Here is a 62,010-nt window from a genome sequence, read left to right on the forward strand (position 1 = left end):
CGTTTCTGTTTTAAATTGGTCTTTGGTATAATCATGAAAGTTGTTGATAATTGTGATATCTTTTCAGTAACCTTAGTTTGACATGAAAATATGTTGTGGATAATTTATTATGTTTTTACAAAGATGCATGATGAATTGTTGATGTTTAAATACGATGTTATATGATGTTGTTTATGATTGATGAATTATGATATTATGATGCGAAGTCGTTGTTGTTGTCGTTGCCGCTGTTGTCGTCAATGTAGTTATGGTTGTAAGTTGTTGTCATTGCCCCTGTTGTCGTCAATGTAGTTAAGGTTGTAAGTTGTTGTCGATGTCGTTGAAGTTGTTGGTTGTTGTTGTATTGTTGTTGAGTCCATGCATCATCATTAAAGTTGGGGGCTTGATGCCCTGTTGAATGCATAGTCATTCATATATAAAGTTGGGGGCTTGATGCCCTGTTGAATGCATAGTTATTCATATACAAAGTTGGGGGCTTGATGCCCTGTTGAATGTATATTCATTCATATATAAAGTTGGGGGCTTGATGCCCGGTTGAATATATAAAGTTGGGGGCTTGATGCTCTGATGAATGCTTAATTATTCATGCCACGTTGAGAGCCTATGCTCTATAAGTTGGGGGCTTGAGGCCCTGATTGGTACCACATGTATAATATGTTGTCAAGTTGATGTTGTTGTCGTTGCATTGTCGTTGATGTTGAGTTGTCGGTGTTGTCGTCGTGTTGTTAAGTTGTCAAAATAATTAATGAGTTGTTATTGAGAAATTATGTGAAGCATTAACATTGTTTAATTGTTGTTGGTTATGCTGTTAAATTCTGTTGATGAATTATATGCTTATTATTATTGAATCTGAATCTCACCCCTTCTGTTTGAATGTTGCCTCTACGTGGGTAACGTGCAGATAACCAGGATTAGCTGTTGATGTGAGTTGACTCCCTCACGCGTCGTCTTAAGGATGCTCTGATACGTAACGGGATGAGGATCTTTGCATTGCTTCCTTTTGTTACGTGTCTTTATGATTTATGTTGATGAACCATTGAAATGGAATGTTTAATAAGTTGTTTATGATGTTGAGACCTTTAGTGCCAAGTATTTGTTTTTAAACTTTTAAGAATTTTTCCGCTGCGACGTATTCAAAATTATTGACAGCAGTCGTTTCAAATAAAGAGTATATTTTAACTCTATTTATATTTTGAAGAACAAAATGTGACATCCTGTTTGTGATGAACTCTGATTTATTTTATAATATTTATATGTTGGGAAAACGGGGTGTTTGCAGCCCACGCCTGGGTACAGATTGCAGCGCCTGGGCGCAGCAAGACAGCCCCTCATGGGTGATTGCTTTGTTGTGCCTTCGTTTGCATGCTGTCAGGACTTCGGTTTTCGCGGCATTTTTGTGCTTTTTCACCCATTTCTGTTTTGAATTGGCCTTCGGTGTAAACATGAAAGTTTTAGATAATTTTGTTAGCTTTCTAATGGCTTTGTTTTGGCTCAAAAAGGATTTTTATATTTTGAGTTATGATGAAAATACTCCAAGTGGGTCTTAGTAAAACTTTATGAAAATTCAGCATAACTATTTCTAAGTTAAACCAAAACTTATGGATTGTCTCCAAACTTCAAGGCCTGTGTACTATGAGTTCAATTAAGGTGTTTAAGAGTAGTTAACCTATGTTGTGATGAATCTAACTTGGTTTGATGTGAATATCTTTGATTGATGAATTATGATATTATAATGCGAAGTCGTCGTTGTTGTCGTTGCCGCTGTTGTTGTCAATGTCGTTAAAATAGTAAGTTATTGTCGCTGTCGTTGAAGTTGTTGGTTGTTGTTGCATTTGTTTCTGAGTCCATGCATAATCATTAAAGTTGGGGGCTTGATGCCCTGTTGAATGTATAATCATTCATATAAAGTTGGGGGCATGATGCCTATTGAATGCTTGATCATTCAAGCTCTATAAGTTGGGGGCTTGATGCCATGATTGGTTCCACATGCATAGTGCATTGTCAAGTTGATGTTGTTGTCGTTGCATTGTCGTTGATGTCGAGTTGTCGGTTGTCGTCGTGTCGTCAAGTTGTTGAAATAATTAATGAGTTGTTATTAAGAAATTATGAGAAGCATTAACATTGTTTAATTGTTGTTGCTTATGTTGTTAAATTTTGTTGATGAATTATATGCTTATTATTATTGAATGTGAATCTCACCCCTTCTGTTTGAATGCTGCCTCTACGTGGGTAACGTGCAGATAACTAGGATTAGCTGCTGATGTGAGTTGACTCTCTCACGCGTTGTCTTAGGGTCACTCTGATACGTAACAAGATGGAGATATTTGCATTGTTTCCCATTTGTTACGTATTACTATGAATTATGTTGATGAACCATTGAAATGGAATTTTTAAGAAGTTGTTTATGTTGAGGCCGTAGTGTCATTTTGTTGAATAATGAAATGTTTTTTTCGCTGCGGTGTAATTTGAATTGTTGATAAAAGATGTTTAAATAAATAGTAATTTTACTCTATTTATCTTTTTAAGAAGTGTGACATCCTGTTTAAGTTGAATACTCTGATTTTTATGTATTATTTATATGTTGGGAAAACGGGATGTTACAATATCTGGTTTTCACATTGTGTAGAAACATTCGAAGAAGAACAAAAGTATGCACATTGGAGAAATTCAAGCTTTCCAAAAGTTTTTTCAAACTGTATATGATCCTTTGCATTATGCTGCTAAAACTTTGAGAGATAAAATTAATGATAAAATCCCTTCGATGCATTTTCCTCCTTTCACTCCCAGTAAATATCTTTTTGCCTTACATTTCGAAATTAAATTTCCATCACTGCAAACAAGTAAATTGGCGTTGGCTTTTAGGCCACCGTATCCAAAATGGTTGCCTTGTAACTCATTATTGGGAATTAAACAAAGTTTATTAACCAAAGAAAAAGATAAGGTTACTCCGGCTAGATCTAACATACACATTTAAAGGTCGGCTTCAATTATGTCTTTACAATTCCTAGAATAAGTAATTAGTTTTATAGAAAATACTACTTATCTGTTCTTTTATGTGCTTGCAGCCATTCCTTTGAAGGAGGAGATGATGATGCAATCGCCATGACACGATCAAAATCCAAAACAAGGACATCATCTAAGAAAGGGAAGACCTCCAAGTTAGAGAAAGATAAGGTATGAAACACCTTTTCCGTCTTTCTTCCATATTTCGACGGACAATATTTTACTTGGCTCTATGATCTTTTTCAGGATTGAAAAAGGAAAGCTAAATCTACCTCTGAGCCGTCTTCAAAGAGGGCCAAAGATTCAGAAACTGAGGACAATGTAAGTTTCTTTTTCTCGATTGATTTTTAGCATTCTATTCTAAATGACAACCTTCTAATATCAAACTTTGCATCTTTGTAGCCTGGTGTCTCATCTGATGTTGTCGACGTTGATAATATTTCTGAGGCGCCAAAGGACAAAGAACGTCAAAAGAAAAAGAAGTAGGAGATATCAAAAACGGATATCGAAACGATACCTATTGAGAAGTCTCCAGACAAAGCAAGTGCCAGGTAGAAAAAACATGGCCACAAGGATTCAAACCCAGGTAGTGTCCATTCCTGTGTTGGGGACAACGTTTCAAAGGTACCTTTCGAACAAAACTTGTTAGATCAATTTGTATTTCATTTCTTTTTACAGTACCTTTTAACATTCGAACACCTTGTTGTCAGAGTATCGAACATAACAATACTAATACATCCAAGCAGGCAACACTTCATTCCACCGACACTCTAATGGTAGATCCTATTTTGGAAGAAGAGGTAGGTGTTGAATCTAGTCCCCAGTGGCAAATCACATCCTTGAGACAAACTCTTCTGATAAACATCAGGACATACGTGTCGAGAGTTTAGATGATGATCAACCAAAGGGTGTTGATGATCAGGACATTACTAAAGGCTTGAATCTTGGGGTTCATGATGACCAGAACACTGTTGCTACTGGTGAACAAAATGCTAGTTCAGGCAACATGTGTAGGAGTTATGATAACTCACCAAGGACTGCTACTCCAACAACTAAAACCCACACATTAAGCATGACCATAAGTCTAGAGGAGCTCGACAGGATCGACAAGATCAATCCCATTGAAGCATTCTACTTGATGATAAGAAGTGGTGCTCTTTTCTCCAAAACCACTGAAGGGTCTTCGAACTCTTCTAATAATGATCCATCAGAGACTTCGAAAGAAAATCTCTTAGTGGAGCTTCGAAGCAAAGTGCTAGAGGTGGACTTGTTTCAAGCCATAGAGCAGGATGCTAGCGTCATCTCTGAGATAAAAGAGCTGCTTCATAAATTGAGCAAAGCTTATTTTGGTTCAAAATCCCAAGAATTTTCCCAGAATCTGGAATCTCTCATGGATGATATCCCTCTGAGCTTTCAACAAAGAAGGATTGAACAGTCTAAGCTTGAAGATCAAACTAGGCTTCATGATCAACTTGTAGCTGAAGTTACCATATTTCGACAAAAATTTGTAAATTTTTGACAGGAGATTCCATATGCTAAGCAGAAAGTGGAAGAAATTGATTCTTCCATTGCTAAACATGAGGAAGAGATCAAAGCTTTAAAGCTACAAAGAGCTGATGTCCTGGAAATGGAAAGCATCATGCAAAAAGAAGCCAGCCTTGCCATACATAAATTCAAAGAATCACAAGCATTCAAACAAGAAATGGCAACACTAGTCAAAAGTGGGAAGGTTCTCGAAGAAAAGTTAGATGAGTCTAAAGGCAAACTCAACAAACTCAAGTCTGAGTTTGTGATTTAAAACAGACTTTGTAACTCTTGTTTTATTTTTTCGCATTTTGTCCTTTTAATTTTTTGTAACCTTAGATTTAAAACGATACTAAAAACTGTTTCTTTATGGCTTTATTTCTTTATATTTTTATTAAACACTTTTATTTTCCAACTTATCATACTTAATTACAATATCTTATGTCAAGAACAATTTTCAAAATAAATTGTAATGATGGAAACTAAAATGTTTCCTTGCTTTAACTACTCAAGTTAAAACTGCATAGAAAACCGTAAAGTTTTCTTATTAAATAAAAATGCTTAGGGAATTAAAAAAACAATTAATAAACCTTTAAACTTCCCTCATTTCACGAGATAAAAACTTAGACGCCATGCAACACATGTCTTTATCTTGATGGTGGAAACTGTAAAGTTAAACTCCTTTTAACTTCTTTATCCCTCTATATATATATATATATATATATATATATATATATATATGTATATATATATATATATATATATGTATATATATATATATATATATATGTATATATATATATATATGTATATATATATATATATATATGTATATATATATATATCATACCTTCTTCTGAAAGTTTACCATCTTCTCAATCTCCCTCAAGTTTTTTGCGCAAAAAAACAAAACCTTTTCTATCTTCTTCATCACCATGGATTTCTTAGGTGACGGCGTACTTACCCTCATTGCCAAAAAGATTGCTTTTCATAGTGTTCGCGACCTTGCTCATTTTATGAGGACAAACAAAAGGCGTGCAAACATATGCAGGTCTCGTGATGTCTCACGGGCCTTTGGTGATGATTGCTCCAAATTACTCATTGACCTTCGCATGACCCATGCTAAACTTGATTTCATTGACCGTCTGTTGAACTTCGACAACACTTTGTTCTGCATCCTTAGGTCTGCCCAGCACATGTTGCATAACAAACCATGCTTGGACGAAATAGATCGTTTGCTGAGAAATGCCATCGACGCAGGCTCTTGGGCTGCTAAGTACTATCATCTCTTGATGAAAGTTACTTCTACTCATCCTCTCGATTTGGATCAAGTCTTAATCGATTTTTGGGTTCTCTTGGAGACTCGCAGCCTTCGACGTTAATGGATGGACATAAGGGGAATTGGAACTTCCTTTATGTTTCGATCTACATGGTATAGGAGGCCTTTGCCCCGAGGCAAGCTTTATATGCGTTTCTGCCCATGTTCTCATCGCTGCATAGGTTATGGAAGAAGGGTTGGCTTTCAGGGGCAGTTTCCTGGAGACGACGACGAGTATGTCCTGAACCATTTCTGCATTCGTTGTTGTCTCGTTAGGGAAGTTAGGTGGTTCATGGACACCATCAGTTTTAATATAGGTTTAACTTTTTAGGCTTTTTAGATTTTAACTTTTGGGCGTTAAAGCTTTTCGTTTTGTCTGGTCGAAACTCTTTTGTAATGGCTACTCTACTTTATCCATTTTGTAATTTCGATAGACCATTGTAATCCGCCCATTAGTTGGCTTTATTTTCTAATGCCATATTTTATCTCTTTTCGAACTAGTCTTGCACAATTTTAATTTCTTGTAATAATGGTCTATATTTCTTCAAATAATTCCCATTCATACGTATGATCCTCTTGTCATCATTCAATTCTTCGATTTCATACGTATTGTTAAAAAACACTCAAAAATTTTCATGGCCCTTCCCAATTGGGTTACCATTTTCCCAGGATTCTATTTTTCTTGTCCATAGGCAAAATAACTTTCCACACCAAATCTCCTTGAGCAAAAAGTTTTGATTTTACTTTTTAATTGTAAGCTTTTGCTACTCTCTCCTTTTGCCTTGTGAGGACATCTAACGCCATCAATCTTTCTTCATCTAAATCGACCAATTCGTCTAGAATCATATTCCAAAAATGATCTATTGGAATTTCACATTGTCTTTGAATTCTAGTTGATTGAAGACAAATTTCGATTGGCAATACTGCATCATGTCCAAATGTTAGCCTAAAAGGGGTACTATTAGTCAATTCTGTAGGAGAAGTTCGACATGCCCACAAAGCTTCGTCAAGGATTTTATTCCAATTCTTGGGTCTCTCCTTAGTTTTTCTTTTGATTATGGAGATGATATTCTTATTTACTGCTTCGACTTGACCATTTGCCTGGGCATAATATGGTGTCGATGTTAATAACTTAAACCCTGTATCCTCAGCAAATTGTACCATCTTTTGACCCGTGAATATAGATCCTTGGTCTGTGGTGATGGTTTCTGGAATGCCAAATCTATAAATGATATATTTCTTGATGAATTCTATGACTACATCTTAAGTGACGTTAGGTAATGGGACAACTTCTACCCATTTGGTAAAATAATCTATTCCTACCAGAATATATCTATGGCCTTTCAACGATTTAGGTTTAATCTCTCCAATTACGTCTAAAGCCTAACTTCTAAATGGCCATGGTTAAACTATCGAATGTAGTGCACCTGCCGGCACACGTTGGATTCCAGCATGTTTTTGGCATTCTTGGCAACCTTTGGCAAAATCTATACACTCTTTTAGCATAGTTGGCCAATATTCACCTTGTCGAAATAATAACAATTCCATTTTATGGTCTGCTTGGTGTGATCCACACGCCCCACTAGGAGTGTTGGAAACAGCCAAATACGCCTCAGTTTCTCCAAGGAATTTGAGTAAAACTCCTTATGGAGTCTTTTTGAATAATTCATTCCCTACAATTACATAGCTCAAAGCTCTATATTTAATTTTTTGACAAGTTGTTCCATTAGGATTTTCCAAATAATTAACAATTGGCTTCTGCCAGTCATTATCTATTAAATTGTTAATCGCAAAAATTTCTACATAATTCTTACCTTGTGCGTGTTCGTCTACTGCTTCTGCCCCCCAAGTTTTGGTATTTACAATTTCTTAGAAGGCGCTTTTCTCGAACCACGCTTATCTTTGATTTCGATCAATTCTTGCAACTTTTCTTTTGAGACTCTGTATCCTGAAGCAATATGGGATAAGTCATTTGCTTCTTGATTCTCTATCTGGGGTATATGTTGGATTTCAACATGAGTGAAACGTTTGAGTAATGCATTTGCAGTAACGAAATACATTATCAAATTTTCTTTAACACACTTGTATTCTTTTGATAATTGTTTCACAACTAACTTTGAATCACCCTTCATCTCAACGTATTTTGCCCCCAGCTCGAGCAAAATTTCAAGCCCAGTTGTTAAGGCTTCATATTCAGCCTCAATATTAGAATAGAACTGGTTTAGTCGAAACTTAAATTTCGTTGGAATGTTCTTTGGTGAAATGATCATAATTCCAATTCCAGTACCATACTTATGGCTGGATCCATCGAAATAAAGTTTCCAAGGTTGGTTCTCAACAAAACTTAACATTTCTTCCACTACTAAATGATCAGCAATGAAATCAGCAACAATTTGGCCTTTAACAGATTTTAATGGTTGATAAGTCAATGAATATTCTGTAAGTGCTATGGCCCATTTACCAACTCTACCTACTATGCAAAATTGGTTTTGATAACATATGTTTAATTATATCAAAATGAGAATAAACATAAACATCAACAGGCTTTATATATTGCTTAAATTTTGTACAAGAAAAATACAAACAAAGGCACAATTTCTCAATTGGATGGTACCTTGTTTCAACATCATTTAACACCCTACTAAGATAATAAATGGCTCTTTCTACGCCATTTTCATCCTCTTGTACTAACATACTTCCTATAGTAAATTCAGATGCTACTATATACAATTTCATAACCCTATTTTTAAGAGGAGGTGAAAGAATAGGAGGGTTAATCAAATAGGATTTGATTTCTTCGAAAGCCTTTTGGTGCTCTGGTTCCCACTTGAACACATCTTCTTCTTCAGACGAAGTAATGGCGAAAGAGCTTGTGTTTTGTAACGCCCTATTTCTATTAAAGCGATAAAACACGCGAATATGGCAATATTCAAGAAATAGACGCTACGTCTAAACAAAATCCAAATTCAACATGCATATATAATAATATCTCAACAGTAACAGCGGATACAAATAAAATATCTCCAACAAAACATGCCATGGTCAACACTACATCAACATACAAAAATAATCCTCCAAGTCCGACAATGGACAAATCTCATCAACATAACAGAATTCAACAGAAACAAAAGAACACTACACCCTAATCAGAGCCTAAAATCTAGACTCGACAACCGACAACGAGACAACTCCCGCTATCCAAGCATCAACTCACCAAAAGCAACTAATCCTGCACGGCGTCTATCCATCCATATAGACAGGTAGGCGGCAAAAACCACTGGAGGTTAGCTTTACATTAATCTTAATCAATAAATAGTAATTGAAATGAAGAAAAACAATTCAATCTTCAAATGGTTTGCATAAACAATTAACCTCCAGATATACATTCATACAACCAATCCAATATCACAACAAACAACCATCAATGCACTTATCATCAACAAACATTATTCACATTCACAACATGACTTCATATCATTATGCAATGCACCTAAACTCGACACATATATGCATGCCGTACCGTAACAACAGTCATTAGATGCCAACCGCACATCTATGTAAGAGTACACCTCCTCTTAAACAACTATGTAAAAGTACACCTCCTTTTACATTTCCACATATGACTCAATATGATATGATGCATGGACACACAACAACGACCCGATGATGCACAACTTCAACATAACAACGACAATGTAAAAGTACACCTCCAATTACATTGACTATCTCAACAACAATTGCATTATCAAGTATACATGTCCACACATTCAACAATCACAATTCACATAAGAGTCATCATCACATAAATCATCATCAACTACACAATATCTCACAACAATTCCACATACTTCTCATAAACCAAGCAAAGTGGAATAAGACAATATTTATGATAAACATCATATTCAACCTTCAAGAACCATTCATATATCCTAAATTAATCATATAAAGTCATTCAAAAAGATTTACAAGGTAATTGGTTCAAAGGAACCGTTTTCAACAAAGTCCGTCTATCTTATCTCATTTTCAAATTAATTGAAATTATTGAACCAAACCAAGTAAACAAGATTCAATGCCTCAACTAAGTATACCTCTAGGCCACATGTGAGTGCAGTAGAGGATACTTTGGCGTTTCACCTGCCAAATGTGACGAAATCATGAAAAACTCAAAGTTCGTCTCACTTTATCACTTTTACAAAAGAATCCCATTTTCAAAGCAAAACATGTTAAGACTTGATGAAACCAATCAAAACCATTTTTAGTAATCATATAAACATTATACAACCTTAGTCCTACCTCAAATTCCGGAGAAAACGAGTTTTCGGAAAAATCGACGTTTGGACCGTTTTTCAAAATTTAAGTGTAATTTCACAAAATCAAGTTCAATATGATCCTCCCGATGTTCCAGTAGGTTTAAGTGTATAAACAGAGGTTAAACAAGTTAAAAGAAACTTTTTAGAATGCTCGGATTGGTCTCCAAGTGCACGAAACGAAGAATCAAGTTTGGCTGTACAGGAGGTAGCACGCTTAAGCAACCGCTGCTCGCTTAAGCGTCCAAGTCACAGAAGCTACTGTGACTACACGCTTTCAGCATGCTGGCAACACACTTGCTGCTCGCTTAAGCGTGGTGAGCACGCTTAAGCGTCCTCCTGCAGTCTGTCAAAATTCAGTTACGGGTTCCAACCCATTTTCATCAAAAATCCCCATTTTGATTCTCCCAAACCCCAAAACTTATTCCCAAAGATGTTTATAGGTCACATATACTTCAAAACACTTAAACATGCATAAGTTTTGAGATTAAAACATCAATTTAACAAAATTCACCATTTCACCAACACTTCTTCAACTTTCAACGACAACAACAAATTTCATCATCAATTCACCAATTTCATGATACCCAATGCATCAATTCAACAACAACACATCTAACAACAACAACAACAACATTGGAACATGAATTCATCATCAATCTAACTGTAATAGCCCGATTTTTCGATTAGATTTATTTATATTTTTCTTAATTGTGTTATATGTGCTTCTATGTGATTATTTGCCTCTTTGTGTATTTTTGGTTGGGGATTATAGAATTCGGTGTTAGAAGGGTATTTTAGTCATTTTGGACTTAGGGGCATTTTGGTCATTTTGAGAGCAGGGGTAATTTTGTAATTTTGCTGAAGGTTATTTTTAGTGCTTAGTGAGAGTTATTATTTTTACCAAGTGTTGGCGAGTGGGGTAATTATTTAGTTTACCGTTAAGTGACCGTTAGTGTTATATTTTACCGTTAAGTGAGTAGTAACATTTTGGGTTAGAATAGAAATGAGTTAGGCCCATTAAGATCTTGTGAGTTGAGCCCAATTGATTAGAGCTTATATAAACGCTAGTTGGTAGTGAAATTAGGGCTTTACCAACATTTCATTTCATTTTCACATTGAGATAGAGATAGAGAGATGATAAGGGTTCAAGAGGAAGAACAAGAGAAAGGGGTTGGAGGCTAGATCTAGGAGAGGAATTCATCATCTAGGAGCTAAATTGAAGCTTGGGTTAGAGATTCTTGGTGCTAGAGGTAAGAGGGTTAGAATTCAACCATAATTCATAACTTTTTCTTCTTACCCATTTTTGTGAAATTGAGGAATTGAATCTAATTGTTGTAAATTCGTGCATGATTGTTGTTGTTATGTTTGAGAACATGATTTATATGATAATTGTATGTTAGTATGTGAATTAACATGTTGAAATGTATATTTGTGGGTACTTTGTGTTCTTGAGCAAATTTGATGGGTTTTGGGTGAATTTGATGATGAATGAGGTTGTGGTTGTTGAATTGTTGATGAAATCATGTTCAAATGTTGTTGTTTTAACATGAGTTGTTGATGAATTGATGCATTGGGTATCATGAATTTGTGAATTATGATGAGATTTGTTGTTGTTGTTGAAAGTTGTGAGAGTTTTGGTGGATTGGTGAATTTTATTGAGTTGTTCATGTGAAGGACCAAAATGAACTTTTGATATATGAAGTTGTTGGCTGAGTTTTTGGTGTTGTTGGGTGAGTTAGAATTAGTAGAATTTCTGTTTTCATGTTGTGGTTATGTTAGTCGAGTCGTTTGGGAGAAAACGGGATTTTCGTGTGAAAATTCGAGTGTTAACCGTTTGAAAAATGAGTGTTGATGTGAGGTTTTGGAAAATGATTTTGGGATGGTTGAAACTTGAATTTTTCTGTAGATTATGTTAGAGCTAAGTGTCAGGAACGTGTAGGCGAAAACGGCATCGAAAACGGGTTAACGATTTGGATTTTACGCACAAAAACGTGAAAATTGGAAAATCTGATGTTGTCTGTCAGGCGGCCATCGTACTACGATTTTGGCCATCGTACTATGATTTTGATCAGTTTTTGGAGTGTTTTCGCACTGGAAAAATCGTACTACGATGGAGAAAAATCATACTACGATTTTGCCTGACCAGAAACTTTTAAAATGCATTTTTCTTCAACCAAATTGTTTCCAAACCTATTCCTAAGTGTAGGAACTTTATCCTAATCATCTAGGGGGGTGTTTTTATGAAAGAAATAACTTGGTTTAAAGGGTCTAATGAGTTTAAGTTGTTTTGCTTTCAAAATGGTATTCGTTTGGAAAAACGATAAAGTGAGACGAACTTTGTGATTTTCTTGAATTCATCGTATTTGGCCGGTGAAACACCAAGGTATCCTCTACTGCACTCATATGTGGCCTAGAGGTATGCTTAGTTGAGGCATTGGAACTTGTTTACTTGGTTTTGGCTTAAATGCTCAATTATTTCTAATGTTGTGATTTTTGGAGACGAACTTGGTAGAAAATGATTTTTGAGACCCAATTGCTTATGAACCCTTTATGAATAGATTAATATGATTATGAGTTGATGTATGAATGGTTGTTGAGTGATGAATATGATGTTTGTGATCATATGTTATGAGATGATGTATGAATGGTTGTTGAGTGATGAATATGATGTTTGTGATCATATGTTGTATTTGTTCCTTTATTCGGATTGTAAGGAATTATGTGGAAATGTGGCAACTATATGTTGATTTATGTGGAGATGATTGATGATGTATATATGTGACAACTATATGTTGATTGAATTGTGGATGTTGTTGGTGATTGTATATATGTTAAGTGGTGGTGAATTGTTGTCGATGCATATATACTAATTGAATGGTGATGAACATGTTTATGTTATGTTGTTTGTTGAACATGTTAAATGTTGATTGTTGGTGGTGAATTCATACATGCTAATATTGATGGTGATCTTGTTGGTGAATGCATGTATGCAAAATGATAGTGATGGTGAGGTGATTATTGTTTGTGTGAACATATGCATTGAGTCGAGTCATATGTTCATGAATTCATGACTGATGGTGGTGGATTTTATATCCAATTGAGGTGAATTGTAGGAGGGGGTGTACTTTTACATACGATGTTTTTGTTGCATCGAAGGTGACGACCTTGAGGTGATCTGGTACCGCATGCATCTAGAAGAGTCTAGAACATTGCATGCATTTGATTAATTGATGAGTCGTGTCATAATTGAATATGTGACTTGGTGAATTTGTGTAATGGTGAAATTTAGTGAATGTTGTGATTATGTGGATTGGTGTATATGTACATTGGTGGATTTTATTGATGGTTGCGTGTAATTGAATCATACTCTAATTGCATGTCTTACTTGTTTGTGCTTATATACTTGGTGAACCTATTTGATGAGAAGTAATTTGATAATAATGATGAGGTGAGAATTGTATATATATATATATACATAAGATGTGGTGATTTCTTTGATAATGATGATTGCATGCTTATAACTTTGAAATGATGAATTGTACTTGTTGAGTTAAGTATGCTAAGTGAAGAATAAGGTGAGTAATCCTTCATTGATTGATAATTGATGAACTTATGTCGATGATTTGTTTAGAGATTGGATATACTTGCTATGCCATGTTAATAATGTGATAGCTTGAAATGTAAGTGATGGGGGATAATAATCATGTGATGCTAGTGTTCTAGGAGGGATGGTTATGTATATGTGATATGTATGAATCCGTGAATGCATAGTCTTCTTATATGGATTATGATGATGTAATGCTAACCCTCAGTGGTTTACCACCTGCCTTTCCGTATGGACGGGTAGATGGAGTGCAGGGTGCTTAGATTGTGTGCTTGATGTTGCCGAGGAGCGGAGTTCCTCCTTTTTATATGCAAGTGTCTAGATTAGGGCTCTGATCTAGGATAGTACTTGCATGTTGGATCTTATTTTGATTATGTTGTTGGAGTTGAGACATTGTTTGTATCTGAGAGATGTATTTATGGTCATGAGATGTGGAGATGTTACTCATATGGTTTATATATGTTCCGCTGCTATGTTTATGGAATTTGACAACTTATACATGTATGCTGCTTTTGTTTTGATGACGTAGCATCTATTTCTAGAATATATTTGTATATTCGCGCGTTTTACCGCTTATTAGAAGTAGGGTGTTACAAGTTGGTATCAGAGACGTGGTCGGTCTTGTCCAGACCAAAACCCATTGAATTCCCTGCTGTATGCGACATGTACGGGAGTACTGTCGGTACTTGTTGTGTTGTTCCGTTCTTTTAGGTGGGTTTGAGCATAGTGGGGGAGTAGTAGGTTGCTTCAGGTGTGTTAGTCTGGAAAGGGAAGGTATCTTTGGCTGTAGATGTAACACCCTATTTCTAATAAGCGGTAAAACGCGCGAATATACAAACATATTCTAGAAATAGATGCTACGTCTTCGAATTCAAACATACATGCATAAAGATCATGTTACATAACATAGCAATGGAACATACATATAATTCTTAAACATCTTCAAATCTCAACATAATACAAATGTATTCTCCAAATCTCAATTAACAAGTACCATCTCAACTCCAAAATACATAGTCAAATAAAACAACATGCAAGAACTACCCTAGATCAGAGCCTTAATCAAGACACTTGCATATAAAGAGGAACTCCACTCCTCGGCATCATCAAGCAAACAAACTAAGCATCCTGCACTCCATCTACCCGTCCATACAGAAAGGTAGGTGGTGAACCACTGAGGGTTAGCGTTACATTATCATAATTCATTTAAGACTTAATCAAGAACATTGGAAATGAAAGATACATTCAAGCATGATGATTAATAAATATACACATACTCACAAGTATCCACAACATTCATATCATTCATTACCATCATTCCAAGTTCATATCAACAAGTGTATCATACGAATATTACAAATTCACCTTGGCAATTAACAATTAACAATTCAATTCACCATTACAATTAGCAATGTAACCATCAAGCACATCTCAATGCAATTCAATTCACCAACAATTTATGCAATGGCTCTAGACTGATCTAGATGCATGTGGTACCAAAACACCTCCAGGTCGTCACCTTCGATGCCACAAAAACATCGTAATCACCTTAATTGGATATAAAATCCACCACCATCAGTCATGTATGCATGAACATATGACTCAACTACAATGCATATGTTCACACAAACAATTCACCTCAACATCAACAATACTTGTATATATGCAATCAACAACAATCCACCACATAACATATATACAATCACCAACACATTCACAACACAAGTAACATGTAGTTGTCACGTAAATACACCAACAATCATCTTCACATAAATCAACATATAGTTACCACATTTCCACATAATTCCTTACAATCCAAATAAAGGAACAAATACAACATATGATCACACACATCATATTCCTCACTCAACAACATTCATACATCATCTCATAATCATATTAATCCATTCATAAAAGGTTGATAAGCAATAGGCTCTCAAAAATCATTTTTCAATCAAATTCGTCTCTCAAAGTCAAAATATTTCAAGTAATTGAGCATTTAAGTCAAAACCAAGTAAACAAGCTCAATTGCCTATGTCATGTGTTCTCACAAGTCACATATATGTGCAGTAGAGGTCACATAAGCATTTCATCGGCCAAATACGATGAATTCATGAAAAACTCAAATTTCGTCTCACTTTATCACTTTTCACAAAAATTATCATTTTCAAAGAAAAACAAGTTACTACTTGATGAAACCAATCACAACCAATTTTAGAAATCATATGAACAATATACAACTTTAATCCCACCTCAAACTTCGGAGAAAAACGAGATTTTGAAAAAATCGACGTTTGGACCGTTTTTATAAAAGTTAGACGATTTTCACAAATTCAAGTCCAAACTAATTCAAATCATGTTCCAAAAGGATTAAAGGTATAAACAGATGTTAATTAAGTCTAAAGAAACATTCTAGAAGTATTGGATTGGTCCCCAAAAGCTCAAAATAAACAAAACCGAAAAAATGTTTCTGGGCAATTTCACTATTAGCTCAATTTTCGCGATTAGCGAAAAAACCCCAGACGGTTTCGCTATTAGCGAAATTCTGGTGAATTTCTTCAACAGTTACGGGTTTTCACACCATTTTCACCCAAAATCCCATTTTTCAAATCCCCCAACTCCCAAACCAAGTTCCAGAAAGTGTTTATGGGTCAAAAGAGGTTGAATACACTTAAACAAACATGATTCAAGCATTAGGAACAACAACATAGCTCATTTCATCAAAATCACAAAATTTTCTCAAAATACCAACATAACCACAAATCTCCTCATGAACCCATAAACAACGATTCCAGTTACACCAATTCGATTCTAACAGTTCAACAATCATCAACAACAACTAATGAACACGAATTCATGCACAATTAAACATCACAACCTCATTTCTCATCAAATTTGCTCAAGAACACAATATACCCATATTTATTCGTTTCATCATGTTAATTCACATATTCACATACAATTATCATGCAAATCATGTTCTCAAACATAACAACAACAATCATGCACGGATTCACAACATTTAGGTTCAATTCATCAATTTCACAAAATGGGTAAAAAGAAAAAGTTATGAAATTATGAGTGAAGCCTAACCCTCTTACCTCTAGCACCAAGATTCTCTAACCCAAGCTTCAATTTAGCTCCTAAATGATGAATCCCCTCTTTTAGCTCTAGCCCTTGTTCTTGTTCTCCTCTCTAGCCTCTAACTCTTCTCTTCTCAATTGAAAAATGTGGTAAAGCCCTATCTCTCCACTAACATTAGTTTATATAGGCTCCCTTAATTGGGCTTAACTCACCACACCTTAATGGGCCTAACCCATTTTTATTCTAACACCCAAAAATGGTTTAACTCACTTAACGGTAAAACATCACACTAACGGTCACTTACCGGTAAATAAAATAATTACTACACCCTCTCTAGTAACTTGGTGAAATAATAACTCTCACTAAGCACTAAAAATAATCCTCAACCAAAATTACAAAATTACCCCTACTCTCAAAACGACCAAAATGCCCCCAAGTCCAAAATGACTAAAATACCCTTCTAACACCGAATTCTACAATTCCCAACCAAAAATACACACAGAGGCAAATAATCAAACATGAGCACATATAATACACACAAATAAATAATAAAATAAAACTAGCGAAAATCGGGCTGTTACAACTCTCCCCCACTAAAAAGAATTTTCGCCCTCGAAAATTACCTGAAGGAAACAACTCTGGATATGCAACCCTCATCCTACTCTCCGATTCCCAAGTGGCACTCTCACCAGTCGGTCCAACCCAAATCACTTTAACCAAAACGATCTCCTTGCCACGCAACCGCTTCACTTCACGATCCTCGATCCTAACTGGCCAAGTCTCAACAGTCAAATTATCTCTTACTTCCAAATCATCCACTTGAATCACATGAGACACATCATACACATACTTCCGCAACTGAGACACATGAAACACATCATGAAGATTCTACAAAGATGGTGGTAACGCAATCCGATACGCTACAACCCCAACCTTTTCAACAATCTCAAAAGGTCCAACAAAACGAGGAGTCAACTTCTGACACTTCAAAGCACAACCAACACCGGTTACAGGATTCACTCTCAAAAACACATGATCACCAACCTGAAACTCAAGGTCTTTTCTCCTCTTATCATGATAACTCTTCTGCCTACTCTGAGACGCTCTCATCTTCTCTTGAATCATCTTAACCTTCTCGGTCGTCTCTTGCACAACTTTTGGTCCTAACAAACACTTTCACCTGACTCATACCAACAAAAAGGAGTCCTACACCTCCGACAATACAAAGCCTCAAATGGTGCCATTCGATACTAGAATGAAAACTGTTGTTGTAAGTAAACTCAATCAACAGTAAACATTCGACACAACTGACACCTTGCTCCAACACACAAGCTCTCAACAAATCTTCAAAACTCTAAATAGTCCTCTCCGTCTGACCATCAGTCTGGGGATGATAAGCAGAACTCAACCTCAACTTAGTTCCCAAAGCAACTTGCAAACTCTCCCAAAACTTAGAGGTAAATCTTGGATCCCGATCCGACACAATACTAGAAGGAATACCATGCAATCTAACAATCTGCTCAATGTAGATCTCCGCCAACTTCGCCACAGACATACCGGTCTTAATAGGAACAAAATGTGCCGTCTTCGTCAACCGATCAACAATCACCCAAATCGAATCAAAACCTTTAGCAGTCTTCGGCAACGCTCTCACAAAGTCCATTGATATACTATCCCACTTCCACTTTGGCACAAACAACGGTTGCATCAAACCTGATGGTCTCTGATGTTCAATCTTAGACTTCTGACAAACCAAACAAGCATACACAAACTCTGCAATATCCTTCTTCATTCCAGGCCACCAAAATAACTTCTTGAAATCCTGATACATCTTAGTCGCTCCTGGATGAATACTCAAACTAGTTCTGTGACCTTCTTCCAAAATCCTTCTCTTAAGCTCAAGAACTCTCGGTACACAAACACGATCACGAAAGATCAAAACACCGTTCTCACTCAATCTGAAGTCTCCACCCTTACCTTGGTTAACCAACACCACACGATCAACAAGTTCCAAATCTTCCTTCTGACCATTCTTAATCTCTTCTAAAATATTACTCGTCAGCTTCAACATTCCTAACCTCACACCATCCGGCGTCAACTCACTAACCAAACTCAAATCTCGAAACTGCTCAATCAACTCCAACTCTTTCACCATCAAGGCAGACATATGCAACGACTTCCTACTCAAAGCATCAACAACAACATTCGCCTTCCCAGGGTGATAGCTCAACTGGAAGTCAAAATCCTTAAGATATTCCAACCATCTCCTCTGTCTCATATTCAACTCCTTCTGATCAAACAAATACTTCAAACTCTTGTGATCACTGAACATTTCAAACTTAGAACCATACAGATAATGCCTCCAAATCTTCAACACATACGGAACGGCCACTAATTCCAAATCGTGAGTCGGATAATTCTTCTCATGCACTTTCAACTGCCTCGAAGCATAAGCCACAACCTGACGATTCTGCATAAGCACACCACCAAGACCCATCTTAGAAGCATCACAATACACAACAAACGATTCCTTCGGATTTAGCAAAATCAACACTGGAGCCGAAGTCAACCTCTTCTTCAACTCTTGGAAACTCTTCTCACACTTAGCATCCCAAACATAAGCTTGTCCTTTCCGAGTCAACTGTGTCAATGGCAACACCAACTTAGAGAATCCCTCAATGAACCTCCGATAATAACCTGCCAATCCAAGAAAACTTCTCACTTCGAAAACAGACTTAGGTGATTCCCACTGCAACACTGCATCAACCTTCGACGGATCCACGACAATACCACCTTTAGAAATCACATGACCAAGGAAACTCACTTCCCGCAACCAGAACTCACACATCGACAACTTAGCAAACAACCTCTTCTCTTTCAACACTCCCAACACAATCCTTAAATGCTCGGCATGCTCTTCTTCAGACTTCGAATATACCAAAATATCATCGATAAACACCACCACGAAACGATCCAAAAAAGGATGAAATATTCTATTCATGTATTCCATGAAAAAACCTGGCGCATTAGACACTTCAAATGGCATCAAAGAATACTCATAGTGTCCATACCTCGTTCTGAACGCAGTTTTGGATATATCTTCCGTCTTTACTCTAATCTGATGATATCCTGATCTCAAATCAATCTTGCTGAACACTTCTGCACCAACCAACTGATCCATTGATTCATCAATCCTCGGAAGCGGATACCGATTCTTGATTGTCACCTTGTTCAACTGCCGATAATCCACACACAACCTCATGCTTCCATCCTTCTTCTTAACCAACAACACAGGGGCACCCCATGGAGAAACACTTGGCCTGATAAACTGCTTCTCGAGCAACTCTTCCAACTGCTTCTTCAACTCACCCAACTCTAATGCAGACATCCAATAAGGCGTAATCAAAATAGGACTCGTTCCAGGTACCAAATCAATTTCAAACTCAACTTCCCTCTCCGGCGGTAACTCGGTAATGTCGTCCGAAAAAACTTCTGGGAACTCTTGCACTACCGGCAAATCACCAACTCCTTTCTCACTACTTTCCTTCAAGGAAGCAAACATTATGAACACACTAGCTTCACCATCCAAAGACTTCTTCACTTGCTCCGCGGTCAAGAACTTCCCACCTTCCTCAGCTATTGGCTTAGAAAACGTTATACTCTTGGTCAAACAATTAATGTTAACACCAAAAGTCAACATCCAATCCATACCAAAAATCACGTCCATATGCTTCAACGGAAGACACACAACATCCAACTCAAAATATACATTACCAAAACTAACAGGGCACTAAGCACACACAAAAGAAGTAGTCACCGAACCACTAGCCGGGGTGTCGATAACCATCCCTCGAGACAACGGAGTCACAACCAAACCCAAACACTCAACACAACTAACCGCAATAAATGAATGAGTAGCACCAGTATCAATAATTGCAATCAAAGGAGTACTATTGATAAAACACATACCTCGGATGAGATTATCCGGATGCTCCACCTCTTCCGCATTCAATGCAAACACCTTCCCCGCCGCCTTCTTCGGCTTGATACACTTAGTACTCATATGCCCCTTATCACCACAATTGTAGCAAGTGATCTCCTTCTTACACTCAAAAGCCTTGTGACCTGCTTCTCCACACTTGTAGCATTTCTCATCACTCTTGCAATCATTGGCAAAATGACCCAATATGCCACACTTGTAGCACCTCACCTCAGCAACATTCACCTTAGAGCCTCCACCAGATTCTCTCTTCTTGCCTTTGTCCTTGTTGTACGGCTTCCCAAATCCATGACTCTTTCCTTTCTTCTCATTCTGAGCCTTGTAGTGATTAACCTTAGCCCTTCCAGCATCATCAAACATACGACACTTATGCACCAAAGTATCAAAATCACGGATCTCCTGAATACACAGATACTGATAGATGTCGGGCCTCAAACCGCTTTCAAACTTCACACACTTGGAAACCATAGCATCCTCGCATTGATGTACGGACAAAACCTCGAAAGCTCTTCAAACTTTGCAGGATACTCAGCCACTGAACGGTTCTCTTGCTTCAAGTTCAAGAATTCCACTTCCTTCTTAGTCCTCAAATCCTCAGGAAAATACTTCCTCAAAAACTCAATCTTAAACCTAGCCCAAGTCACAGCTCCACCAGCCTCAAGCCTTCCCTTTGCATTGGTCCACCAATACTCAGCCTCCTCAGCAAGCATATGAGTAGCCAACCTGACCTTCTGGTCCTCACTCGTCACCATAGCACGAAAGATCCTCTCCATGGCTTGCACCCATGTCCGAGCTCCATCCGGGTCATACCTACCCTTGAACGTCGGTGGACTGTTTCGCAAGAAACGATCCAACCTCTGCTCCTCCGCCTCACCAGGATCACGATGACCAACTGCCGCCTGCACATTAGCCTGAGCCAACACTTATGCCATTGCAGTCAAAGCCTCTGCAGTCATTTCATCACCTCCACCACCAGCCATATCACTTCTACACAAAACCAACCAACAGATAAGAACAATAGCACAACTAACAAGTACCGAAGGTAGCTCATTACCATTCGCATACTAACAGGGTAAATCAACAAACACTAGTCTACTAATCTATTAGTATATTAGTCCGGACAAAACTGACCACGGCTCTGATGCCAACTTGTAACATCCTATTTCTAATAAGCGGTAAAACGCACGAATATACAAACATATTCTAGAAATAGATGCTACATCTTTGAATTCAAACATACATGCATAAAGATCTTGTTACATAACATAGCAGCGGAACATACATACAATTCTTAAACATCTTCAAATCTCAACATAATACAAATTTATTCTCCAAATCTCAATTAACAAGTACATCTCAAGTCCAAAATACATAGTCAAATAAAACAACATGCAAGAACTACCCTAGATCAGAGCCCTAATCTAGACACTTGCATATAAAGAGGAATTCCACTCCTCGGCATCATCACGCAAACAAACTAAGCATCCTGCACTCCATCTACCCGTCCGTACAAAAAGGTAGGTGGTAAACCACTGAGGGTTAGCATTACATCATCATAATCCATTTAAGACTTAATCAAGAACATTGGAATTGAAAGATACATTCAAGCATGATGATTAATAAATATACACATACTCACAAGTATCCACAACATTCATATCATTCATTACCATCATTCCAAGTTCATATCAACAAGTGTATCATACGCATATTACAAATTCACCTTGACAATTAACAATTAACAATTAACAATTCAATTCACCATTACAATTAGCAATGCAACCATCAAGCACATCTCAATGCAATTTAATTCACCAACAATTTATGTAATGGCTCTAGACTCATCTAGATACATGTGGTACCAAAACACCTCCACGTCGTCACCTTCGATGCAACAAAAACATCGAATCACCTCAATTGGAAATAAAATCCACCACCATCAGTCATGTATGCATGAACATATGACTCAACTACAATGCATATGTTAACACAAACAATTCACCTCAACATCAACAATACTTGTATATATGCAATCAACAACAATCCACCACATAACATATATACAATCACCAACACATTCACAACACAAGTAACATGTAGTTGTCACGTAAATACACCAACAATCATCTTCATATGAATCAACATATAGTTACCACATTTACACATAATTCCTTACAATCCAAATAAAGGAACAAATACAACATATGATCACACACATCATATTCCTCACTCAACAACATTCATACATCATCTCATAATCATATTAATCCATTCATAAAAGGTTGATAAGCAATAGGCTCTCAAAAATTATTTTTCAATCAAATTCGTCTCTCAAAGTCAAAATATTTCATGTAATTGAGCATTTAAGTCAAAACCAAGTAAACAAGCTCAATTGCCTATGCCATGTGTTCTCACAAGTCACATATATGTGCAGTAGAGGTTACATAAGCATTTCATCGGCCAAATACGATGAATTCATGAAAAACTCAAATTTCGTCTCACTTTATCACTTTTCACAAAAATTCTCATTTTCAAAGCAAAATAAGTTACTACTTGATGAAACCAATCACAACCAATTTTAGAAATCATATGAACAATATACAACTTTAATCCCCCCACAAACTCCGGAGAAAAACGAGTTTTCGGAAAAATCGACGTTTGAACCGTTTTTATAAAAGTTAGACGATTTTCACAAATTCAAGTCCAAACTAATTCAAATCATGTTCCAGTAGGATTAAAGGTATAAACATATGTTAAATAAGTCTAAAGAAACATTTTAGAAGTATTGGATTGGTCCCCAAAAGCTCAAAACAAACAAAATTGAAAAACTGTTTCTGGGCAATTTCGCTATTAGCTTAATTTTCGCTATTAGCTCAATTTTCGGGATTAGCGAAAAAACTCCAGACAGTTTCGCTATTAGCGAAATTCTGGCGAATTTCTTCAGCAGTTACGGGATTTCACACCATTTTCACCCAAAATCCCATTTTTCAAATCCCCCAACTCCCAAACCAAGTTCTAGAAAGTGTTTATGGGTCAAAAGAGGTTCAATACACTTAGTCAAACATGATTCAAGCATTAGGAATAACAACATAACTCATTTCATCAAAATCACAAAATTTTTTCAAAATACCAACATAACCACAAATCTCGTCATGAATCCATAAACAACGATTCCAGTTACACCAATTCGATTCTAACAGTTCAACAATCATCAACAACAACTAATGAACACGAATTCATGCACAATTAAACATCACAACCTCATTTCTCATCAAATTTGCTCAAGAACACAATATACCCATATTTATTCATTTCATCATGTTAATTCACATAATCACATACAAATATCATGCAAATCATGTTCTCAAACATAACAACAACAATCATGCACGAATTCACAACATTTAGGTTCAATTCATCAATTTCACAAAATGGGTAAAAAGAAAAAGTTATGAAATTATGAGTGAAGCCTGACCCTCTTACCTCTAGCACCAAGATTCTCTAACCCAAGCTTCAATTTAGCTCCTAGATGATGAATCCCCTCTTTTAGCTCTAGCCCTTGTTCTTGTTCTCCTCTCTAGCCTCTAACTCTTCTCTTCTCAATTGAAAAATGTGGTAAAACCCTATCTCTCCACTAACATTAGTTTATATAGGCTCCCTTAATTGGGCTTAACTCACCACACCTTAATGGGCCTAACCCATTTCTAATCTAACACCCAAAAATGGTTTAACTCACTTAACGGTAAAAATCACACTAACGGTCACTTACCGGTAGATAAAATAATTACTACACCCTCTCTAGTAAATTGGTGAAATAATAACTCTCACTAAGCACTAAAAATAATCCTCAACCAAAATTACAAAATTACCCCTGCTCTCAAAACGACCAAAATGCCCCCAAGTCCAAAATGACTAAAATACCCTTCTAACATCGAATTCTACAATTCCCAACCAAAAGTACACACAGAGGCAAATAATCACACATGAGCACATATAATACACACAAATAAATAATAAAATAAAACTAGCGAAAATCGGGCTGTTACAACTCTCCCCCACTAAAAAGAATTTTCGCCCTCGAATATTACCTGAAGGAAACAACTCTAGATATGCAACCCTCATCCTACTCTCCGATTCCCAAGTGGCACTCTCACCAGTCGGTCCAACCCAAATCATTTTAACCAAAACAATCTCCTTGCCACGCAACTGCTTCACTTCACGATCCTCAATCCTAACTGGCCAAGTCTCAACAGTCAAATTATCTCTTACTTCCAAATCATCCACTTGAATCACATGAGACACATCATACACATACTTCCGCAACTGAGACACATGAAACACATCATGAAGATTCTACAATGATGGTGGTAACGCAATCCGATACGCTACAACCCCAACCTTTTCAACAATCTCAAAACGTCCAACAAAACGAGGAGTCAACTTCTGACACTTCAAAGCACGACCAACACCGGTTACAGGATTCACTCTCAAAAACACATGATCACGAGCCTGAAACTCAAGGTCTTTTCTCCTCTTATCATGATAACTCTTCTGCCTACTCTGAGACGCTCTCATCTTCTCTTGAATCTTCTTAACCTTCTCGGTCGTCTCTTGCACAACTTCCGGTCCTAACAAGCACTTTCACCTGACTCATACCAACACAAAGGAGTCCTACACCTCCGACCATACAAAGCCTCAAATGGTGCCATTCCGATACTAGAATGAAAACTGTTGTTGTAAGTAAACTCAATCAACAGTAAACATTTGACACAACTGACACCTTGCTCCAACACACAAGCTCTCAACAAATCTTCAAAACTCTGAATAGTCCTCTCCGTCTGACCATCAGTCTGGGGATGATAAGCAGAACTCAACCTCAAAACTTAGAGGTAAATCTTGGATCCCGATCCGACACAATACCAGAAGGAATACCATGCAATCTAACAATCTGCTCAATCTAGATCTCCGCCAACTTCGCCACAGACATACCGGTCTTAATAGGAACAAAATGTGCCGACTTCGTCAACCGATCAACAATCACCCAAATCGAATCAAAATCTTTAGCAGTCTTCGGCAACGCTCCCACGAAGTCCATTGATATACTATCCCACTTCCACTGTGGCACAAACAACGGTTGCATCAAACCTGATGGTCTCTGATGTTCAATCTTAGACTTCTGACAAACCAAACAAGCATACACAAACTCTGCAATATCCTTCTTCATTCCAGGCCACCAAAATAACTTCTTCAAATCCTGATACATCTTAGTCGCTCCTGGATGAATACTCAAACTACTTCTGTGACCTTCTTCCAAAATCCTTCTCTTAAGCTCAAGAACTCTCGGTACACAAACACGATCACGAAAGATCAAAACACCGTTCTCACTCAATCTGAAGTCTCCACCCTTACCTTGGTTAACCAACACCACACGATCAACAAGTTCCAAATCTTCCTTCTGACCATTCTTAATCTCTTCTAAAATATTACTCGTTAGCTTCAACATTCCTAACCTCACACCATCCGGCGTCAACTCACTAACCAAACTCAAATCTCGAAACTGCTCAATCAACTCCAACTCTTTCACCATCAAGGCAGACATATGCAACGACTTCCTACTCAAAGCATCAGCAACAACATTCGCCTTCCCAGGGTGATAGCTCAACTGGAAGTCAAAATCCTTAAGATATTCCAACCATCTCCTCAGTCACATATTCAACTCCTTCAGGTCAAACAAATACTTCAAACTCTTGTGATCACTGAACATTTCAAACTTAGAACCATACAGATAATGCCTCCAAATCTTCAACACATACAGAACGGCCGCTAATTCCAAATCGTGAGTCGGATAATTCTTCTCATGCACTTTCAACTGCCTCGAAGCATAAGCCACAACCTGACGATTTTGCATAAGCACACCACCAAGACCCATCTTAGAATCATCACAATACACAACAAACGATTCCTTCGGATTTAGCAAAATCAACACTGGAGCCGAAGTCAACCTCTTCTTCAACTCTTGGAAACTCTTCTCACACTTAGCATCCCAAACATAAGCTTGTCCTTTCCGAGTCAACTGTGTCAATGGCAACGCCAACTTAGAGAATCCCTCAATGAACCTCCGATAATAACCTGCCAATCCAAGAAAACTTCTCACTTCGAAAACAGACTTAGGTGATTCCCACTGCAACACTGCATCAACCTTCGACGGATCCACGACAATACCACCTTTAGAAATCACATGACCAAGGAAACTCACTTCCCGCAACCAGAACTCACACTTCGACAACTTAGCAAACAACCTCTTCTCTTTCAACACTCCCAACACAATCCTTAAATGCTCGGCATGCTTTTCTTCAGACTTCGAATATACCAAAATATCATCGATAAACACCACCACGAAACGATCCAAAAAAGGATGAAATATTCTATTCATATATTCCATGAAAAAACCTGGCGCATTAGACACTCCAAAGGGCATCACAGAATACTCATAGTGTTCATACCTCGTTCTGAACGCAGTTTTGGATATATCTTCCGCCTTTACTCTAATCTGATGATATCCTGATCTCAAATCAATCTTGCTGAACACTTCTGCACCAACCAACTGATCCATTAATGCATCAATCCTCGGAAGCGGATACCGATTCTTGATTGTCACCTTGTTCAACTGCCGATAATCCACACACAACCTCATGCTTCCATCCTTCTTCTTAACCAACAACACAAGGGCACCCCATGGAGAAACACTTGGCCTGATAAACTGCTTCTCGAGCAACTCTTCCAACTGCTTCTTCAACTCACCCAACTCTAATGCAGACATCCAATAAGGCGTAATCAAAATAGGACTCGTTCCAGGTACCAAATCAATTTCAAACTCAACTTCCCTCACCGGCGGTAACTCGGTAATGTCGTCCGAAAAAACTTCTGGGAACTCTTGCACTACCGGCAAATCACCAACTCCTTTCTCACTTTTTTCCTTCAAGGAAGCAAACATCATGAACACACTAGCTTCACCATCCAAAGACTTCTTCACTTGCTCCGCGGTCAAGAACTTCCCACCTTCCTTAGCTATTGGCTTAGAAAACGTTATACTCTTGGTCAAACAATTAATGTTAACACCAAAAGTCAACATCCAATCCATACCAAAAATCACGTCCATATGCTTGAACGGAAGACACACAAGATCCAACTCAAAATCTACATTACCAAAACTAACAGGGCACTTAGCACACACAAAAGAAGTAGTCACCGAACCACTAGCCGGGGTGTCGATAACCATCCCTCGAGACAACGGAGTCACAACCAAACCCAAACACTCAACACAACTAACCGCAATAAAAGAATGAGTAGCACCAGTATCAATAATTGCAATCAAAGGAGTACTATTGATAAAACACATACCTCGGATGAGATTATCCGGATGCTCCACCTCTTCTGCATTTAATGCAAACACCTTCCCTGCCGCCTTCTTCGGCTTGATACACTTAGTACTCATATGCCCCTTCTCACCACAATTGTAGCAAGTGATCTCCTTCTTACACTCAAAAGCCTTGTGACCTGCTTCTCCACACTTGTAGCATTTCTCATCACTCTTGCAATCATTGGCAAAATGACCCAATATGCCACACTTGTAGCACCTCACCTCAGCAACATTCACCTTAGAGCCTCCACCAGATTCTCTCTTCTTGCCTTTGTCCTTGTTGTACGGCTTCCCAAATCCATGACTCTTTCCTTTCTTCTCATTCTGAGCCTTGTAGTGATTAACCTTAGCCCTTCCAGCATCATCAAACATACGACACTTATGCACCAAAGTATCAAAATCACGGATCTCCTGAATACACATATACTGATAGATGTCGGGCCTTAAACCGCTTTCAAACTTCACACACTTGGAAACCATAGCATCCTCGCATTGATGTACGGACAAAACCTCGAAAGCTCCTCAAACTTTGCAGCATACTCAGCCACTGAACGGTTCTCTTGCTTCAAGTTCAAGAATTCCTCTTCTTAGTCCTCAAATCCTCAGGAAAGTTCTTCCTCAAAAACTCAGTCTTGATCCTAGCCCAAGTCACAGCTCCACCAGCCTCAAGTCTTCCCTTAACATTGGTCCACCAATACTCAGCCTCCTCAGCAAGCATATGAGTAGCCAACCTGACCTTCTGGTCCTCACTCGTCACCATAGCACGAAAGATCCTCTCCATGGCTTGCACCCATGTCTGAGCTCCATTCGGGTCATACCTACCCTTGAACGTCGACGGACTGTTTCGTAAGAAACGATCCAACCTCCGATCCTCCGCCTCACCAGGATCACGATGACCAACTGTCGCCTGCTCATTAGCCTGAGCCAACACTTGTGCCATTGCAGTCAAAGCCTCTGCAATCGCTTCATCATCTCTACCACCAGCCATCTCACTTCTACACAAAACCAACCAACAGATAAGAACAACAACACAACTAACAAGTACCGAAGGTAGCTCATTACCATTCGCATACTAACAGGGTAAATCAGCAAACACTAGTCTACTAATCTATTAGTCTATTAGTCCGGACAAAACTGACCACGGCTCTGATGCCAACTTGTAACACCCTATTTCTAATAAGCGGTAAAACGCGCGAATATACAAACATATTCTAGAAATAGATGCTACGTCTTCGAATTCAAACATACATGCATAAAGATCATGTTACAAAACATAGCAGCGGAACATACATATAAATCTTAAACATCTTCAAATCTCAACATAATACAAATGTATTCTCCAAATCTCAATTAACAAGTACCATCTCAACTCCAAAATACATAGTCAAATAAAACAACATGCAAGAACTACCCTAGATCAGAGCCCTAATCTAGACACTTACATATAAAGAGGAATTCCACTCCTCGGCATCATCACGCAAACAAACTAAGCATCCTGCACTCCATCTACCCGTCCATACAGAAAGGTAGGTGGTAAACCTCTGAGGGTTAGCATTACATCATCATAATTCATTTAAGACTTAATCAAGAACATTGGAAATGAAAGATACATTCAAGCATGATGATTAATAAATATTCACATACTCACAAGTATCAACAACATTCATATCATTCATTACCATCATTCCAAGTTCATATCAACAAGTGTATCATACGCATATTACAAATTCACCTTGACAATTAACAATTAACAATTAACAATTAACAATTCAATTCACCATTACAATTAGCAATGCAACCACCAAGCACATCTCAATGCAATTCAATTCACCAACAATTTATGCAATGGCTCTAGACTCATCTAGATGCATGTCGTACCAAAACACCTCCAGGTCGTCACCTTCGATGCAACAAAAACATCGTAATCACCTCAATTGGATATAAAATCCACCACCATCAGTCATGTATGCATGAACATATGACTCAATTACAATGCATATGTTCACACAAACAATTCACCTCAACATCAACAATACTTGTATATATGCAATCAACAACAATCCACCACATAACATATATACAATCACCAACACATTCACAACACAAGTAACATGTAGTTGTAACGTAAATACACCAACAATCATCTTCACATAAATCAACATATAGTTACCACATTTCCACATAATTCCTTACAATCCAAATAAAGGAACAAATACAACATATGATCACACACATCATATTCCTCACTCAACAACATTCATACATCATCTTATAATCATATTAATCCATTCATAAAAGGTTGATAAGCAATAGGCTCTCAAAAATCATTTTTCAATCAAATTCGTCTGTCAAAGTCAAAATATTTCAAGTAATTGAGCATTTAAGTCAAAACCAAGTAAACAAGCTCAATTGCCTATGCCATGTGTTCTCACAAGTCACATATATGTGCAGTAGAGGTTACATAAGCATTTCATCGGTCAAATACGATGAATTCATGAAAAACTCAAATTTCGTCTAACTTTATCACTTTTCACAAAAATTCTCATTTTCAAAGCAAAACAAGTTACTACTTGATGAAACCAATCACAACCAAATTTAGAAATCATATCAACAATATACAACTTTAATCCCGCCTCAAACTCCAGAGAAAAACGAGTTTTCGGAAAAATCGACGTTTGAACCGTTTTTATAAAAGTTAGACGATTATCACAAATTCAAGTCCAAACTAATTCAAATCATGTTCCAGTAGGATTAAAGGTATAAACAGATGTTAATTAAGTCTAAAGAAACATTTTAGAAGTATTGGATTGGTCCCCAAAAGCTCAAAACAAACAAAACCGAAAAACTGATTCTGGGCAATTTCGCTATTAGCTCAATTTTCGCGATTAGCGAAAAAACTCCAGACAATTTCGCTATTAGCAATTCTGGCGAATTTCTTCAGCAGTTACGGATTTTCACACCATTTTCACCCAAAATCCCATTTTTCAAATCCCCCAACTCCCAAACCAAGTTCCAGAAAGTGCTTATGGGTCAAAAGAGGTTCAATACACTTAAACAAACATGATTCAAGCATTAGGAACAACAACATAGCTCATTTCATCAAAATCACAAAATTTTCTCAAAATACCAACATAACCACAAATCTCGTCATGAATCCATAAACAATGATTCTAACGGTTCAACAATCATCAACAACAACTAATGAACACGAATTCATGCACAATTAAACATCACAACCTCATTTCTCATCAAATTTGCTCAAGAACACAATATACCCATATTTATTCATTTCATCATGTTAATTCACATAATCACATACAAATATCATGCAAATCATGTTCTCAAACATAACAACAACAATCATGCATGAATTCACAACATTTAGGTTCAATTCATCAATTTCACAAAATGGGTAAAAAGAAAAAGTTATGAAATTATGAGTGAAGTCTGACCCTCTTACCTCTAGCACCAAGATTCTCTAACCCAAGCTTCAATTTAGCTCCTAGATGATGGATCCCCTCTTTTAGCTCTAGCCCTTGTTCTTGTTCTCCTCTCTAGCGTCTAACTCTTCTCTTCTCAATTGAAAAATGTGGTAAAACCCTATCTCTCCACTAACAATACTTTATATAGGCTCCCTTAATTGGGCTTAACTCACCACACCTTAATGGGCCTAACCCAATTCTAATCTAACACCCAAAAATGGTTTAACTCACTTAACGGTAAAACATCACACTAACGGTCACTTACCGGTAGATAAAATAATTACTACACCCTCTCTAGTAAATTGGTGAAATAATAACTCTCACTGAGCACTAAAAATAATCCTCAACCAAAATTACAAAATTACCCCTACTCTCAAAATGACCAAAATGCCCCCAAGTCCAAAATGACTAAAATACCCTTCTAACACCGAATTCTACAATTCCCAATCAAAAATACACACAGAGGCAAATAATCACACATGAGCACATATAATACACACAAATAAATAATAAAATTAAACTAGCGAAAATCGGGCTGTTACAACACTCCCCCACTAAAAAGAATTTTCGCCCTCGAAAATTACCTAAAGGAAACAACTCTGGATACGCAACCCTCATCCTACTCTCCGATTCCCAAGTGGCACTCTCACCAGTCGGTCCAACCCAAATCACTTTAGCCAAAACGATCTCCTTGCCATGCAACCGCTTCACTTCACGATCCTCGATCCTAACTGGCCAAGTCTCAACGGTCAAATTATCTCTTACTTCCAAATCATCCACTTGAATCACATGAGACACATCATACACACACTTCCGCAACTGAGACACATGAAACACATCATGAAGATTCGACAAAGATAGTGGTAACGCAATCCGATACCCTACATCCCCAACCTTTTCAACAATCTCAAAAGGTCCAACAAAATGAGGAGTCAACTTCCGACACTTCAAAGCACGACCAACACCGGTTACAGGATTCACTCTCAAAAACACATGATCACCAACCTGAAACTCAAGGTCTTTTCTCCTCTTATCATGATAACTCTTCTGCCTACTCTAAGACGCTCTCATCTTCTCTTGAATCATCTTAACCTTCTCGGTCGTCTCTTGCACAACTTCCGGTCCTAACAAGCACTTTCACCTGACTCATACCAGCACAAAGGAGTCCTACACCTCCGACCATACAAAGCATCAAATGGTGCCATTCTGATGCTAGAATGAAAACTGTTGTTGTAAGTAAACTCAATCAACGGTAGACATTCGACCCAACTGACACCTTGCCCCAACACACAAGCTCTCAACAAATCATCAAAACTCTGAATAGTCCTCTCCGTCTGACCATCAGTCTGGGGATGATAAGCAGAACTCAACCTCAACTTAGTTCCCAAAGCAACTTGCAAACTCTCCCAAAACTTAGAGGTAAATCTTGGATCCCGATCCGACACAATACTAGAAGGAATACCATGCAATCTAACAATCTGCTCAATGTAGATCTCTGCCAACTTCGCAACAGACATATCGGTCTTAATAGGAACAAAATGGGCCGACTTCGTCAAACGATCAACAATCACCCAAATATAATCAAAACCTTTAGCAGTCTTCGGCAACGCTCCCACAAAGTCCATTGATATACTATCCCACTTCCACTCTGGCACAAACAACGGTTGCATCAAACCTGATGGTCTCTGATGTTCAATCTTAGACTTCTGACAAACCAAACACGCATACACAAACTCTGCAATATCCTTCTTCATTCCAGGCCACCAAAACAACTTCTTCAAATCCTGATACATCTTAGTCGCTCCTGGATGAATACTCAAACTACTTCTGTGACCTTCTTCCAAAATCCTTCTCTTAAGCTCATGAACTCTCGGTACATAAACACGATCACGAAACATCAAAACAGCGTTCTCACTCAATCTGAAGTCTCCACCCTTACCTTGGTTAACCAACACCACACGATCAACAAGTTCCAAATCTTCCTTCTGACCATTGTTAATCTATTCCAAAATATTACTCGTCAACTTCAACATTCCTAACCTCACACCATCCGGCGTCAACTCACTAACCAAACTCAAATCTCGAAACTGCTCAATCAACTCCAACTCTTTCACCATCAAGGCAGACATATGCAACAACATTCGCCTTCCCAGGGTGATAGCTCAACTGGAAGTCAAAATCCTTAAGATATTCCAACCATCTCCTCTGTCTCATATTCAACTCCTTCTGGTCAAACAAATACTTCAAACTTTTGTGATCACTGAACACTTCAAACTTAGAACGATACAGATAATGCCTCCAAATCTTCAACACATACACAACGGCCGCTAGTTCCAAATCGTGAGTCGGATAATTCTTCTCATGCACTTTCAATTGTCTCGAAGCATAAGCCACAACCTGACGATTCTGCATAAGCACACCACCAAGACCCATCTTAGAAACATCACAATACACAACAAATGATTCCTTTGAATTCGACAAAATCAACACTGGAGCCGAAGTGAACCTCTTCTTCAACTCTTGGAAACTCTTCTCACACTTAGCATCCCAAACATAAGCCTGTCCTTTTGAGTCAACTGCGTCAATGGCAATGTCAACTTAGAGAATCCCTCAATGAACCTCCGATAATAACCTGCCAATCCAAGAAAACTTCTCACTTCGAAAACAAACTTAGGTGATTCCCACTGCAACACTGCATCAACCTTCGATGGATCCAAGACAATACCACCTTTAGAAATCACATGACCAAGGAAACTCACTTCCCGCAACCAGAACTTACACTTCGACAACTTAGCAAACAACCTCTTCTCTTTCAACACTCCCAACACAATACTCAAATGCTCAGCATGCTCTACTTCAGACTTCGAATATACCAAATTATCATCGATAAACACCACCACGAAACGATCCAAAAAAGGATGAAATATTCTATTCATATATTCCATGAAAACACATGGCGCATTAGATACTCCAAATGACATCACAGAATACTCATAGTGTCCATACCTCGTTCTGAACGCAGTTTTGGATATATCTTCCGCCTTTACTCTAATCTGATGATATCCTGATCTCAAATCAATCTTACTGAACACTTTTGCACCAACCAACTGATCCATCAATTCATCAATCCACAGAATCGGATACCGATTCTTGATTATCACCTTGTTCAACTGCCGATAATCCACACACAACCTCATGCTTCCATCCTTCTTCTTAACCAACAACACAGGGGCACCCCACGGAGAAACACTTGGCCTGATAAACTGCTTCTTGAGCAACTCTTCCAACTGCTTCTTCAACTCACCCAACTCTAATGCAGACATCCGATAAGGCGTAATCGAAATAGGACTCGTTCCAGGTACCAAATCAATTGCAAACTAAACTTCCCTCTCCTGCGGTAACTCGGTAATGTCGTCCGGAAAAACTTCTGGGAACTCTTGCACTACCGGCAAATCACCAACTCCTTTCTCACTACTTTCCTTCAAGGAAGCAAACATCATGAACACACTAGCTTCACCATCCAAAGACTTCTTCACTTGCTCTGCGGTCAAGAACTTCCCACCTTCCTCAGCTACTGGCTTAGAAAACGTTATACTCTTGGTCAAACAATTAATGTTAACACCAAAAGTCAACATCCAATCCATACCGAAAATCATGTCCATATGCTTCAACGGAAGACACACAAGATCCAACTCAAAATCTACATTACCAAAACTAACAGGGCACTTAGCACACACAAAAGAAGTAGTCACCGAACCACTAGCCGGGGTGTCGATAACCATCCCTCGAGACAACCGAGTCACAACCAAACCCAAACGCTCAAAACAACTAACCGCAATAAAAGAATGAGTAGCACCGGTATCAATAATTGCAATCAAAGGAGTACTATTGATAAAACACATACCTCGGATGAGATTATCCGGATGCTCCACCTCTTCCGCATTCAATGCAAACACCTTCCCCGCCACCTTATTCGGCTTGGTACACTTAGTACTGATATGCCTCTTCTTACCACAATTGTAGCAAGTGATCTCCTTCTTGCACTCAAAAGCCTTGTGATCTGCTTCTCCACACTTGTAGCATTTATCACCACTTTTGCCATCATTGGCAAAATGACCCAATATGTCACACTTGTAGCACCTCACCTCAGCAACATTCACCTTAGAGCCTCCACCAGATTCTCTCTTCTTGCCTTTATCCTTGTTGTACGGCTTCCCAAATCCATGACTCTTTCCTTTCTTCTCATTCTGAGCCTTGTAGTGATTAACCTTAGCCCTTCCAGCATCATCAAACATACGACACTTATGCACCAAAGTATCAAAATCACGGATCTCCTGAATACACACATACTGATAGATGTCGGGCCTCAAACCGCTTTCAAACTTCACACACTTGGAAACCATAACATCCTCCGCATTGATGTACGGACAAAACCTCGAAAGCTCCTCAAACTTTGCAGAAAACTCAGCCACTGAACGGTTCTCTTGCTTCAAGTTCAAGAATTCCACTTCCTTCTTAGTCCTCAAATCCTCAAGAAAGTACTTCCTCAAAAACTCAGTCTTAAACCTAGCCCAAGTCACAGCTCCACCAGCCTCAAGCCTTCTCTTTGCATTGGTCCACCAATACTCAGCCTCCTCAGCAAGCATATGAGTAGCCAACCTGACCTTCTGGTCCTCACTCGTCACCATAGCACGAAAGATCCTCTCCATGGCTTGCACCCTTGTCTGAGCTCCATCCGGGTCATACCTACCCTTGAACGTCGGTGGACTGTTTCGCAAGAAACGATCCAACCTCTGCTCCTCCGCTTCACCAGGATCACGATGACCAACTGCCGCCTTCTCATTAGCCTGAGCGAACACTTATGCCATTGCAGTCAAAGCCTTTGCAGTCGCTTCATCACCTCTACCACCAGCCATATCATTTCTACACAAAACCAACCAACAGATAAGAACAATAGCACAACTAACAAGTACCGAAGGTAGCTCATTACCATTTGCATACTAACAGGGTAAATCAACAAACACTAGTCTACTAATCTATTAGTCTATTAGTCCGGACAAAACTGACCACGGCTCTGATACCAACTTGTAACACCCTATTTCTAATAAGCGGTAAAACGCGCGAATATACAAACATATTCTAGAAATAGATGCTACATCTTTGAATTCAAACATACATGCATAAAGATCTTGTTACATAACATAGCAGCGGAACATACATGTAATTCTTAAACATCTTCAAATCTCAACATAATACAAATGTATTCTCCAAATCTCAATTAACAAGTACATCTCAACTCCAAAATACATAGTCAAATAAAACAACATGCAAGAACTACCCTAGATCAGAGCCATAATCTAGACACTTGCATATAAAGAGGAACTCCACTCCTCGGAATCATCAAGCAAAGAAACTAAGCATCCTGCACTCCATTTACCCGTCCATACAGAAAGGTAGGTGGTAAACCACTAAGGGTTAGCATTACATCTTCATAATCCATTTAAGACTTAATCAAGAACATTGGAATTGAAATATACATTCAAGCATGATGATTAATAAATATACACATACTCACAAGTATCCACAACATTCATATCATTCATTACCATCATTCCAAGTTCATATCAACAAGTGTATCATACGCATATTACAAATTCACCTTGACAATTAACAATTAACAATTCAATTCACCATTACAATTAGCAATGCAACCATCAAGCACATGTCAATGCAATTCAATTCACCAACAATTTATGTAATGGCTCTAGACTCATCTAGATGCATGTGGTACCAAAACACCTCCACGTCGTCACCTTCGATGCAACAAAAACATTGTAATCACCTCAATTGGAAATAAAATCCACCACCATCAGTCATGTATGCATGAACATATGACTCAACTACAATGCATATGTTCACACAAACAATTCACCTCAACATCAACAATACTTGTATATATGCAATCAACAACAATCCACCACATAACATATATACAATCACCAACACATTCACAACACAAGTAAGATGTAGTTGTCACGTAAATACACCAACAATCATCTTCATATGAATCAACATATAGTTACCACATTTACACATAATTCCTTACAATCCAAATAAAGGAACAAATACAACATATGATCACACACATCATATTCCTCACTCAACAACATTCATACATCATCTCATAATCATATTAATCCATTCATAAAAGGTTGATAAGCAATAGGCTCTCAAAAATCATTTTTCAATCAAATTCGTCTCTCAAAGTCAAAATATTTCAAGTAATTGAGCATTTAAGTCAAAACCAAGTAAACAAGCTCAATTGCCTATGCCATGTGTTCTCACAAGTCACATATATGTGCAGTAGAGGTTACATAAGCATTTCCTCGGCCAAATACGATGAATTCATGAAAAACTCAAATTTCGTCTCACTTTATCACTTTTCACAAAAATTCTCATTTTCAAAGCAAAACAATTTACTACTTGATGAAACCAATCACAACCAATTTTAGAAATCATATGAACAATATACAACTTTAATCCCACCACAAACTCCGGAGAAAAACGAGTTTTTGGAAAAATCGACGTTTGGACCATTTTTATAAAAGTTAGACGATTTTCACAAATTCAAGTCCAAACTAATTCAAATCATGTTCCAGTAGGATTAAAGGTATAAACAGATGTTAATTAAGTCTAAAAAAACATTTTAGAAGTATTGGATTGGTCCCCAAAAGATCAAAACAAACAAAATTGAAAAACTGTTTATGGGCAATTTCGCTATTAGCTTAATTTTCGCTATTAGCTCAATTTTTGCGATTAGCGAAAAAACTCCAGACAGTTTCGCTATTAGCGAAATTCTGGCGAATTTCTTCAGCAGTTACGGGATTTCACACCATTTTCACCCAAAATCCCATTTTTCAAATCCCCCAACTCCCAAACCAAGTTCCAGAAAGTGTTTATGGGTCAAAAGAGGTTCAATACACTTAGTCAAACATGATTCAAGCATTAGGAACAACAACATAACTCATTTCATCAAAATCACAAAATTTTTTCAAAATACCAACATAACCACAAATCTCCTCATGAATCCTTAAACAACGATTCCAGTTACACCAATTCGATTCTAATAGTTCAACAATCATCAACAAGAACTATTGAACACGAATTCATGCACAATTAAACATCACAACCTCATTTCTCATCAAATTTGCTCAAGAACACAATATACCCATATTTATTCATTTCATCATGTTAATTCACATAATCACATACAAATATCATGCAAATCATGTTCTCAAACATAGCAATAACAATCATGAACGAATTCACAACATTTAGGTTCAATTCATCAATTTCACAAAATGGGTAAAAAGAAAAAGTTATGAAATTATGAGTGAAGCATAACCCTCTTACCTCTAGCACCAAGATTCTCTAACCCAAGCTTCAATTTAGCTCCTAGATGATGAATCCCCTCTTTTAGCTCTAGCCCTTGTTCTTGTTCTCCTCTCTAGCCTCTATCTTCTCAATTGAAAAATGTAGTAAAACCCTATCTCTCCACTAACATTAGTTTATATAGGCTCCCTTAATTGGGCTTAACTCACCACACCTTAATGGGCCTAACCCATTTTTATTCTAACACCCAAAAATGGTTTAACTCAATTAACGGTAAAACATCACACTAACGGTCACTTACCGGTAAATAAAATAATGACTACACCCTCTCTAGTAACTTGGTGAAATAATAACTCTCACTAAGCACTAAAAATAATCCTCAACCAAAATTACAAAATTACCCCTACTCTCAAAACGACCAAAATGCCCCCAAGTCCAAAATGACAAAAATACCCTTCTAACACCGAATTCTACAATTCCCAATCAAAAATACACACAGAGGCAAATAATCACACATGAGCACATATAATACACACAAATAAATAATAAAATAAAACTAGCAAAAATCGGGCTGTTACAGTAGAGGCTCAATTGGTTGTGGTTTGTGTTAAGGTTCTTGTTGATTTTGAGTTGGATCTTGTGTCTTCCGTTGAAGCATATGGACGTGATTTTTGGTATGGACTGAATGTTATCTTTTGGTGTTAACATTAATTGTTTGACCAAGAGTGTAACGTTTCCTAAGCCGGAAGCTGAGGAATGTGGGAAGTTCTTGACCGCGGAACAAGTGAAGAAGTCTTTGGACGATGAAGCTAGTATGTTCATGATGTTCGCTTCCTTGAAGGAAAGTAGTGAGAAAGGAGTCAGTGATTTGCCGGTAGTGCCAGAGTTTCCAGAAGTTTTTTCGGACGACATTACCGAGTTACCATCGGAGAGGGAAGTTAAGTTTGCAATTGATTTGGTACCAGGAATGAGTCCTATTTAGATTGCGCCATATCAGATGTCTGCATCAGAGTTGGGTGAATTGAAGAAGCAGTTGGAAGAGTTGCTTGAGAAGTAGTTTATCAGGCCGAGTGTTTCTTCGTGGGGTGCTCCTGTGTTGCTAGTTAAGAAGAAGGATGGAAGCATGAAGTTGTGTGTGGATTATCGGCAGTTGAACAAAGTGACAATCAAGAATCGGTATCCGCTTTCGAGGATTGATGATTTGATGGATCAGTTGGTTGGTGTAGAATTGTTCAGCAAGATTGATTTGAGATCAAGATATCATCAGATTAGAGTCAAGGCGGAAGATATATCCAAATATGCGTTCCAAACGAGGTATGGACACTATGAGTATTCTATGATGCCATTTGGATTGTCTAATGCGCCAGGTGTCTTCATGGAATATTTAAATATAATATTTCATCCTTTTCTGGACCGTTTTGTGGTGGTGTTTATCGATTAAATTTGGTGTATTCGAAGTCGGAAGAAGAGCATGTCGAGCATCTGAGGATTGTGTTGGGAGTTTTGAAGGAGAAGAAGTTGTTTGCTAAGTTGTCGAAGTGTGTGTTTTGGTTGCGGGAAGTGAGTTTCCTTGGTCATGTGATTTCTAAAGGTGGTATTGTGGTGGATCCGTCGAAGGTTGATGTAGTGTTGCAGTGGGAATCACCTAAGTCTGTTTTTGAAGTTAGAAGCTTTCTTGGTTTGGCAGGTTATTATCGGAGGTTCATTGAGGGATTCTCTAAGTTGGCGTTGCCATTGACGCAGTTGACTCGGAAAGGGCAAACTTATGTTTGGGATGCTAAGTGTGAGAAGAGTTTCCAAGAGTTGAAGAAGAGGTTGACTTCAGCTCTAGTGTTGATTTTTCCGAATCCGAAGGAATCATTTGTTGTGTATTGTGATGCTTCTAAGATGGATCTTGGTGGTGTGCTTTTGCAGAATCGTCAGGTGTGGCTTATGCTTCAAGGCAGTTGAAAGTGCATGAGAAGATTTATCCGACTCACTACTTGGAATTAACGGTTGTTGTGTATGTGTTGAAGATTTGGAGGCATTATCTGTATGGTTCTAAGTTTGAAGTATTTGTTTGACCAGAAGGAGTTGAATATGAGGCAGAGAAGATGGTTGGTGTATCTTAAGGATTTTGACTTTCAGTTGAGTTATCACCCTGGGAAGGCGAATGTTGTTGCTGATGCTTTGAGTAGGAAGTCGTTGCATATATTTGCTTTGATGGTTAAGGAATTGGAATTGATTTAACAGTTTCTAGATTTGTTTGGTTAGTGAGTTGACGCCGGATGGTATGAGGTTGGGAATTTTGAAGCTGACTAGTAATATTTTGGAAGAGATCAAGAATGGACAGAAGGAAGATTTGGAACTTGTGGATCGAGTGGTGTTGGTTAATCAAGGTAAGGGTGGAGACTTCAAGATGGGTGAGAACGGTGTTTTGATGTTTCGTGAATGCTATGTCTTCTTATATGGATTGTAACACCCTATTTCTAATAAGCGGTAAAACGCGCGAATATACAACCATATTCTAGAAATAGATGCTACGTCTTCGAATAAACCACAATACATACATGCATTAAGATCATGTTACACAACATAGCAGCGGACATACTTAAAAATCATAAAACATCTCCAGATCTCAACAAAATACAATTGTATTCTCCAAATCCCAAATAACAGAATATATCAACAACTCCAAGATACATAGTCAAAATAAAACAACATGCAAGGACTACCCTAGATCAGAGCCCTAATCTAGACACTTGCATGAAAAAGAGGAACTCCACTCCTCGGAATCAACAAGCAAACAACTAAGCATCCTGCACGCCGTCTACCCATCCATACAGAGAGGTAGGCGGTCCACCATAGACCACTGAGGGTTAGCATTACATCATCATAATCCATAAAAGATTTAAACAAGAACATTGGAAATGAAAGATATATTCAAGAATACAAAATAACAAATCATACATGTATTCACAGTATTCATGATTCTCATACCATTCAAACCATTCCATATCATCATTCCAAGTTCATATCAACAAGTGTATCATACACGTATCACGTATACATAACCCTCCCTCCTAGAACACTAGCATCACATGATTATTATTATCCCCCATCACTTACATTTCAGGCTATCACATGATTATTATAGCATAGCATGCATATTCAACCTCTAATCAAGTCATCAACAAAGCTCATCATTTATCAACATCAATCAATGAAAACATTACTCACTTCATTACTCATCTAGCATGCTTATCTCAACAAGTACAATTCATCATATCGAAGTTATAAGCAAGCCATCATCATTATCAAAGAACATCACCACATCATATACGTATATATACATATACAAATCTTACCTCATCATTATTATTAAAATAACCATCATCAATTGATTCACCAAGTGTATAAGCACAAACAAATAAGACATGCAATTAGAACATAGTTCAATTATTCACAACCGTCAACAAAATCCACCAATCTACATATACATCAATCCACATAATCACAACGTTCACCAAATTTCACCCATGCACAATTCACCAAGTCACAGATTCAAATATGTCACAACCCATCAACTAATCAAATGCATGCAATGTTCTAGACTCTTCTAGATGCATGTGGTACCAAACTCCTCCAAGGTCGTCACCTTATGATGCAACAAAAACATCATTATCAACGGCTATAATCAACGGCAATATGGATACAAGTATCTGGTCAACGGCAATATGGATATAACATCCGACACGACATATGATGCATGAACATATGACTCAATTCACTATGCATATGTTCACAACAATTCAACGGCTATAATCAACGGCTATAAGTCAACGGCTATAATCATCATCCAACTATATCATATAGTTCATATCTCCACATAGTTCCTTACATTCCAAATAAAAGAACAATCACAACATATGATCACAAACATCATATTCATCACCTAACAACCATTCATACATCATCTCATAATCATATCAATCTAATCATAGAGGGTTCATAAGCAATTGGCCCTCAATGATCATTTTCAATCAAGTTCGTCTCATAAATCACAATATTGAAAATAATTGAGCACCTAAGCCAAAACCAAGTAAACGAGTTCAATAGCCTATGCCATGTATCCTCTCAAGTCACACATATGTGCAGTAGAGATTACATAAGCATTTCATCGGCCAAAAACGATGAATTCATAAAAATCACAAAGTTCGTCTCCCTTTATCACTTTTCACAAAAATTTCCATTTTCAAATCAAAACAAGTTAGATTCACCACATCATAGTTTAAATACCATTAAACACCTTTATTGAACTCATAAAACTCAAGTTTCGAAGTTTAGAAGCAATCCATAAGGTTTGGGTCGACTTAGAAATAGTTATGCGGATTTTTCGTAAAATGTCTCTAAGACCTCCTTGGAGTATTTTCATCATAACTCAAAAACCAAACATCATTTTCAAGTCAAACCAAAGCCATTGGAAAGCTAACAAAATTATCTACAACTTTCATGTTTACCAAAAGCCAATTCATAACGAAAAAGGGTGAAAAATGTGAAAATTTCCCAGATTTTCCTGACAAAATCGGTGGCCGATTTTGGGAAATCGGTGGCCGATTTTTCCTGAGTCAAAACTGGAAAATCAACCCAGAAATCGGTGGCCGATTTTGGCAAATCGGTGGCCGATTCTGGGCTTCACAGCAGTTCAAAATGTTCATAGGTCACATAAACTTCAAAACACTTAAACTTGCATAAGTTTTGAGATTAACACATCAACACATCAAATTCATCAACATAACAAAATTCACCAAAATATCATCACTTCCTCAACTTTCAACAACAACCCAAAATCTCTTCATCCAATCATCAATCTTAATACCCAAGGCACCCATCCAACAACAACGTGTTTCAAATCAATAACAACAACTAATGAACACAAATTCATGCACAATTCATTATCACAACTTCATTTCTCATCAAACTTGCTCAAGAACACAAAGCACCAACAACTATGCATTTAAACATGTTAATTCACATACTAACATGCAATTATCATATAAATCATGTTCTCAAACATAACAACAACAATTATGCACGAATTTTACAACAATTAGATTCAATTCATCAATTTAACAAAATGGGTAAAGAGAAAAAGATATGAATTATGGTTGAAATCTAACCCTCTTACCTCTAACACCAAGAATCTCTAGCCCAAGCTTCAATTTAGCTCCTAGATGATGAATCCCTCTTCTAGCTCTAGCCTTCCTCTTCAATCTCTTCAAACCCTTTCTTCTCTCTATCTCTATCTCTTCTCTCAAATGAAATGAAATGATAAAATGTTTGTAAAACCTAGTTTCACCAACAACTAGAGTTTATATACTAGCTCTACTCAATTGGGCTTATCTCTTAAACCTTAATGGGTCTAACCCATTTCTATTCTAACACTCAAATGTCACTACTCACTTAATGGTAAATTATAACACTAACGGTCACTTAATGGTAATTAAAATAATTACTACACCCTCTCTAGTAACTTGGTAAAATAATACTCCTAATAAACATTAAAAATAATCCTCGTTCAAAATTACAAAATTACCCCTACTCTCAAAATGACCAAACTACCCCCAAGTCCAAAATGACTAAAATACCCTTCTAACACCGAATTCTACGAATCCCAACCAAAAATACACACAGAGGCAGATAATCACATAAGAGCACATATAACAAACACAAATAAATAATTAAAATAAAAACTAGCGATAATCGGGCTGTTACAACGCTCCCCCACTAAAAAGAATTTTCGCCCTCAAAAATTTACCTGAAGGAAACAACTCTGGATACGCAACCCTCATCCTACTCTCTGATTCTCAAGTGGCACTCTCACCGGTTGGTCCAACCCAAATCACTTTAACCAAAACGACTTCCTTGCCACGCAAACGCTTCACTTCACGATCCTCAATCCTAACCGGCCAAGTCTCAACGGTCAAATTATCCTTTACTTCCAAATCATCCACTTGAATCACATGGGACGCATCATACACATACTTCCTCAACTGAGACACATGAAACACATCATGAAGATTCGATAAAGATGGCGGTAACGCAATCCGATACGCTACAACCCCAACCTTCTCAATAATCTCAAACGGTCCAACAAAACGAGGAGTTAACTTCCGACACTTCAAAGCACGTCCAACACCGGTTACAGGATTCACTCTCAAAAACACATGATCACCAACCTGAAACTCAAGGTCTTTCCTCCTCTTATCATGATAACTCTTCTGCCTACTCTGAGACGCTTTCATCTTCTCTTGGATCATCTTAACCTTTTCCGTAGTCTCTTGCACAACATCCGGTCCTAACAAAGCACCCTCTCCTGACTCATACCAACAAACAGGAGTTCTACACCTCCGACCATACAAAGCCTCAAACGGTGCCATTCCAATACTAGAATCAAAACTGTTGTTGTAAGTAAACTCAATCAACGGTAAACATTCAACCCAACTGACACCTTGCTCCAAAACACAAGCCCTCAACAAATCTTCCAAACTCTGAATAGTCCTCTCCGTCTGACCATCAGTCTGGGGATGATAAGCAGAACTCAACCTCAACTTAGTCCCCAAAGCAACTTGCAAACTCTCCCAAAATTTAGAAGTAAACCTCGGATCCCGATCCGATACAATACTAGAAGGAACACCATGCAATCTAACAATCTGCTCAATGTAGATCTCAGCCAACTTTGTCACAGACATACCGGTCTTGATAGGAATAAAATGTGCCGACTTCGTCAACCGATCAACAATCACCCAAATCGAATCAAAACCCTTAACAGTCTTCGGTAACGCTCCAACAAAGTCCATTGATATACTATCCCACTTCCACTCTGGCACAAACAACGGTTGCATCAAACCTGACGGCTTCTGATGTTCAATCTTAGACTTCTGACAAACCAAACAAGCATACACAAACTCTGCAACATCCTTCTTCATTCCAGGCCACTAAAACAACATCTTCAAATCTTGGTACATCTTAGTCGCTCCTGGATGAATACTCAAACTACTTCTATGACCTTCTTCCAAAATCTGTCTCTTAAGCTCAAGAACACTTGGCACACAAACACGATCACGAAACATCAAAACACCGTTCTCATCCAATCTAAAGTCTCCACCTTTGCCTTGATTAACCAACACCACTCGATCTACAAGTTCCAAATCTTCCTTCTGACCATTCTCGATCTCTTCCAAAATATTACTCGTCAGCTTCAACATTCCCAACCTCACACCATCCGGCGTCAGTTCACTAACCAAACTCAAGTCTCTAAACTGTTCGATCAACTCCAACTCTTTCACCATCAAAGCAGGCATATGCAACGACTTCCTACTCAAAGCATCAGCAACAACATTGGCCTTTCCAGGATGATAACTCAACTGGAAATCAAAATCCTTAAGATACTCCAACCATCTCCTCTGCCTCATATTCAACTCCTTCTGGTCAAACAAATACTTCAAACTCTTGTGATCACTGAACACCTCAAACTTAGAACCATACAGATAATGCCTCTAAATCTTCAACACATACACAACGGCCGCTAATTCCAAATCATGAGTCGGATAGTTCTTCTCATGCACTTTCAACTGCCTCGAAGCATAAGCCACAACCTGACGATTCTGCATAAGCACACCACCAAGACCCATCTTAGAAGCATCACAATACACAACAAACGATTCCTTCGGATTCGGCAAAATCAACACTGGAGCTGACGTCAACCTCTTCTTCAACTCTTGGAAACTCTTCTCACACTTAGCATCCCAAACATAAGCTTGTCCTTTCCGAGTCAACTGCGTCAATGGCAACGCCAACTTAGAGAATCCCTCAATGAACCTCCGATAGTAACCTGCCAATCCAAGAAAGCTTCTAACCTCAAATACGGACTTAGGTGATTCCCACTGCAACACTGCATCAACCTTCGACGGATCCACGGCAATGCCACCTTTAGAAATCACATGACCAAGGAAACTCACTTCCCGCAACCAAAACTCACACTTCGACAACTTAGCAAACAGCTTCTTCTCTTTCAAAACTCCCAACACAATCCTCAAATGCTCAGCATGCTCTTCTTCAGACTTAGAATACACCATAATATCATCTATAAACACCACCACAAAACGATCCAGAAAAGGATGAAATATTCTATTCATGTACTCCATGAAGACACCTGGCGCATTAGATACTCCAAATGGCATCACAGAATACTCATAGTGTCCATACCTCGTTCTGAACGCAGCTTTGGATATATCTTCCGCCTTTACTCTAATCTGATGATATCCTGACCTCAAATCAATCTTACTGAACACTTCTGCACCAACCAACTGATCCATCAAATCATCAATCCTCAGAAGCGGATACCGATTCTTAATCGTCACTTTATTCAACTGCCGATAATCCACACACAACCTCATGCTTCCATCTTTCTTCTTAACCAACAATACAGGAGCACCCCATGGAGAAACACTCGGTCTGATAAACTGTTTCTCAAGCAACTCTTCCAATTGCTTCTTTAATTCACCCAACTCTGATGCAGACATCCGATAAGGCGCAATCGAGATAGGACTCGTTCCCGGAACCAAATCAATTGCAAACTCAACTTCCCTCTCCGGCGGTAATTCGGTAATGTCGTCCGGAAAAACTTCTGGAAACTCTTGCACTACCGGAAAATCACCAACTCCATTCTCACTACTTTCCTTCAAGGAAGTAAACATCCTGAACACACAAGCTTCGCCATCCAAAGACTTCTTCACTTGCTCCGCGGTTCAGAACCTTCCACCTTCTTCAGCTACCGGTTTAGAAAACGTTACACTCTTGGTCAAACAATTAATGTTAACACCAAAAGTCAACATCCAATCCATACCGAAAATTACGTCCATATGCTTCAATGGAAGACACACAAGATCCAACTCAAAATCAACAGGAACCTTAACACAACCCACAACCAACTGAGCCTCCGCAGCCAAAGATACCTTCCCTTGCCAGACCAACAAACCTGAAGCAACCTGCTACTCCCCCACTAAGCTCAAGCCCACCTAAAAAAAACGGAACAACACAACAAGTACCGACAGTACTTCCGTACATGTCGCATACAAACAGGAAAATCAACCGGTTTTGGTCTGGACAAGACCGACCACGGCTCTGATACCAACTTGTAACACGCTATTTCTAATAAGCGATAAAACGCGCGAATATACAACCATATTCTAGAAATAGATGCTACGTCTTCGAATAAACCATAATACATACATGCATTAAGATCATGTTACACAACATAGCAGCGGACATACTTAAAAATCATAAAAGATCTCCAGATCTCAACAAAATACAATTGTATTCTCCAACTCCAAGATACATAGTCAAAATAAAACAACATGCAAGGACTACCCTAGATCAGAGCCCTAATCTAGACACTTGCATGAAAAAGAGGAACTCCACTCCTCGGAATCAACAAGCAAACAACTAAGCATCCTGCACGCCGTTTACCCATCCATACAGAGAGGTAGTTGGTCCACCATAGACCACTGAGGGTTAGCATTACATCATCATAATCCATAAAAGATTTAAACAAGAACATTGGAAATGAAAGATATATTCAAGAATACAAAATAACAAATCATACATGTATTCACAGTATTCATGATTCTCATACCATTCAAACCATTCCATATCATCATTCCAAGTTCATATCAACAAGTGTATCATACACGTATCACGTATACATAACCCTCCCTCCTAGAACACTAGCATCACATGATTATTATTATCCCCCATCACTTACATTTCAGGCTATCACATGATTATCATAGCATAGCATGCATATTCAACCTCTAATCAAGTCATCAACAAAAGCTCATCATTTATCAACATCAATCAATGAAAACATTACTCACTTCATTACTCATCTAGCATGCTTATCTCAACAAGTACAATTCATCATATCGAAGTTATAAGCAAGCCATCATCATTATCAAAGAACATCACCACATCATATACGTATATATACATATACAAATCTCACCTCATCATTATTATTAAAATAACCATCATCAATTGATTCACCAAGTGTATAAGCACAAACAAATAAGACATGCAATTAGAACATAGTTCAATTATTCACAACCATCAACAAAATCCACCAATCTACATATACATCAATCCACATAATCACAACGTTCACCAAATTTCACCCATGCACAATTCACCAAGTCACATATTCAAATATGTCACAACTCATCAACTAATCAAATGCATGCAATATTCTAGACTCTTCTAGATGCATGTGGTACCAAACTCCTCCAAGGTCGTCACCTTATGATGCAACAAAAACATCATTATCAACGGCTATAATCAACGGCAATATGGATACAAGTATCCGGTCAACGGCAATATGGATATAACATCCGACACGACATATGATGCATGAACATATGACTCAATTCACTATGCATATGTTCACAACAATTCAACGGCTATAATCAACGGCTATAAGTCAACGGCTATAATCATCATCCAACTATATCATATAGTTCATATCTCCACATAGTTCCTTACATTCCAAATAAAAGAACAATCACAACATATGATCACAAACATCATATTCATCACCTAACAACCATTCATACATCATCTCATAATCATATCAATCTAATCATAGAGGGTTCATAAGCAATTGGCCCTCAATGATCATTTTCAATCAAGTTCGTCTCATAAATCACAATATTGACAATAATTGAGCACCTAAGCCAAAACCAAGTAAACGAGTTCAATAGCCTATGCCATGTATCCTCTCAAGTCACACATATGTGCAGTAGAGATTACATAAGCATTTCATCGGCCAAAAACGATGAATTCATAAAAATCACAAAGTTCGTCTCCCTTTATCACTTTTCACAAAAATTTCCATTTTCAAATCAAAACAAGTTAGATTCACCACATCATAGTTTAAATACCATTAAACACCTTTATTGAACTCATAAAACTCAAGTTTCGAAGTTTAGAAGCAATCCATAAGGTTTGGGTCGACTTAGAAATAGTTATGCGGATTTTTCGTAAAATGTCTCTAAGACCTCCTTGGAGCATTTTCATCATAACTCAAAAACCAAACATCATTTTCAAGTCAAACCAAAGCCATTGGAAAGCTAACAAAATTATCTACAACTTTCATGTTTACACCAAAAGCCAATTCATAACGAAAAAGGGTGAAAAATGTGAATATTTCCCAGATTTGCCTGACAAAATCGGTGGCAGATTTTGGGAAATCGGTGGCCGATTTTTCCTGAGTCAAAACTGGAAAATCAACCCAGAAATCGGTGGGCGATTTTGGCAAATCGGTGGCCGATTCTGGGCTTCACAGCAGTTCAAAATGTGACGGTTCCAACCGCTTTTTACCCCAAAATCCCAATTTTGATCATCCCAACCTCAAAACTCAATCCCAAAGATGTTCATAGGTCACATAAACTTCAAAACACTTAAACTTGCATAAGTTTTGAGATTAACACATCAACACATCAAATTCATCAACATAACAAAATTCACCAAAATATCATCACTTCCTCAACTTTCAACAACAACCCAAAATCTCTTCATCCAATCATCAATCTTAATACCCAAGGCACCAATCCAACAACAACGTGTTTCAAATCAATAACAACAACTAATGAACACAAATTCATGCACAATTCATTATCACAACTTCATTTCTCATCAAACTTGCTCAAGAACACAAAGCACCAACAACTATGCATTTAAACATGTTAATTCACATACTAACATGCAATTATCATATAAATCATGTTCTCAAACATAACAACAACAATTATGCACGAATTTTACAACAATTAGATTCAATTCATCAATTTAACAAAATGGGTAAAGAGAAAAAGATATGAATTATGGTTGAAATCTAACCCTCTTACCTCTAACACCAAGAATCTCTAACCCAAGCTTCAATTTAGCTCCTAGATGATGAATCCCTCTTCTAGCTCTAGCCTTCCTCTTCAATCTCTTCAAACCCTTTCTTCTCTCTATCTCTATCTCTTCTCTCAAATGAAATGAAATGATAAAATGTTTGTAAAACCTAGTTTCACCAACAACTAGAGTTTATATACTAGCTCTACTCAATTGGGCTTATCTCTTAAACCTTAATGGGTCTAACCCATTTCTATTCTAACACTCAAATGTCACTACTCACTTAATGGTAAATTATAACACTAACGGTCACTTAATGGTAATTAAAATAATTACTACACCCTCTCTAGTAACTTGGTAAAATAATACTCCTAATAAACATTAAAAATAATCCTCGTTCAAAATTACAAAATTACCCCTACTCTCAAAATGACCAAACTACCCCTAAGTCCAAAATGACTAAAATACCCTTCTAACACCGAATTCTACGAATCCCAACCAAAAATACACAAAGAGGCAGATAATCACATAAGAGCACATATAACAAACACAAATAAATAATTAAAATAAAAACTAGCGAAAATCGGGCTGTTACATGGATTATGATGATGTAATGCTAACCCTCAGTGGTTTACCACCTGCCTTTCCGTATGGACGGGTAGATGGAGTGCAGGGTGCTTAGATTGTGTGCTTGATGTTGCCGAGGAGCGGAGTTCCTACTTTTTATATGCAAGTGTCTAGATTAGGGCTCTGATCTAGGGTAGTACTTGCATGTTGGATCTTATTTTGATTATCTTGTTGGAGTTAAGACATTGTTTGTATCTGAGAGATGTATTTATTGTCATGAGATGTGGAGATGTTACTCATATGGTTTTTATATGTTCCGCTGCTATGTTTATGGAATTTGACAATTTATACATGTATGCTGCTTTTGTTTTGATGACGTAGCATCTATTTCTAGAATATATTTGTATATTCGCGCGTTTTACCGCTTATTAGAAGTAGGGTGTTACAGTAACCACCACAACATTATTCATCATCGACCTAACCCAAGAACATGTCATATGCATATAAACCCATTTTGACATACAAATTCAACAACAACACAATTAACATTCAATTCATGCATAGAATCATGTCATCAAAATTAAGCACGAATTTCTACAACCAAAAATCAAATTAACCGCTTGATCAAAGAATTAGGAAGGAATAACAACTATTAATTATGATTAAAGTCTAACCCCCTTACCTTAATTCTTCACAAAATCAACCACGGCTTCCCTTCAGCTCCCAAAGCTTGAATCTCTAGCTCCCTCTAGCTCTCTCTAGATCTTCCTCTTCAACCCTTATCTTCTCTCTATCTCTATCTCTTCTCAATTGTGAAAATGTTGGTAAAACTCTATTTCTCTACAAACTAGAGTTTATATAGGTTCTATTTAATTGGACTCAACTCACAATGCCTTAATGGACCTAACCCATTACTAATCTAACTCCAAAATGTTACTACTCACTTAACAGTAAAATGTAATACTAACGGTCACCTACTGATAATAAAATCATTACTACACTCTCTCTAGTGGCTTAGTAAAATAATAACTCTCACTAAGCACTAAAAATAATCCTCAGCAAAATTACAAATAATCACATACGAGCACATACAAATGCACATAAAATGCCCCTACTGTTAAAATTACCAAAATGCCCCTAAGTCCAAAATGACTAAAATACCCTTCTAACACCGAATTCTACAATTCCCAACCAAAATACGCACAGAGGCAAATAATCACATACGAGCACATACAAATGCACATAAAAGCAATTAAATAAATAATAAAATAAATCTAGCGAAAAATGGAGCTGCTACAACTTTCCCCCACTAAAAAGAATTTTCGCCCTCGAAAATTACCTGAAGGAAACAACTCCGGATACGAAACCTTCATCCTACTCTCTGATTCCCAAGTGCCACTCTCACCAGTTGGTTCAACCCATATCACTTTAACCAAAACGATCTCCTTGCCACGCAAACGCTTGATAGGCCAAACCGCAAGTGCACGGTCTATCGAAGTAATAGTAAAAGAGTATCGTTCTGCTAGGGAGTTGTTCAATTTAACTAACTTTAAAAGAATGATTAGAAGAGAAGAAAAGTTATAAAAAAGGGAGGTTTAGTTTCTGAAGGTAAATAACAATAATAAAAAAAAGAGCCTTGGGATCATTGGTTCGTCATAACAACGAATCCTTCACAATCAAGCCTTAAACTTAAAATTCTACGTTATTCTTAATTTCTAAAGACAAGTTTCTCTTTAGCGTATCAAAGCTTCTCTCGAAGTCAGTGAGTGTATCCCTCCAACAACCACACCTATTCTCATGGGTGATTGCCTTTGGGACCCTTGAAGATCGAAACTTTATATGTCTCAAGGTTTGCTAGACTATTCTCATGTTTCGCAAACCTTGTCTAAATTCACTTGTTCGAATATCAAAGCTCCGCGTTCGCTTTATGAATTGATATTTGAGATGATGAATTAACGATTATCAAACCCTCCGCGTTCGCTTCCACAGTTTGATAATAGTTAATTCATGTTAAAGCGGTGAATTTAGATTAGGAATTAAGGTAACATATAATTAGGGTTTAAGGCTTGTCTTGACTCGGATTACGTCATTAGACTTATCCAACAATCCCAAGACAAAGAAGTCTACTCACTCATGTAATCGTAGACATGGGGGAAGAAGAGAGAAAGCAATAAAATAAATTGCAAGAAAGAAAGTAAAGGAAATAAAAGAACTTTATTGAAATAATTCACTAAAATATTCTAAGGAAAGGTGAATGTTTATGATGGAGTGCTCCTCTATATATAGATTTACAATTGACTTAAAATCTAAGCAACTATAAGGGCTAATTAGTAAAACTACAACAGAGTAACTTGGGCTTGAAGAAAAGCAGCAAAAGAGCTCCTGGAGGGTGGCACGGATGTGCCACATGTTGGCACGGGCCGTGCCATGCTTCTGACTTTGTGGAGATACATTTTTGTCTCCGTATCTTCGTATTTTTGCACTGTATTTGCTCCAGTGCTCTTTCTTTTGCTCGAAGACACCTTCCACCATATATTCGTTCCTAAAATAAAATAAAATGCAATTTGAAGTAAAATATTCAAAAAGGAAATAAAACTAAAATAAAATAAAACTAAATCTAAATAAAACGGTACTAAATAATGCATTAAAACAGACTAAATTATGACTCATCAAACTCCCCCACACTTGAATTTTTGCTTGTCCTCAAGCAAAAGGCAATGGAAATAGCAGCAACAAAAAGATTAATTATGGCAATGCAATTGAAAACAACATGTCTCTTTGAAGGTTTTGTTTCAAGTACACTAATCACAATTTCAAACATTCCTCGTGAACCTATTCAACCCAACATCAAGTCTCAAGTGAGTGTATGTGTGCAGTCCAACCTTTTTCTTGCTCCTGTATAAGACAGATATTATGAGGAACATGTTCAATCCTTAATGCTAAATTAACCGAGAAAAGTCCTTTCTTCATTTCATATAAGAGTGATGGGAATTTAGTTAAAATTAAATTAAATTAACAATTTAAGCACAAAGAGGCTGCAGGTGATTAGGGGCTATCTATCCTCATAGGAAGTCTTTTTGGATGTAATTGTACTTTCCCCCTAGATTCAAAATCACCCTAAGCAGTGCTGCAAAATTTTGATTTCATCTCCGCGTAGGACGTCTTTTTGGACGTAATCGTCCTTTCCCCCTAGCATTGATGAATTTATTTTCCTCATTTGAGGGATTTGGAACTTAAGTTCAAATTAGGGAGTCACCACCACAATTAGGAAGTTAGGGATTGTCCTTTCCCACACATGTTGGTGCCATTCTCCCGCCCCATTTAACTTTAACAATCAAGAGAATAACACAATAAAGCATAATTGATTATTTTCCCACACAAACTTATACTACTTTTACTCTAAAGACTTTTAAGGGTCTAAGTTAACACTAAAGATAGAACGTGCTCCTTAAAATACCTACTCATACACTCGCTCAAATATTGCAACTGGGTGCTTTTCTCATTGGAGATCTTTCACAATAAAACAAGATGTGGGTATAGCAAGAACACAAAAAACGCAAGAAACCACTTTCATGTACAAGAAACAACCTTTAAAGAATAGACAAAACAAAAAAAATTATGCCATATTTTGCATTAAAAACAAGCTACTAATCATGCCTTTCGCTATAAAAACAAAACAAAAGAATAAAATTGAAGGGAGTTTGGAAACACTACGACTCTAGACACTTTATTAGGCCCCCCCCCCCACACTTAGGGGAAGCATTGTCCTCAATGATTCAAAAGAAAAAGAAATTTAAAAGAGAAGAAGAAGAAGAAGAAGAAGAAGAAGAAGAAGAAGAAGAAGAAGAAGAAGAAGAAGAAGAAAGAAGGGATGCGGAAAGCTCACAATGTGCAAAAAAAAAAACAGAAAAATTAATTTTTTTGAGTCTGTAAGCTGGCACGGCCGTGCCAACCTCAGCATGGGTCGTGCCATCATTCTGCCAAAATGGTGGAATTGTGAGTTTTTTTACTGGCACGGCCGTGCCAACCTTGGCACGGGCCGTGCCAACCTTCTGGTAGTTGATCTTCAATTCTGCCTCTTTTTCTCGAATCATGGTTGGACAATTACCTACAAAACAAAGGGAAATAATAGGAAAAGCAATTAAATGCGTGGGTTGCCTCCCACGAAGCACTCTTTTAATGTCACTACTTGACGAAAGATGAAAGAGTAGTTCCTCAAGGAGGATCTGGGAGGGCTAGGATTGTCTCTTCTTCAACAGCTTCACCTGCATTATAAATCTTTAGTCTTTGGCCATTAACTTTGAAAGGTCCAGACTTTTCAGAAAAAATTTCAATTGCCCCATAAGGGTAGACATTGCGAACCTTAAACGGGCCAGACCACCTTGATCTTAACTTACCTGGAAAGAGCCTTAACCTAGAGTTAAAGAGCAGCACAATATCACCGCTCTTGAAGTTCCTTTTGTGGATATGCTTGTCATGCCAATTTTTAGTTCTTTCTTTGTAAATACGGGCATTTTCATAAGCATCAATCCTAAGTTCTTCTAACTCACTTAACTCAAGTTTTCTCTTTTGACCAGCTAGATTGGGATCTAAGTTGAGGCTTCTTACTGCCCAATAGGCTTTGTGCTCAAGTTCAACCGGAAGGTGACAGGATTTTCCATAGATTAGTTTAAAAGGTGTCATTCCAATCGGAGTTTTGTAAGCCGTTCTATAGGCCCAAAGAGCATCGTCGAGCTTACTTGACCAATCCTTCCTAGAGTTAGAAACCTTTATTTGTCTATTAGAGACCGCAACTTGTCCACTAGTTTATGGGTGATAGGGTGTAGCAATTTTGTGTTTCACTCCATACTTCTGTAAAAGTTTTTCGAAAAGTTTAGAAATGAAGTGAGACTCTCCATCGCTTATTACAACCCTTGGCACTCCAAACCTTGGAAAGATAATCTTTTTGAAAAACTTTATAACAACATGTGCATCATTAGTGGGAGAGGCAACAGCCTCAACCCATTTGGACACATAGTCAACTGCCACCAATATGTACTGATTTCCAAAAGAAGAGGGGAAAGGTCCCATGAAGTCAACTCCCCATACATCGAAAATTTCGACTTCAAGAAATGTTGTTTAAGGGCATTTCATTTCTCTTAGTAATGTTACCGGTGCGTTGACATTTGTCACATTTAGAAACGAATTGATGAACATCTTTGAAAAGTGATGGCCATCAGAAACCAGATTGAAGAATTTTGAAAGAAGTCTTTTGAGTACTGGCGTGGCCACCATAAGAAGAGGAGTGGCAATGGTTTAGAATACTACTTACCTAGTTTTCAGGAATGCATCTTATGAAGATCCCATCCGAGCCTCTTTTGAAAAGGTAAGGTTCATCCCAATAGTAATGTTTGAGGTCATGAAAAAACTTCTTCTTTTGTTGGTAGCTCAATCCAGGTGGTAGTACTCTAGCTGCAAGAAAGTTAACAAAATCTGCATACCAAGGTGCGTTAGTTTGTGCCAATAAGAAGAGTTGGTCATCTGGGAATGAATCATCCAAGGGCAACTCATCCTCATTGGTTTCCCTAAGGCGGGACAAGTGATCAGCTACAACATTTTTGATACCCTTTTTATCTTTTATTTCAAAGTCAAATTCTTGGTGGATCAAAATCCATCGGATCAACCTCTGCTTGGCATCTTTCTTGTTTAACAAATATTTTATTGCCGAGTGATCTGTGTAAATGATGATTTTTGATCCTACCAAGTATGGCCGAAATTTTTCAATAGCATAGACTACTGCTAACAATTCTTTTTCTGTTGTGGCATAATTTACCTGTGCCCCATCAAGGGTCTTACTTGCATAATAAATGGCATGCATCTTCTTGTCTTTTCTTTGTTCCAACACAGCCCCTACTGCATAGTCACTTGCATCACACATTATTTCAAAAGGTAAGTTCTAATCCGGTGGTTGTATGATTGGGGCAGTCACCAAAGCTTCTTTCAACCTGCAAAATGCCTTTAGGCATGCATCATCAAACACAAAATCTGCATCCTTTAGGAGCAAGCTTGTTAGTGGCTTAGTAATTGAAGAGAAATCTTTAATGAAACGACGGTAAAACCCCGCATGTCCTAGGAAACTTCTTACTTCTTTGACCGAGGTAGGAGGCAACATTTTTTCAATAATTTCAATTTTTGCTTTGTCTACCTCAATACCCCGTTCAGAGACTAAGTGTCCTAGGACAATTCCTTCTCTTAAAATGAAGTGACACTTTTCCCAATTCAACACTAAATTCACCTGTTCACATCTCACCAAAACTTTTTCCAGGTTAGTCAAACAATTATCAAAACTAGATCCATGCACAGAAAAATCATCCATAAAAACTTCCATTATATTTTCAACAAAATCAGAAAAAATGGACATCATGCATCTCTGGAAAGTAGCGGGATCATTGCAAACACCAAAAGGCATTCTCCTATAGGCAAAAGTGCTATAGGGGCATGTGAAGGTGGTTTTTTCTTGGTCATTAGGATGAATAGGTATTTGGAAGAATCCAGAATAACCATCTAAGTAACAAAAGTGTGAATGCTTGGATAACCTTTCTAACATTTGGTCTATAAAAGGGAGTGGGAAGTGATCCTTACGGGTTGCTTTGTTAAGCTTCCTATAGTCAATACACATCCTCCAATCGGTGATGCTTCTAGTTGCAATGGATTCATTTTTATCATTTTTAATAACTGTGAGACCACCCTTTTTAGGCACTACTTTAACGGGACTAACCCATTTAGAATCAGAAATTGGATAAATAACACCTACATCTAGGAGTTTTAAGACTTCTTTTTTCACAACTTCTTTCATATTAGGATTTAGCCTTCTTTGGTGTTCAACGGAGGGTTTATAGTCTTCCCCAAGTAGAATCCTATGCGTGCATAATGAGGGGTTTATTCCTTTAATGTCATCAATGGTATAATCTATAGCCTTAGGGTATTTCTTGAGGACATAAAGCAATTTTTCAGTTACCTCATTTAAGCTTGCATTCACAATAACAGGATAAGTTGAGTTGGGGCCCAAGAATTCATACCTCAAGCTTGGTGGGAGTGGTTTAAGCTCCACATTTGGCGCCTCTTTTGGTAGAGGGGCTGGCTCTCCTTTCACTAGCTCTTCTAAGCCCAAACCTTTCACGGGAGGATTTTCATTCAATAACTCCTCGTAAGCTTTGGCATCTCCTTCCAGCTTTGTACCTGCATCACTTACCAAACATGTCTCCAAACCATCATGTGTAGTTGATGCTAAGGAGCATTCTTTCACACAACAGTCGATCATATCTAACATGCAACAAGAGTCCTTAATGGAGGGATTTTTCATTAACTTAGCAAGTTCAAATTCAACAGTTTCCTTACCAACATTAAATGCTAAATTACCATTCTTAACATCAATTATATATCCAGCGGTAGCAAGGAAAGGCCTTCCCAATAGTATTGGTACTTGGTTATCCTCCTCTATCTCCATCACAACAAAATCTGCGGGGATATATATTTCTCCTACCCTGACAGGGACATCCTCTATGATTCCAGCTGGATACTTAATGGAACGGTCTGCTAATTGTAGGGTCATCCTTGTTGACTTAAGTTCCCCCAATCCCAACCTTTCATAGAGAGATAAAGGCATTAAACTAACACTAGCTCCTAAGTCACACATCGCCTTTTTTACTATTTTAGGTCCTATGACACAAGGTATGGAGAAACTTCCTAGATCCTTAAGCTTTGGTGGCAATTTATTTTGGATGATGGCACTACACTCTTCCGTAAGATTCACTGTTTCGCTCTCCTCGATTTTTCTATTTTTTGAAAGAATTTCTTTTAAAAATTTAGCAAAGGTAGGCATCTGAGTTAGGGCATCGGTGAAGGGAACATCAATGTAGATTTTATTCATCATTTCGATGAACTTTTTAAATTGCTCATCAAGCTTAGACTTGGCAAATCTCTGAGGGAAAGGAATTTTTGGTTTGAAAGGGGGTGGTGTAACTTCATCACTTTGTGGATTTTTGTCCTCTTCCCTAGTTTTCTCACCTTGTTGTTCGCTAGTCTCCTTCTCAACCTTATCAGGCTTGACTCTTAAGGGGTCCTCTAATTGCTTACCACTCCTAAGTGTAACAGCGTTCATTCTAGGTTGGCAAATTTCTTGGACAACTTGAGAGAGCTGAGTCTCTAAGATTTTGTTGTGAGAGGAGATAGAGTCTACTTTTGATGTAAGCGTAGCAAGAGAGTCATTCAAAAGTCTAGTTTGATCCATAAGCTCCTTGAGCTGTTCGGTTTGATTAAAAGGATAATTTTCCATTAAAAGTTCAAGATTAGACTTTTGAATGAATTTTTGAACATTTGCATAACTCGGTGGTGTTGTTTCTTGAACCAAGGGATTTTTATTTTGGTTAAAACTTACCCCTTGGTTGTTTTGAATAAAGTTTATTTGTTCAACACTACCTAGTTTACATTCACCACACGTTTTACAAGAGGGATGTGTAGAAGTAGAAGTGCTAGCACTAACATTCGGCTTTTCAAATTTGTGGGTTAGTGCATCAATCTTAGAAGCAAGGTGATCATAGTTAGAGACTTCGTACATACCTGCCCTCCTTTTGGGGGATGAAGACTTTGTAACGACCTCTTCGTCGGTCCATAGAAAGAGATTTTGAGCCATGTCTTCAATCAAGGCATAAGTTGTTTCGAAGTTCTTGTTCATTAGAGCACCACCTGCAGCTGCATCAACAGAGATTTTAGTAGCATATGACAAACCATTGTAAAAAGTGTGGATAATTAACCATTCCTCTAATCCATGTAGGGGGCAAAGTTTAAGCATTTCCTTGAAATGCTCCCATGAATCATGAAGAGATTCCCCTTTCTTTTTGAGAGAATTGGAAAAGCCTTGCCCTTAGTCGGCCGATTTTTGATGGGGGAAAGAAACGGATGAGAAATTCTCGCTTCATTTGGTCCCATGAGGTGATGGAGCCAACTCTCAGGGAATGGAACCAAGTAAGAGCCTTGTCTTTTAGAGAAAAAGGGAAGAGATGCAGTCTTAAGGCTTCTTGGTTTGCCTTATATGTTACAGTGAGCCGCCAAAAAGTTGAGATATGGAGATTGGGATCCTCATCGGGGGATCCCGAAAAATAATATTGCTGCACCATCTTAAGTTGGGCAGGCTTAATTTCAAAGTTTTCACCCTCAACCGTTGGATACACGATAATAGCATATGGCTCCTCCGTTGAAGGAATCTGTTATACCATAATTTTGGACCTAAAAATACTTGTTCAAATTCTCTTTCATCTTTGATATATGTCTATTATTCTTGAACATTTGCCAATTTGTTATTGCTTACACTGACATTTTACTCTGCTTTATCTCTCAATTTAGGTTTACAATTCTTTTTAACTGTGTATTTGTCCATGTTTTCTTGCATTTCAAGTCATCCAAAAACATCTTTCTTGCATTCTAAGTCATTTGATATGTCTTTGATCAATTGCATCTTTCTCTGCATCTTATTTCAATGTTATTTGCAAAATTCATGAAAAAAGGGCATTTTAGTCCTTTCCTATGTTAAAATTTCTTTCAATCTTTGAAAAATTGTTTGAGTCTTTTCAATTGTTTGAATAAGTTTTTATTTCAATTCCATGTCAAAATCCATTTCAAAAATTGCATTTGAAGTAATTTTGGGTCAGTTTAGCCCTTAGGGGCATTTTAGTCTTTTCATGTGTTAAAATTCTGTTAAAATTCTAAAAAATTGTCTCTGAGTCTTGTAGTTTGCTTGTATAAAGCTCTTGCTTTAATTCCCTGTTAAAAATCCGTTTTAAAATTGCATCTGAGTCATTTTGAGTCGTTTTAGTCCCCAGGGGCATTTTGGTCATTTCACACGAAATTTTGGCAGAGAGAGGTTACTTTAAAGTACCTCATTTCAATAATTGGTTCGTTTTAGTCCGTTTTGTCAGCCTATAAAAAGCCAACTCATCACAGAGATCCATACACACAGTGCCACATCACAACTACACTGCACAAACAGATTCCATCTTTCTCTCTCTATTTCTCACGGATCAAACATCACAAAAACCCAGAAAAAACTTCAAGAACAACGATGAAGATCATCATCACCTTCAAACCCTAACTGAATCAGATCATCACAAAATCCTTCAATCCTCACCAAATTAAGCAGCACCGAATCAGAATCATCACAAAAACATCCAAATTCTTTTCAATTTCACAAAAACCAGTTCGAAATTTATAAAAAAAAGGGAAACTCTCGGAGATTCCAAAGAATCATCATCATTGAGCTTCACCTCCGCAATTCAAACGCAGAATCATCATCAATGACGATGAATCCAACGTGATCACGAAGGATTTGAGGAGAAGA

At 37.7% G+C, this 62,010-nt stretch overlaps 2 protein-coding genes, 1 non-coding gene and 1 pseudogene across 3 annotated transcripts; 1 reads left to right on the forward strand and 3 right to left on the reverse strand.

Annotated features, from left to right (window-relative positions):
- Positions 1 to 6,592: 6,592 nt before the first annotated feature.
- On the reverse strand, positions 6,593 to 7,009 carry LOC146915797 (uncharacterized). The gene has a single exon (XM_085721442.1). It carries the CDS (start codon positions 7,007 to 7,009, stop codon positions 6,593 to 6,595), a length of 417 nt encoding a protein of 138 aa, XP_085577568.1.
- A 695-nt stretch (positions 7,010 to 7,704) lies between these two features.
- LOC146915798 (uncharacterized) lies at positions 7,705 to 8,581 on the reverse strand (annotated as a pseudogene).
- A 28,023-nt stretch (positions 8,582 to 36,604) lies between these two features.
- Positions 36,605 to 60,309, reverse strand: LOC146915799 (uncharacterized). Its single transcript, XM_085721443.1, has 4 exons — positions 59,488 to 60,309; positions 58,946 to 59,442; positions 55,649 to 55,702; positions 36,605 to 36,668 (listed from the first exon to the last, which is right to left on the reverse strand). Exons 1-4 carry the CDS (start codon positions 60,307 to 60,309, stop codon positions 36,605 to 36,607), a joined length of 1,437 nt encoding a protein of 478 aa, XP_085577569.1.
- Positions 60,310 to 60,439: 130 nt separating this feature from the next.
- Positions 60,440 to 60,547, forward strand: LOC146915800 (small nucleolar RNA R71). Its single transcript, XR_015017208.1, has one exon. It is a non-coding gene; the product is annotated as a small nucleolar RNA R71 (small nucleolar RNA).
- Positions 60,548 to 62,010: the final 1,463 nt, after the last annotated feature.

The sequence above is a fragment of the Medicago sativa genome, chromosome 6 (assembly GCF_051527215.1).
Source record: "Medicago sativa cultivar Bolivia chromosome 6, Bolivia_mono, whole genome shotgun sequence".
In the NCBI taxonomy this organism is placed as follows: Eukaryota; Viridiplantae; Streptophyta; class Magnoliopsida; order Fabales; family Fabaceae; genus Medicago; species Medicago sativa.

Excerpts from the sequence above, each read along its gene's own strand:
- LOC146915797 (XM_085721442.1), bottom strand. The coding sequence starts at position 7,009 with ATGGTACAATTTGCTGAGGATACAGGGTTTAAGTTATTAACATCGACA.
- LOC146915799 (XM_085721443.1), bottom strand. The coding sequence starts at position 60,309 with ATGGCTCAAAATCTCTTTCTATGGACCGACGAAGAGGTCGTTACAAAG. Across the intron at positions 55,703-58,945 it reads ATTAAGGACTCTTGTTGCAT|ATCAACTACCAGAAGGTTGG; the intron begins GTTAGATATGAT and ends GCAGAATTGAAG. Across the intron at positions 36,669-55,648 it reads AGGTTGGCACGGCCGTGCCA|AAATGATATGGCTGGTGGTA; the intron begins GTAAAAAAACTC and ends GGTTTTGTGTAG.